At 44.5% G+C, this 72089-nt stretch overlaps 1 protein-coding gene across 3 annotated transcripts; it reads right to left on the bottom strand.

The window, feature by feature from the left end:
- Window positions 1-36652: 36652 nt before the first annotated feature.
- LOC123190046 (protein argonaute 1B) lies at window positions 36653-56078 on the bottom strand. 3 transcript variants are annotated; one of them, XM_044602603.1, is made up of 23 exons: window positions 55842-56078; window positions 42436-43280; window positions 42135-42355; window positions 41904-42053; window positions 41689-41822; window positions 41294-41403; window positions 41108-41214; window positions 40877-41015; window positions 40640-40756; window positions 40076-40183; window positions 39914-39985; window positions 39172-39294; window positions 38904-39069; window positions 38707-38828; window positions 38497-38634; window positions 38249-38391; window positions 38104-38166; window positions 37972-38035; window positions 37729-37864; window positions 37566-37639; window positions 37400-37494; window positions 37287-37318; window positions 36653-37185 (listed from the first exon to the last, which is right to left on the bottom strand). In XM_044602603.1, exons 1-23 carry the CDS (start codon window positions 55882-55884, stop codon window positions 36983-36985), a joined length of 3405 nt encoding a protein of 1134 aa, XP_044458538.1. In that variant the 5' UTR covers window positions 55885-56078; the 3' UTR covers window positions 36653-36982. The 3 variants fall into 3 exon arrangements, with proteins under 3 accessions (XP_044458538.1, XP_044458539.1, XP_044458540.1); XM_044602604.1 differs by lacking the exon at window positions 55842-56078 and adding an exon at window positions 48003-48299; XM_044602605.1 differs by lacking the exon at window positions 55842-56078 and adding an exon at window positions 48003-48230 and having other exon boundaries at window positions 42436-43283.
- Window positions 56079-72089: the final 16011 nt, after the last annotated feature.

The following is a 72089-nucleotide window of genomic DNA, read 5'->3' as shown; positions in this document are numbered from 1 at the left end:
CTTTTGTCTCTATTACAGAGCCCACTAAGGTAGATGAAGCATTTCTGGAGCTTGAGTGCATTCAGGCCATGCAAGAAGAATTACATCAGTTCGAGCTCAACAATGTCTGGGAACTGGTCAAATGTCCAGATCCTCGCAAGCACAATATCATCGGCACAAAGTGGATCTACCGCAACAAGCAAGATGAAAATGGCCTTGTGGTGAGGAATAAGGCACGGCTTGTAGCTCAAGGCTACACACAGGTTGAAGGAATTGATTTCGATGAAACTTTTGCACCTGTTGCTAGACTTGAGGCTATTCGCATATTACTTGCTTATGCTAACCATCATGATATCACTTTATATCAAATGGATGTGAAAAGTGCATTCCTCAATGGTAAGCTTGAGGAAGAAGTATATGTTGCTCAACCCCCAGGTTTTGAAGATCCAAAGAATCCTGACAAAGTCTTCAGACTCAACAAGGCCCTCTATGGCCTCAAGCAGGCCCCACGGGCTTGGTATGATACTTGAAGGAATTCCTCATGAAGAAAGGCTTCAAACCCGGTTCACTCGACCCTACTCTTTTCACTAAATCTTATGATGGTGAATTGTTTGTGTGCCAAATATATGTTGATGATATTATCTTTGGCTGTACTGACCAACGTTATAGTGATGAATTTGCCTATATGATGAGTGAAGAATATCAAATGTCTATGATGGGAGAGTTGAAATTCTTCTTAGGTCTTCAAATTCGTCAACAACGCAATGGCATATTCATATCTCAGGAGAAATACCTCAAGGATGTACTGAGGAAATTCGGCATGCAAGATTGCAAAGGCGTCAAAATTCCTATGCCCACAAATGGCCATCTGTGCACTGATGAAAATGGTATTGACTTCGATCATAAGGTATACCGCTCCATGATAGGTTCTTTATTGTACTTATGTGCATCTAGGCCAGATATAATGCTTAGTGTTTGCATGTGTGCCCGATTTCAAGCTACACCGAAGGAATCACACCATAAGGCTGTGAAGCATATTCTTCGATATCTAGCTCACACACCAACACTTGGATTATGGTACCCCAAGGGCTCGGCTTTTGATCTCATTGGATATTCTGACTCTGACTATGCTGGTGATCGTGTGGACCGCAAGTCAACATCTGGTACATGTCATTTCCTCGGACGATCTTTGGTCTGTTGGTCCTCGAAGAAACAGAACTGCGTATCACTATCTACTGCTGAAGCTGAGTACATTGCCGCTGGTTCTTGCTGTGCCCAATTGCTATGGATGAAGCAAACTCTCAAGGACTACGGCGTCAACATGAAGAATGTGCCTCTCTTCTGTGACAATGAGAGTGCCATCAAGATTGCTCACAACCCAGTTCAGCACTCGAAGACAAAGCACATTCAGATTCGTCATCATTTTCTTCGTGATCATGTGTTGAAGGGCGACATTTCTATTGAGCATGTGAAGACTGAAGAACAGCTAGCCGATATCTTCACAAAGCCCTTGGATGAGAAGAGATTTAGCAAGTTGCGGTGTGAGCTAAATATCCTAGAATCTTCGAATGTTCTTTGAAAAGGACACTCATCCTAACACTTATGCAAAATTGATGACTTAGATGTGCAACACATGAAGAAACGTTTTTCTTCAATCAATGAAGAATAACACTCTTAGTGTGAAGAATTAATGAAGAATTGATTCTCAGAACCCTACGATAATTGTACGCGGTGTCTGAAATCATCATTCTTATACGGTGGGTCACGCCACCACCAAAAGTTGAAATTCCTCAAATTATTCATATTCTTCAACTTTGCATAGTCTTCACCGGTTCCGTCGTTTTTCTTCATTGGCTATATATATATATATATATATATATATATATATATATATATATATATATATATATATATATATATATATATATATATGAGTTTATGTCCTCTACAGCATTCACTTATTGCTATTTCTTCAAGTTGGTTTTCTGCTAAGTGAATGTGATCGGACCCTTCCCCTCTATGCTATACTCAACCCAATCTGTTCACAAATTCTTCATGTGCGTTCTATTTGAAACTCGTTCAAAATCTTCACTGTGTCCTTGTCAGCTGAAGAAATTGCGAACGGAACTTTAAAACCTATCTTATCAAAATTTACGGCTTTGCCGCTCAAACCGTTCCGCATCCCACGATACACTTATCCACTCACCCACGATCTAACACGATCTCCACCTCTCACTACGTGGGTGACACATGTCATGCGAATGAGAAGGGTCAGGGGCACATTCGTCCAATTTCTTCGGGCGAGCAATTTTTCACCATGGCTATAAATACCCCTCCTTCCCTTCCTCACTTCTTTTACTCCGCTCGATCTCTCTCCAGCTCAAGCTTCTCAAACCCTAGCGCCGCCGCTACTTCATTGCCACCGGTGAGGAAGAGCTTCACTGCCTCGACCTCGTCGCCGACGTACTCGCGCCGACCATGGAAATCTTCACTCCGCCACCGCCGTAGCCGTCTTCCTCCGCCAAGTTAGGGCGTGGAAGATCTGCACAGACGAACTTCACATCTCCTCACTCCAGTTCGTCATGTTCTTCATCCAGGGTAATTAAAAGTTACTTTTACTACCCTTGTTGATTCGAATGATTATCTTCAAAATCTTCAAAGGTGTTTTTCTTCATAGATTCACACACTAAACACCTCACAGGTCATCTGTTCTTGATTCGTTTCTCTAAGCCATGTTTTTATTCAAGATTCCTCAAATGTGTGGATTTTTAATCTACACATCTCTGGAACCTAAGACAAAGAACGCTTAGTGAAATTCTTCAAGACTCATCTGGTCAAATTCCTCTAACTTGTTCTTTTTGCAAAACCTTCTGAGAACGCATATGACCTCTCCAAATTCCTCGCAACTATACTCTGTTCACAGGTACACATGTCAGCTGCTGAATCACTAGGTTCTCATCAACTTAACTCATTTGCAGTGTTCCTCGAAGAAAAGTTGCATACTTCTTCAGAGAATTCAATTGTTCATATTCCTCGACTGAAGAAAATGGATGACGGTAAGAAGCCACAGAAGGGAGGAAAGAGGCCTGAGGTAAATACAGCGTTTGAGATCCCTGAAGAAAATGGATGACTGGGTACTGCACACCTACTGAGGAAACCAAGAATGAGCGCAAAGTGCGGATCCAGAAGATAGAGAGGAGATGGGCAAGAGAGTGGAGGGAATACAGATATGTCACTCCTAAGTACATGAAGAAATTCGCACTCGATCCTCCATGCCCAAGACCTCCATTGGCACCTGGCCAAATCGCTGATCCCACCAGCCTCAAGCGCGGTGAGTACTATCCTGATGAATGGGCCAAGCGCCAAGCCAAGTTGGCTAAGCAAGCCAGAGAAGCAGTGAGGAAATTCAATGAAGACTCTGCTACTGATGCTGCCTCTGCTGAGGCCTCTGCTGTCAAGCCAAAGAAGGCTATGTCAAAGAAGCCTGCGCGCAAGCCAAGTGCTTCACCAACAATGCCCTCAAGGCCAAGTTCCTCAGCAATGCCCTCCCGGCCAAAATCCTCAAAGCCCTCACGGCCAATTCCTCATGCTGCTCCTGTTCCTCCAAAGTCCTCAGCTCCTCCGCCAAAGCCCTCAGCTGTTCCGACTAAATCCTCAGCACCTGTGCATCTCGCCTCGTGGCAAAGGACTGCAGGCATCTCCATTGCCTCAGGTGTCTTAGCTAGTTCCTCAGCTGCACCAAGTTCCTCAGCTGGCCCCTCACTGCTGAAGACAAAGGCCACTGCTGGACGAGGTCCTCGCCCAAGTCCTCAAAAGAAACAAGTCGCTTTCCAAGTACCATCTGAAGAAGACGAAGCTAATGATGATGAACTTGCAGAAATCATCAGAGACAGGCAAGTCAGGGCCGCTAGAGCCAAAGGATCAGAGGTGCCACTGCTATTGGATCCCAAGTTGATCCTCGACTACATTGATGTCTGGCACAAGGACCCCAAAAGTCCCTTGCCTGACTTCAAGCTGACTCCTGGCCAGAGTCACATGCTGACCCACTTCGTTCAAGAAGAAAAGTGGAAATTTGAGAAGGCCAGGCAGATCAAGAAAGTGCAGTACAAGAAAGAGCGCTATCTGAAGAAAAATGTTGTCTCTATGACAACTGAAGAACTTGTCACTATTCAGACTGAGATTAAGAAACTCAGTGATGACTTTGACGCATATCGCACTGATTGGCTTGGAGCCAAGGTTCGTTTTGTGAAACTTGCGGATAACTGAAGTTCCAATGTTGCAGCCCCAACGCAACAGGAAATTCCTCAGGCTGAAGCACCTGCTCAGCCTACTGAAGAAAATGCCAGCACCACTGATGACAATCAGGCTGCTGAAGAAAACATGAGTTCCAGGGCTGATGACTGCATTCCAGCCACTGAAGAAATTGCCAGGGCACCCACTAGTGGTCCGCCTGAAGAAACTGAATACTCAGGACAACTGCATCAGTTGTGCCTGAAGAAAATCAACCAGATTCCTCAGCTGCTCCTGCACCAACTTCAACTCCAATCCTTCCATGTGCATCGGATGTGAAGAAACCAAGGCTGCAGAGCGTGCTGCAGTGAAGAAAAGGAAAGCATCAGCTGCTTCAGATTCTTTAGCTCCGAAGAAAATGAAGCCTATGACAAGTTCATTTGCAAATCCGATTGATGTTGTTCCCAGCTCAACCAGGCCATCAAAGGACCTTGTTCCTTTTGATGAAGAATATGTGATCCCCAGCGGATCTGATGAAGAAACTCCTTCTACTGCTTCGTCTGAACCATTGGATGAAGAAATTGAAGTGGATGCGATCCCTTCAACACCTATCATCTCCTCGCCTATGCCTCAGTACACAGCTGAAGAGGCTGGCGTTGAAGAAATGGAAGATGAAGATGTGGACATTGGCTGCTCCACACCCGTAATCAGTGATGAATTCTGGGAAAGTCATCATCCAAACTCACCAATGTTCACCCCTCTATAGCAAATTCCTCAGTCCCCCACACAAACTGTACATATGGGCTCTGAAGAAACTCATCCCACTGCATCTGTCCATGAGGAAATTCCAGCCACTAGCGCTGAAGAAATTGCTGCTGCTGAACAACCAACGATGCAGACTGTCACTAAGGAGGAACCAGAAATTCCTCAGCCTGAAGAACCTGCGATTGAGATTCCTGAGGTCGTGATGCAACTCACTGACACTCCTCTGCCGAAGCCAAAGGACCCATTCTCACGCAAGAAATAGTTCAAGGCTGATGATTTCTTCGGCGAGCACGTATTCTTCGAAGATTACAACCCATATAACTCTGCTCGCATTAGGAAGAGGCGTTTCTGGACTGCTAGTCAAGCCAATTTCTATTCCTCAGTGCTGTTCAACAAGGAGAAGATCTTCTACCATGAGCATATTCCTCACGTGGATATGGAATCTCTTCCATGCTTCGCACCAGTCCTCAGTGTTCTTCGCGATGCTGGACTGCTAAACTTTTTCTCTGACATCTGCGATTGGAATGAAGAACTAATTCTTCAATTCTATGCAACGCTGCACATCGCTGGAGATGCTGAAGATGTGAATTCCTGGGTGTTGGACTCAATGTCTGAAAACACTCACTACACTGCACCAGCCTCTGAATTGCTTCGTGCTCTACCACTCAGTCCTCCCTTTGAAGAAGCTCGCTGCATCTACGGTGAACCTGAGCTCACACATCATTACATGCAGGTGCTGATGAAACCGTTGAAGCCAGGTCAGGCACCACGAACCAAATTCCTCGTGAAGGAATTGTTGTACATGCCCAGAACTGTCTATCATATTCTTATAAGGAAAATCAGTCCTATCAAAGGCCATGACTCATCTGATGAGGAAATTGTTGGCATCATGAAGAATCTGGTATTCAACATCGTTCATGGCATTCCTGTCAATTATCATGATTTCTTCATGAAGACTATGGCCAATATTGCACTGTCTCTGTTTGAGCTAAAGCCTTATACACCTTGGATTATGAGATTCCTCAGGACAAGGTCTTCACTCAACTACCAAGCTGATTTCCAGAATCACCTCAGCTACTTGACCCCAATTGAAGTCCTCAAGCAGACATATTCCTCAGTTGATGGAAAGGGCAAGGCACCAGCTATAATAGATGAAGGCATTCATCCATTGGATGGTCAATTTCGCGAAGCTGCATCTTATTCCACCAATGATGACTCTGCCACACATGACTCTGCCAATGCACCCAAATCCACTCCTCAAGCCACTGCTCCGCGTGTGATGGCTGGCCATGAACTTCTGCTTAGTCTTCATCAGAAGGTGGATCGAAATCACAAATGGGTTAAGCGTCAGTTTGGTTCACTTCTTCACAACATGACTGCCACACACAATGCAGTGAAGAAAAACCACTACTACCTCCATCAAGTCTTCGGTCGCACCTGGGAAATCCTATCACATCTGTATGGTGAAGAAGATCTGAAGAACATGGGTCTCAAAGAAGATTTTGACTGGTCTGCACCTCCACCGAAGAAATTCAAGAAGGTCAAGGTTCCTTCTCTGGTGGCCAACTCATATTCTTCATCGCGTGACACTGATGAAAATGAAGACTTGGACGACACTGCGGCAGGCCCTACTACAACAAACGACCCCAACAACGCTGGCGCTCCTTCGTCAACTTGATATTTGTCAGGACCTCGATTCTAAGTCACACCGATCTAGCCTGTAACACCTCATATCACTTTGCGGCCTCACGCACGATATTCCCACGGGTGTCGCCTTACCATGGCCCGGGACCATTTGCGCCTTTTGGCTCACGTATATGATAGTGTCGCTAGCATCCATATGACAGAGAACCCGGGCCGACATGACTAGTCGTGAACCCAAAGTGGCACTAACTTATGGGGACAGGCATACATGAATCAACATCGAGCATGTCGGTCAGCAGTGTGTGAATCCGGGCTGTAGCACTCGGCTAACAGGACTTCGGGAACCCGGGCTGTAGCAAGCTAGGCAGGACTCTGGATGTCACCGCATGACATTTCCCCGAAGGGACAGACACAGGAATGAAGTGAATCACATGCCGGCCAGTCAAGTGCTCCGGAGCAGTAGTGCTAGGCTAGCAAGACTCTGGTGAACCGGGCTGTAGCGGACTACTATGGCTCATGGAAGCACAAGACTACATTTCCCCATAAGAGAGGCGACCAAGGATAAACAACTAGGTTGTCGGATCCCACACATACCAAGCATTTCAATCATACACACAATATGCTCGATATGTGTAAATACAACATGGCATCACAACATAACTCTACGACTCAAGTATTTATTCATTAGGCTCCGAGGAGCGAGATATTACAAACATGGGTCTCATGACCCAACATTCAGAGCATACAAGTCAAAGCACATGCGGAAGCTTAACTTGTCTGAGTACAGACAACTAAAAATGAAGAAGGCTGAGGCGCCTGACTATCTACCAGACCCTCCCAAGGGTACAAGATCATAGCTGAGGTAACAAGCTAAACGTCAAAGTCCACGTGGAACTACTAGCGAGACTGAAGTCTCTCTGCAAAACATAAAATAAGCAAACGTGAGTACAAATGTACCCAGCAAGATTTACATCAGAACTAACTACATATGCATCATTATCAACGAAGGGATGGTGTAGTTTAACTGCGGCAAGCCAGCTTTGACTCGGTGGCTATCCTGAACTACGACTGCAAGTAACTCTTTTGAGGTGGCGCACACGAGTCCACATATTCACCATATCAATACACCACTATGTATCCGCTCCCGTCTCCCTACGAGAACGCCATCCATAGCACTCACGCTTATCTTGCGCATTTTAGAGTATCCACTTTCACTTGTCTATGAACTATGCAAGGGGTCCGAGTTTCCATATCCGAGGAATCCGGCTATTCGAATAGATAATGATAACCCTGCAGGGGTGTACTTCTTCACACACGCTCTCGCCACTTACCACCATGTACACATCGTGTATCTCGGCAACCTTCAAGCAGAAGCCTGGCGAGGGAGTCGGCCACGACCTGACTAACCAACAAGTCTCTAGTCCAGATTTATCGCCTATTCGGGTTCCATCCGCAAGGAGATCCGGCCGGGGTGTCGCTCACGGCCCCAAACGATGTGTGCAGGGTTCCCAAGCCCACCATCCGGGTGCCACTTGGTACACCGTGCCACCGTGCCTAGTCTGACCCAAGCCCACCTGTACCGGGTGCCACTTGGTAGACTACTAACACTACCTACAAACACCAGAAACTAGTTGCAACTCCTGGATAGAGATCAGGTAGATTAGTAAGTCGAGAGGGGCACTTAAGCATTCCAATGTGTGGTAGTAACTGTTCATGGATCACAAACACAGAACTCAGTTCCTGAGGACGGCTGCAATGAGACAACCCACCATGTACTCCTACATGGCCTCTCACCACTACCTTTACCAAATTGTGTTCACACACTTAGCTCTCAACAGTAGGACATGTTCACCACATACCAATTCATCCCCGATGAATCAGACCTGACTCAACTCTAAGCAGTAGCAGGCATGACAACAAGCATGAATGAGTAGGCACATCAGGGCTCAAACAACTCCTACTCATGCTAGTGGGTTTCATCTATTTACTATGGCAATGACAGGTCATGCGGAGGAAAGGGGTTCAACTACCGCAGCATGTAACAGTTGAATCATTATTGTCCTAATGCAGTAAAAGAGAGCAGGAGCGAGAGAGTAGGATTTTATCGGAATGAACAAGGGGGTTTTGCTTTCCTGGCACTTCTGAAGATGATATAACTCTTCATCGGTGTCATCGAACTCATCGTCGGAACGAACGTCTACCGAGAGGGAACAACCACCGGCAAACACAAAAGGAACCGCAATCAATGCAATGCACATACCTATGAATGGTATGTCATATTAAGGTACTGAATTGACCTAGTGCAACAGTTAGTCATATTCATTGAAGTGGAATTCAAACCTATAGCAAATTCCAACTCAAAAACTAATTACCATTTATTCCATAATCATGAATTGTCCTATTCAGTGAGGTTAACTTGTTCAAACATGCATGAAAATACCATATTCAGATTCTTTGGATTTTTCTGATAATTTTTCATATATAAATTATTTCATTTGGAGTTACGGTTGATTTTATATGATTTTTAGAAGTTTAAAACATTTTCTGGAATTTCCTGGATTAAATTAAACCCAGAAAATAGATTATTGCGTCAGCACTGCGTCATGCTGACCTCAGCAGGTCAACAGAACTGCCTCGGGTCAAACCTGACGTGTGGGGTCCATACGTCAGTGACACTGGACTGGTTAGTGTCGCTGACAGATGGGCCAGGTCAACGGCCAGGTCAGCGCGGTCAACTCTGGCTTGTGGGTCCCGCTGGGTTTTAAACTAATCTAAACTTAAGACAAAATTGAGGTTAATTAGGGCATGGGCCCATGTGTCGGTGTGTCAGGGGGTTAATTAGTGGGGTGTTTAACCGCTAATGACATTGCCACGTCAGTACGCCGGAGTTGAACGCCTGCGACCAAACCCGACGGCGGAGGATCGCCAGAGTTGATCGGGACAGCGATACAGGGGTCGGCTCGATGCGCTGGAGGTGCCAGAGCGACGCCCATCCTCGCGCGCATCCAGGGGATCATGCGAGACGCTGCGGGGTGGACGGAGACGATGGCCACGGCAATCCTGGCGGTGGCCGGAGCTCGGCTAGATGCGGGTGCGGGGCTGTAGCGAGCAGGCGAGCGAGTAGAGGGCCTAGGCGGCCTCCTGGAGGCACCAGGAGCATGGTGCAGTGCAAGGGCGCGGGTGGTTTGAGCTTAGGCCACGGCGGCGACAAAGCCAGGCGACGGTGAGCTCCGGTCATGGCGGGGAACGGCGCTACGGCAAGGAAACGACGCGGGGAAGAGTGGGTAATGACAGTGGAGCTCACAGGGAGTCGAACGGCGGTCTCAACGGGCTCGGGGACGGCCTAATGGTGACGAATCAAGCGACGGGGATCACCGGCACCGAGGTTGAAGAAGACGTCCGGGACGGCGATGCGGTGCTCGCCCGGTTGTTTAGCTCGGCGTGGACGAGGAGGGCGAAGATGCGGAGCTCGGGGTCGCGGAGAGGGAGCAAGGGAGTGGTTGTGGCCGCGGCGAACGGCGTCGGTGCGCTCCGGCTCATTCGGTCGGCCATGGGAGAGAGAGCAGAGGGGAGGGGAGAGGTTGCGGGCGAGGGAGAGAGAGGTCAGGGGTCTCTGGGCGTCTCCAGGCGCGAGCGAGAGGCAGGAGGTGGCAAGCAGGAGCTGGAGCCTGCAGCCTGCGCCGGCGCTCTCTCGCGGAGACAGCAGCAGCTTTGGGGCGAGGGGAGGAAGATGACAGGAGGAGCCCCTCGTGGGCTGGGCTGGCTTTGCCCAGTGTTGGGCCAGTTGGTGGGCTGCACAGGTGAGGCCAGGTACGATTCCTTTTCTCTCTTTTATTTTCTGTTCCTATTTTCTTTAAATCTGTTTTGATTTGATTTTACCCAAATCATTTTTTGAGCTTCTATAAATTGTTGTATGGACTAGTGACATAATATAAAGCCCCAGAATTATTGGATCATATTTGAAATATATCAAATATAAATCCAATGCAAATAATTATTGAATTAATTCCAAATGCCCAAAATAAATATTTATGAGCTCCTAAAAAAATTGGTTTGAATTTTCGTTCTGGCCAATATTTTCAAAGAGAAACATGAACATTTTCTTGGACCCATTTGAAAAGATTTTAATGTTGATTATTTCTGAAGTGACTTCTGAGGGTTTCAACTAATCTCAATTCAACTTTCAGAATTTAGACATGATGCATGGATGCTCTCTTATGCAACTATTTCAAACAATTCTAGGGCTGTGACAATATTCTTCAAGGGCGTTAGTCCTCATATTCGTTTCTTTTGGTCATTTGATGACAAAGGGGGAGAATTTTGAGTTAGTCTTCAAGCGGGTCTTTCTATATGGGCGTTTTTTGTTAAGTTACAACTCTCGTTCTTCTGCGACTTTATTGGATCGAGTTGTAAACTTAAACCCGATGGTGCTCTGATATTCTTGATACGTTTTTTTTTGCATGCTTATTCCTCGTTAATATTATTGCACGCATGCTGAATTACATCAGTCACCATATTTCATCATGCATTTCAAATTCTTCACTGTTATATATCAAATGCGTGTATGAATTACAAGATATAGGGGGAGATCTCCATGATTCAACTCTTCAAGTGTGCATTGCTTCAAAAGCAAATTCCTCACTATGCACATCTTCAGGGGGAGTTCTTCTATATCTTGCAATCGAATTCCTCAATATTAGTAGTTACACTTCATATGTTTATCCCCGTTGAAAACTTAACCTATATTGTCATCAATCACCAAAAAGGGGGAGATTGTAAGTGCATCTAGTGCCCCTTAGTGCTTTTGGTGTATTGAAGACTTATAGGTTAAGGAACTAATGTGTTTATGAGTGTACACAGGTCTATAAGTCTATGAGGAGTTTGATATTTACAGAGAAAGTCGACCCCTAAAAATGAAGTTCTTCGTCTGAAGACTTTGGTATTCTGAAGACTTTCTGAAGACTTTGAAAGTGAAGAAAATGGTGTGACCGTGAAGGCTTGGTATTCATTCGAGGAACATAAAGTGTGAAGACTTTTGTTTTCATAGTTTCATTTTCTCTTTCTTGAGTCATAGGAAACACCGTACTGTTAAAGGGGGTCGAGGAAATACTAAGGAAAAATTTCCATGTGATGCTCAACTCAAAATCCTACACCTACCAATCCCTTCGAGTGAAGCCATTGGAAATCTCATACAGTCCAGTCATATTCAGTGACAAAGACGAAGTTCTTCTGGTCTTTGAGGAATTTGTTCTGACTGAGGAGTTAGGAATTCGCCAGTGTGGATTTCCTACACAGTGAGGAACATGATAGCCTGAGGATTTTGCTACTCAAAATTCCGACCATTGTTGTGCTATGCGCCAGCTGTCCCAAAATATCTATCCACCTAACGGTCATTATCATTGAACGGCATTTATGTCTTATCATGTCGGGCTGCTCCCTAGGCTATAAATAGCCGCCCCCTACAACCACTAGCTGGTTGGCTGCTCCGAGAGAAACTGACACTTGTCATTTGAGAGCAACCCATCCTCCAAGGACTTTGAGCGAAAATCATCAAGTGAGGAAAAACCCAAAACCCAAACACCTACAAACCCCAAGTGATTGAGTATCACTGAAGAGATTGATCCTGCATGGAACCGACAATTGTTACCTTTGAAGATTGTGCTTCTTCCAGACGGTTAGGCGTCATGGTCTAGAGCATCCAAGAGGAATTGTGGATCACCGAGTGACCAAGTTTGTGAAGGTTTGGAAGTCACCTGAAGACTTACCACGAGTGATTGGACGAGGTCTGTGTGACCTTAGTTCAAGGAGAATACGGTGAGGACTGGGTGTCTTGAGCTGCGTGTTCAGGACTGGGTGTCCGGGACTGTGTGTCCTCGAGTTTAAATACTCAGCCGCTCCAACCAGACGTACAACTGAGACAGCAGTTGGAACTAGTCTACCAAATCATTGTCTTCACCAAGCTTACTAGTTCCATTTCCTCAACTCTTTCATTTACTCATAACTGTGTTGTGTGCTTGTTCATATCTGTGTTTGAAGACTTTGACTAAAGACTTTCTCAATTTCCTCAGTTCAATTTCTTCAGTCTGTTTGTCTTCATCCTGTGTTATCCTGTGTTTACGCTTTTGTACTCTGTGCCTGTCTTCATTTCATGATGACTATGCTTGTATTCTATTATGTTTACTTTTGAGTACTCATTCCGCTGCAGGTAGTTCTTCGCTAAGGAATTTCCTCACCAGCAAATTCCTCAGTGAAGAATTTCATAAAAATTGCCTATTCACCCCCCCCCCCTCTAGTCGATATGACACACTTTCACTACTCCTGTTCCTCCAAAGTCCTCAGCTCCTCGGCCAAAGCCCTCAGCTGTTCCGACTAAATCCTCAGCACATGTGCATCTCGCCTCGTGCCAAAGGACTGCAGGCATCTCCATTGCCTCAGGTGTCTCAGCTAGTTCCTCAGCTGCACCAAGTTCCTTAGCTGGCCCCTCACTGCTGAAGACAAAGGCCATTGCTGGACGAGGTCCTCGCCCAAGTCCTCAAAAGAAACAAGTCATTTTCCAAGTACCGTGTGAAGAAGACGAAGCTGATGATGATGAACTTGCAGAAATCATCAGAGACAGGCAAGTCAGGGCCGCTAGAGCCAAAGGATCAGAGGTGCAACTGCTTTTGGATCCCAAGTTGATCCTCGACTACATTGATGTCTGGCACAAGGACCCCAACACTCCCTTGCCTGACTTTAAGCTGACTCCTGGCCAGAGTCACATGCTGACCCACTTCATTCAAGAAGAAAAGTGGAAATTTGAGAAGGCCAGGCAGATCAAGAAAGCGCAGTACAAGAAAGAGCCCTATCTAAAGAAAAACGTTGTCTCTATGACAACTGAAGAACTTGTCACTATTCAGACTGAGATTAAGAAACTCAGTGATGACTTTGACGCATATCGCGCTGATTGGCTTGGAGCCAAGGTTTGTTTTGTGAAACTTGCGGATAACTTTACTTCCAATGTTGCAGCCCCAACGCAACAGGAAATTCCTCGGGCTGAAGCATCTGCTCAGCCTACTGAAGAAAATGCCAGCACCGCGGATGACAATCAGGATGCTGAAGAAAACGTGATTTCTAGGGCGGATGACTGCATTCCAGCCACTGAAGAAATTGCCAGGCCACCCACTAGTGGTCCGCCTAAAGAAACTGAAGAACTCAGGACAACTGCATCAGTTGTGCCTAAAGAAAATCAACCAAATTCCTCAGCTGCTCCTGCACCAACTTCAACTCCAATCCTTCCATGTGCATCGGATGTGAAGAAACCAAGGCTGCAGAGCATGCTGCAGTGAAGAAAAGGAAAGCATCAGCTGCTTCAGATTCTTCAGCTCCGAAGAAAATGAAGCCTATGACAAGTTCATTTGCAAATCCGATTGATGTTGTTCCCATCTCAACCAGGCCATCAAAGGACCTTGTTCCTTTTGATGAAGAATATGTGATCCCCAGCGGATCTGATAAAGAAACTCCTTCTGCTGCTTCGTCCGAACCGTTGGATGAAGAAATTGAAGTGGATGTGATTCCTTCAACACCTATCATCTCCTCGCCTATGCCTCAGTTCACAGCTGAAGAGGCTAGCGTTCAAGAAATGGAAGATGAAGATGTGGACATTGGCTGCTCCACACCCGTAATCAGTGATGAATTCTAGGAAAGTCAGCATCCAAACTCACCAATGTTTACCCCTCTACAGCAAATTCCTCAGTCCCCCACACAAACTGTACATATGGGCTCTGAAGAAACTCATCCCACTGCATCTGTCCATGAGGAAATTCCAGCCACTAGCACTGAAGAAACTGCTGCTGCTGAACAACCAACGACGCAGACTGTCACTGAGGAGGAACTAGAAATTCCTCAGCCTGAAGAACCTGCGATTGAGATTCCTGAGGTCGTGATGCAACTCATTGACACTCCTCTGCCGAAGCCAAAGGACCCATTCTCACGCAAGAAATAGTTCAAGGCTGATGATTTCTTCGGCGAGCACGTATTCTTCGAAGATTACAACCCATATAACTCTGCTCGCATTAGGAAGAGGCGTTTCTGGACTGCTAGTCAAGCCAATTTCTATTCCTCAGTGCTGTTCAACAAGGAGAAGATCTTCTACCATGAGCATATTCCTCACGTGGATATGGAATCTCTTCCATGCTTCGCACCAGTCCTCAGTGTTCTTCGCGACACTGGACTGCTAAACTTTTGCTCTAACATCTGCGATTGGAATGAAGAACTAATTCTTCAATTCTATGCAACGCTGCACATCGCTGGAGATGCTGAAGATGTGAATTCCTGGGTGTTGGACTCGATGTCTGAAAACACTCACTACACTGCACCAGCCTCTGAATTGCTTCGTGCTCTACCACTCAGTCCTCCCCTTGAAGGTCGCTGCATCTAAAGTGAACCTGAGCTCACACATCATTACATGCAGGTGCTGATGAACCCTTTGAAGCCAGGCCAGGCACGAAGAACCAAATTCCTCATGAAGGAATTGTTGTACGTGCCCAGAACTGTCTATCGTATTCTTACGAGGACAATCAGTCCTATCAAAGGCCATGACTCATCTGATGAGGAAATTGTTGGCATCATGAAGAATCTGGTATTCAACATCGTTCATGGCATTCCTGTCAATTATCACGATTTCTTCATGAGGACTATGGCCAATGTTGCACTGTCTCCGTTTGAGCTGAAGCCTTATGCACCTTGGATTATGAGATTCCTCAGGACAAGGTCTTCACTCAACTACAAAGCTGATTTCCAGAATCACCTCAGCTACTTGCCCCCAATTGAAGTCCTCAAGCAGACATATTCCTCAGTTGATGGAAAGGGCAAGGCACCAGCTGTAATAGATGAAGGCATTCGTCCATTGGATGGTCAGTTTCGCAAAGCTGCATCTTATTCCACCAATGATGACTCTGCCACACATGACTCTGCCAATGCACCCAAGTCCACTCCTCAAGCCACTGCTCCGCGCGTGATGACTGACCGTGAACTTCTGCTTAGTCTTCACCAGAAGGTGGATGGAAATCACAAATGGGTTAAGCGTCAGTTTGGTTCACTTCTTCACAACATGACTGCCACACACAATGCAGTGAAGAAAAACCACTACTACCTCCATCAAGTCTTCGGTCGCACCTCGGCAATCCTGTCACATCTGTATGGTGAAGAAGATCTGAAGAAAATGGGTCTCAAAGAAGATTTTGACTGGTCTGCACCTCCACCGAAGAAATTCAAGAAGGTCAAGGTTCCTTCTCTGGTGGCCAGCTCATATTCTTCATCGCGTGACACTGATGAAAATGAAGACTTGGACGACACTGCGGCAGGCCCTACTACAACAAACAACCCCAACAACGCTGGCGCTCCTTCATCAACTTGATATTCTTCAGGGGCGTTAGTCCTCATATTCGTTCATTTTGGTCATTTGATGATAAAGGGGGAGAATTTTGAGTTAGTCTTCAAGCGGGTCTTTCTATATGGGTGTTTTTTGTTAAATTACAACTCTCGTTCTTCTGCGACTTTATTGGATCGAGTTGTAAACTTAAACCCGATGGTGCTCTGATACTCTTGATACGTTTTTTTTTTGCATGCTTATTCCTCGTTAATATTATTGCATGCATGCTGAATTACATCAGTCACCATATTTCATCATGCATTTCAAATTCTTCACTATTATATATCAAATGCGTGTATGAATTACAAGATATAGGGGGAGATCTCCATGAATCAACTCTTCAAGTGTGCATTGCTTCCAAAGCAAATTCCTCACTATGCACATCTTCAGGGGGAGTTCTTCTATATCTTGCAATCAAATTCCTCAATATTAGTAGTTACACTTCATATGTTTATCCCCGTTGAAAACTTAACCTATATTGTCATCAATCACCAAAAAGGGGGAGATTGTAAGTGCATCTGGTGCCCCTTAGTGACTTTGGTGTATTGAAGACTTATAGGTTAAGGGACTAATGCGTTTGTGAGTGTACACAGGTCTATAAGTCTATGAGGAGTTTGATATTTACAGAGAAAGTCGACCCCCTAAAAATGAAGTTCTTCGTCTGAAGACTTTGGTATTCTGAAGACTTTCTGAAGACTTTGAAAGTGGAGAAAATGGTGTGACCGTGAAGACTTGGTATTCATTCGAGGAACATGAAGCGTGAAGACTTTTGTTTTCGTAGTTTCATTTTCTCTTTCTTGAGTCATAGGAAACACCGTACTGTTAAAGGGGGTCGAGGAAATACTAAGGAAAATTTCCATGTGATGCTCAACTCAAAATCCTACACCTACCAATCCCTTTGAGTGAAGCCATTGGAAATCTCATACAGTTCAGTCAATTTCTTCAGTGACAGAGACGAAGTTCTTCTGGTCTCTGAGGAATTTGTCCTGACTGAGGAGTTAGGAATTCGCCAGTGCGGATTGCCTACACAGTGAGGAACATGATAGCCCTGAGGATTTTTCTACTCAAAATTCCGACCGTTGCTGTGCTATGCGCCAGCTGTCCCAAAATATCTATCCACCTAACGGTCATATCATTGAAGGGCATTTATGTCTTATCATGTCGGGCTGCTCCCTAGGCTATAAATAGCCGCCCCCTACAACCACTAGCTGGTTGGCTGCTCTGAGAGAAACTGACACTTGTCATTTGAGAGCAACCCATCCTCTAAGGACTTTGAGCGAAAATCATCAAGTGAGGAAAAACCAAAAACCCAAAACCCAAACACCTACAAACCCCAAGTGATTGAGCATCACTAAAGAGATTGATCCTGCATGGATCCGACGCTTGTTACCTTTGAAGATTGTGCTTCTTTCAGACGGTTAGGCGTCATGGTCTAGAGCATCCAAGAGGAATTGTGGATCGCCGAGTGACCAAGTTTGTGAAGGTTTGGAAGTCGCCTGAAGACTTACCACGAGTGATTGGACGAGGTCTGTGTGACCTTAGTTCAAGGAGAATACGGTGAGGACTGGGTGTCCTGAGCTGCGTGTTCAGGACTGGGTGTCCGGGACTGTGTGTCCTCGAGTTTAAATACTCAGCCGCTCCAACCAGACGTACAACTGAGACAGCAGTTGGAACTGGTCTGCCAAATCATTGTCTTCACCAAGCTTACTAGTTCTATTCCCTCAACTCTTTCATTTCCTCATAATTGTGTTGTGTGTTTGTTCATATCTGTGTTTGAAGACTTTGATTGAAGACTTTCTCAATTTCCTCAGTTCAATTTCTTCAGTCTGTTTGTCTTCATCCTGTGTTATCCTGTGATTACACTTCTTGTACTCTGTGCGTGTCTTCATTTCATCATGATGACTATGCTTGTATTCTGTTATGTTTACTTTTGAGTACTTATTCCGCTGCTAGTAGTTCTTCGCTAAGGAATTTCCTCACCGGCAAATTCCTCAGTGAAGAATTTCATAAAAATCGCCTATTCACCCCCGCCCCTCTAGTCGATATAACGCACTTTCAAAACATGGAGGAACAAATTCTTCCTGAGAAGCGATGATATGTTGAGCAAGTAATGAATCGTGCTCCTTCTGAAGATCTTCATAACTCACTCTTATCTTTTCAAGATCTTGCTTTCTTTGAAGAAATTCATAAGAAAGCTTCTCATGATCAGATAAGAGAGTGTTATGATGACTTTGAAGATTGTCAAACCTAGTCTAAAATCTCTGAAGATTTTCAGTCAAGGCTTTAGTGCGATCCATTTCTTCACCCAACATATCATCACTTTTGTCTAGCATGTTTTGAACCTTTTCTAAAGCTCTTTGTTGTTTTACAGCAATCTTAGCAAGTTTCGAATAGTTGGGCTTAAGGTTTTCATCAGATTCATCCTCACTTGATTCAGATGAGGTATATTTGAGTACCTTGGCACCCTTTTCCATGAAGCAATAGGTGGGAGCATAGTCATCATCCCCTTCATCAGCTTTGTTGGTGAGGTCATTTTCTTCAGTGTTGAAGATAGACTTGCTGACGAATGCAGTAGCGAGAGCTAGGCTCGCCACTCCGGATTCGGACTCCTCAGATGACTCCTCTTCCTCATTTTCTTCAGATTCAGCCTCAGAGTCAATTTCCTTGCCAATGAATGCCCTGGCCTTCTTGGAGCTGCTCTTCTTGTGATATGAAGGCCTTGAGGATTTTGATGATGAGGATTTTGTGGATTTCTTCTTTTTCTTCGCATCATCAGAACTGTAATCATTGTATTTCTTCTTCTTTGATTCCTTTTCCCATTGAGGACAATCTTGAATGTAATGTCCAGGCTTCTTGCATTTGTGGCAGAGCCTCATCTTGTAGTCACTGGATGAGGAATCACTACTCCTTGAGGGTCTTCCAAGGCGACCACGTCTTGAGAACTTTTGGAACCTCTTCACAAGCAGAGCCAGATCATGGCTTAGTTCTTCAGGATCACCAAGGCTGCTACCAGAGTCTTCATCTTTGGACTCAGATATTGCCTTGGCCTTCAGTGCACGTGTTCTGCCATAGCTTGAACCATAGAGATCTCTCTTTTCAGCAAGTTGGAACTCATGAGTATTTATCCTTTCAAGAATGTCAGCGGGATCAAGTGACTTGTAATCAGCACATTCTTGTATCATCAATGCCAGAGTGTCAAATGAGAAATCAAGCGATCTCAGCAATTTCTTCACCACCTCATGGTCGGTGATGTCAGTGGCACCAAGTGCTTGAAGCTCATTTGAGATGTCGGTGAGGCGATCGAAGGTTTGTTGAACATTTTCATTGTCGAGTCTTTTGAAGCGGTTGAAGAGATTGCGAAGAACATCAACTCGAGAGTCACACTGAGTTGAGACTCCTTCATTCACTTTGGACAACCTGTCCCAGATAAGCTTTGCTGTCTCCAAAGCACTCACTCTGCCATACTGTCCTTTGCTCAGATGGCCACATATGATATTCTTCGCTTGAGAGTCGAGTTGCTTGAATCTCTTCACATCAGCAGCATTCAGAGAAGGTGTGACTGAGGGAACACCATTTTCCACAACATACCAGAGATCGTTATCAATTGCTTCAAGATGCATTCGCATCTTATTCTTCTAGTAGGGGTAGTCCGTCCCATCGAAGGTAGGACACCCAGCAGAGACCTTGATCATACATGCGGTCGACATAACTAAAACTCCAGGCGGTTAAACCAAAATCACACAGAACAAGGGAGTACCTTGCTCTGATACCAATTGAAAGTGTGTTATATCGACTAGATGGGGTAAATAGGCAATTTTTATGAAATTCTTCACTGAGGAATTTGCCGGTGAGGAAATTCCTTAGCGAAGAACTACTAACGGCAGAATAAGTACTCAAAAGTAAACATAACAGAATACAAGCATAGTCATCATGATGAAATGAAGACAGGCACAGAGTACAGGAAGCGTAAGCACAGGATAACATAGGATCAAGACAAACAGACTGAAGAAATTGAACTGAGGAAATTGAGAAAGTCTTTGGTCAAAGTCTTCAAACACAGATATGAACAAGTACACAACTCAATTATGAGGAAATGAAAGAGTTGAGGAAATGGAACCAGTAAGCTTGGTGAAGACAATGATTTGGTAGACCAGTTCCAACTGTTGTCTCAGTATTACATCTGGTTGGAGCGGCTGAGTATTTAAACTTGAGGACACACAGTCCCGGACACCCAGTCCTGAACACACAGCTCAGGACACCCAGTCCTCACCGTATTCTCCTTGAACTAAGGTCACATAGACATCGTCCAATCACTCGTGGTAAGTCTTTAGGTGACTTCCAAACCTTCACAAACTTGGTCACTCGGCGATCCACAATTCCTCTTGGATGCTCTAGACCATGACACCTAACCGTCTGGAAGAAGCACAGTCTTCAAAGGTAACAAGCGTCGGATCCATGCAGGATCAATCTCTTTAGTGATGCTCAATCACTTGGGGTTTGTGGGTGTTTGGGTTTTGGGTTTTTCCTCACTTGATGATTTTCGCTCAAAGTCCTCGGAGGATGGGTTGCTCTCAAATGACAAGTGTCAGTTTCTCTCGAAGCAGCCAACCAGCTAGTGGTTGTAGGGGCGCAGCTATTTATAGCCTAGGGAGCAGCCCGACATGATAAGACATAAATTCCCTTCAATGATATGACCGTTAGGTGGATAGATATTTTGGGACAGCTGGCGCATAGCACAGCAACGGTCAGAATTTTGAGTAGCAAAATCCTCAGGGCTATCATGTTCCTCACTGTGTAGGAAATCCGCACTGGCGAATTCCTAACTCCTCAGTCAGGACAAATTCCTCAGAGACCAGAAGAACTACGTCTCTGTCACTGAAGAAAGTGACTGAACTATATGAGATTTCCAGTAGCTTCACTCGAAGGGATTGGTAGGTGTAGGATTTTGAGTTAAGCATCACATGGAAATTTTTCCTTAGTATTTCCTCGACCCCCTTTAACAGTACGGTGTTTCCTATGACTCAAGAAAGAGAAAATGAAACTACGAAAACAAAAGTCTTCATGCTTCATGTTCCTCGAATGAATACCAAGTCTTCAAGGTCACACCATGACTCAAGAAAGAGAAAATGAAACTACGAAAACAAAAGTCTTCATGCTTCATGTTCCTCGAATGAATACCAAGTCTTCAAGGTCACACCAATTTCTTCACTTTCAAAGTCTTCAGAAAGTCTTCAGAAATCCAAAGTCTTCAGTCGAAGAACTTCATTTTTAGGGGTCGACTTTCTCTGTAAATCTCAAACTACTCATAGACTTATAGACCTGTGTACACTCACAAACGCATTAGTCCCTTAACCTATAAGTCTTCAATACACCAAAATCACTAAGGGGCACTAGATGCACTTACACTTTGCCACAAATACAATGTCAACTACATGATCATGCAAAGCAATATGACAATGATGGAGCGTGTCATAGTAAACGGAACGGTGGAAAGTTGCATGACAATATATCTCAGAATGGCTATGGAAATGCCATGATAGGTAGGTATGGTGGCTGTTTTGAGGAAGGTATATGGTGGGTGTATGATACCGGCGAAAGGTGCGCGGTATTAGAGAGGCTAGCAATGGTGGAAGGAAGAAAAGTGTGTATGATCCATGGACTCAACCTTAGTCATGAAGAACTCATATACTTATTGCAAAAATCTACAAGTTATCAAAGCAAAGTATTACGCACATGCTCCTAGGGGGATAGATTGGTAGGAAAAGACCATCGCTCGTCCCCGACCGCCACTCATAAGGAAGACAATCAATAAATAAATCATGCTCCGACTTCATCACATCACGGTTCACCATACATGCTGCTACGGGAATCACAAACTTTAACACATGTATTTCTCAAATTCACAACTACTCGACTAGCATGACTCTAATATTACCATCTCCATATCTTAAAACTATTATCAAGTATCAAACTTCTCATAGTATTCAACACACTCATAAGAAAAAATTTATTAATCTTGAATGCATAACATAATTAAAGAAAATTACCATGCTATTTTGTAGGACTCTCAAAATAATCTAAGTGAAGCATGATAGAACAATAGTTTCTATAAAATAAATCCAACGACGTGCTCTAAAAGATATAAGTGAAGCACTAGAGCAAAAACTATATAACTCAAAAGATATAAGTGAAGCACATAGAGTATTCTAACAATTTCCGAATCATGTGTGTCTCTCTCAAAAGGTGTGTACAGAAAGGATGATTGTGGAAAACTAACAAATAAAGACTCAAATAATACAAGACGCTCCAAGCAAAACACATATCATGTGGTAAATAAAAATATAGCTCTAAGTAAAGTTACCGATGGAAGTAGACGAAAGAGGGGATGCCTTCCGGGGCATCCCCAAGCTTTGGCTTTTATGTGCCCTTAGATTATCTTGGGGTGCCATGGGCATCCCCAATCTTATGCTCTTTCCACTCCTTGTTCCATAATCCATCAAATCTTTTACCCAAAACTTGAAAACTTCACAACACAAAACTTAAAGTAGAAAATCTCGTGAGCTCCCTTAGCGAAAGAAAACAAAACACCACTTCAAGGTACTGTAATGAACTCATTCTTTATTTATATTGGTGTTAACCCTACTGTATTACAACTTCTCTATGGTTTATAGACTATTTTACTAGCCATAGATTCATCAAAATAAGCAAACAACACACGAAAAACAGAATCTGTCAAAAACAGAACAGTCTGTAGTAATCTGTAGCTAACGCAAGATCTGGAACCCCAAAAATTCTAAAATAAATTTCTGGACTGAGGAATTTATCTATTAATCATCTGAAAAAATAATTAACTAAATATCACTTTCCAAATAAAAATGGCAGCAGTTCTCGTGAGCGCTAAAGTTTCTGTTTTTTACAGCAAGATTAAAAAGACTTTCCCTAAGTCTTCCCAACGGTTCTACTTGGCACAAACACTAATTAAACACAAAAAACACAACCAAAACAGAGGCTAGATAAATTATTTATTACTAAACAGGAGCAAAAAGCAAGGAATAAAAATAAAATTGGGTTGCCTCCCAACAAGCGCTTTTCTTTAAAGCCTTATAGCTAGGCATAATATTTCAATGATGCTCACATGAAAGACAAGAATTGAAGCACAAAGAGAAAATCATAAAACAAGTGACAAACACATCTAAGTCTAACATACTTCCTATGCATAGGCATATTATAGGCAAACAAATTATCAAGGCAAGCAAAAACTAGCATATGCAAGGAAGCGGAAAGAAACAATAGCAATCTCAACATAATGAGAGGTAATTTAGTAACATGAAAATTTCTACCACCATATTTTCCTCTCTCATAATAATTACGTGTAGGATCATAAGCAAATTCAACAAAATAGCTATCACATAAAATATTTTCAACATGATCCACATGCATGCAAAGTTGACACTCTTCCAAAATAGTGGGATTAACATTAACTAAAGTCATGACCTCTCCAAACCCACTTTTATCAAAAATTTCATGAGATTGAACATTCTCCAAATATGTGGGATCGAAAGTTGACACTCTTCCAAACCCACTTTCAATAATATTGCAAACACTATTATCAATCTCATATTCATCATGGGGCTTAAATAAATTTTCAAGATCAAAAGAAGAATCACCCCAATCATGATCATTGCAACAAATGGTATTCATAGCAAAACTAGCATCCCCAAGCTTAGGGTTTTGCATATCATTAACACAACTGACATTAAGAGAATTTATAATAACATCATTGCAATCATGCTTTTCATCGAAGGAACTATTAAGTATGGGTGCAATAGCAACAATCTCATGTTTAACATAAGGAACTATAGAAAATTCATCTTCATAAATATTGGCATCATGGCCACAAGAATAGCAAGCATCATGTTCATCAAGGGATATTTCAATCAAATCATCGGAATCATAATTATCTATATATTCATGCATATCATCATTTTCTTCCGAAGCAACAGTCATTCTTTCAATAAATTCTTTGACATAGACATTATGAGCATACTTTTCATAGCAATATTTAAGTATGTCAAAATTTTCAGATTCATAGAGAGTAATTTCATATTTTTCAATCAAAGAAGCAACTTCATAAGCACCCTTAAAAGCAACAAATTCTTCAATTCGTTCGATATCGTAGTAACTATAAACACCCTTTGCATAAGAAGATAAGATTTCAATATCATTAAACTCACATAGGTAGGGGAGGTGTTTTTTAGGGTTCTTAGAGCAACAAGTAAAATCACAAATTTCACAAAGATTCCAAGCATAACACAACAATTTGTGTATTTGATTCCATAAGAGTCTCCCTTTTAAGACAAATGGTGACGCACAAAATGAGCATGCTCATCTAAAGATTTCCCATCAACTAGGCTAGTTGGGGTATTGGCATGAGCGCATAAGGATCGAAGATGATCTAAGTAGAACACTTTAAGTGGATCCATATCAATAGATTTTTAGCAAGCAAAGATGCAAGCAAATAGAAGGCACATGGAAACACAAACAAGGATACATACGGGAAGAAGGCAAATAGGGAAAGAGAAGGAGGACGGAGAGAGAGGGCGAATAAAACGGCAAGGGTGAAGTGGGGGGAGGAAAACGAGAGGCAAATGGCAAATAATGTAATGCGGGAGATAAGGGTTTGTGATCGGTACTTGGTATGTCTTGACTTGCAACGGCACCACAAATGACTCATTGTCGGGAGTCAAATCTTGACTTGTCTTGCGCGAACCTCCCCGGCAACGGCGTCAGAAATACTTATTGCTACCTCTTGAGCACTGAGTTGGTTTTCCCTTGAAGAGGAAAGGGTGATGCAGCAAAGTAGCATAAGTATTTCCCTCGGTTTTTGAGAACCAAGGTATCAATCCAGTAGGAGGCCGCGCACGAGTCACTCGCACCTACACAAACAAATAAATCCTCGCAACCAACGCGATAAGGGGTTGTCAATCCCTACACGGTCACTTACGAGAGTGAGATCTGATAGATATGATAGGATAATATTTTTGGTATTTTTATGATAAAGAGAAATAAAAGATGCATGTAAAATAAATGGCAAAGGAAATAACTAAGTATTGGAACATTAATATGATGGAAGATAGACCCAGGGGCCATAGGTTTCACTAGTGGCTTCTCTCAAGAGCATAAGTATTTACGGTGGGTGAACAAATTACTGTTGAGCAATTGACAGAATTGAGCATAGTTATGAGAATATCTAGGTATGATCATGTATATAGGCATCACGTCCGAGACAAGTAGACCGACTCCTGCCTGCATCTACTACTATTACTCCACACATCGACCGCTATCCAGCATGCATCTAGAGTATTAAGTTCAAGAGAACAAAGTAACGCTTTAAGCAAGATGACATGATGTAGAGGGATAAACTCATGCAATATGATATAAACCACATCTTGTTATCCTCGATGGCAACAATACAATACGTGCCTTGATGCCCCTACTGTCACTGGGAAAGGACACCGCAAGATTGAACCCAAAGCTAAGCACTTCTCCCATTGCAAGAAAGATCAATCTAATAGGTCAAACCAAACTGATAATTCGAAGAGACTTGCAAAGATAACCAATCATACATAAAAGAATTCAGAGAAGATTCAAATATTGTTTCATAGATAAACTTCATCATAAACCCACAATTCATCGATCTCAACAAGCACACCGCAAAAGAAGATTACATCGAATAGATCTCCACAAGAGAGGGGGAGAACATTGTATTGAGACCCAAAAAGAGAGAAGAAGTCATCTAGCTAATAACTATGGACCCGTAGGTCTGAAGTAAACTACTCACACTTCATCGGAGGGGCTATGGTGTTGATGTAGAAGCCCTCCGTGATTGATGCCCCCTCTGGCGGAGCTCCGGAAAAGGCCCCAAGATGGGATCTCATGGATACAAAAAGTTACGGCGGTGGAATTAGGGTTTTGGCTCCGTATCTGGTAGTTTGGGGGTACGTAGGTATATATAGGAGGAAGGAGTACGTCGGTGGAGCAACAGGGGGCCCACGAGGGTGGAGGGCGCGCCTGGGGGGGTAGGCGCGCCCCCTACCTCGTGCCTTCCTTGTTGATTGCTTAACGTAGGGTCCAAGTCCTCTGGATCATGTTCGTTCCGAAAATCACGTTCCCGAAGGTTTCATTCCATTTGGACTCCGTTTGATACTCTTTTTCTGTGAAGCCCTAAAATAGCCAAAAACAGCAATTCTGGGCTGGGCCTCCGGTTAATAGGTTAGTCCCAAAAATAATATAAAAGTGTATAATAAAGCCCAATAATGTCCAAAACAGAATATAATATAGCTTGGAACAATCAAAAAGACGTATCAGAACACCTTGTGTGCTATCAAACGTCAAAACGTAACTGGGTGATTATAAATATGCTCTACAGGTGTCTTCGATGGTGTTTGTTGAGTTGGCATAGATTGAGATTAGGATTTGTCACTCCGTGTATCGGAGAGGTATCTCTGGGCCCTCTCGGTAATGCAGATCACTATGAGCCTTGCAAGCAATGTGTCTAATGAGTTAGTCACGGGATGATGCATTACGGAACAAGTAAAGAGACTTGCTGGTAACGAGATTGAACTAGGTATGATGATACCGACGATCGAATCTCGGGCAAGTAACATACCGTTGACAAAGGGAACAACGTATGTTGTTATGTGGTTTGACCGATAAAGATCTTCGTAGAATATGTAGGAGCCAATATGAGCATCCAGGTTCTGCTATTGTTTATTGACCGGAGATGTGTCTCGGTCATGTCTACATAGTTCTCGAACCCGTAGGGTCCACACGCTTAACGTTCGATGACGATTTATATTATGAGTTATGTGATTTGATGATCGAAGATTGTTCGGAGTCCCGGATGAGATCACAGACATGACGAGGAGTCTTGAAATGGTCAAGAGGTGAAGATTCATATATTGGAAGGTTATATTCGGACACCGAAATGGTTTCGGGAAGTATCAGATAAGTTTCGGAGTACCGGGGGTTACAGGAACCCCCCCCCCCCCGGGAAGTTAATTGGCCACACATGGGCCTTAGTGAAGGAGAGATGGCCGGCCAGGGAGGTGGCGCCCCCTCCCCCCTTGCCAATCCGAATTGGACAATGGGGTGGGGGCGGCGCCCCCCCCCCTTCCATCTCCTACTCCTCCTCTCTTTTCCTCTTTGCTATTTCGAAAAAGGAAAAAGGAGAGGGGAATCCTACTTGGACTAGGAGTCCTAGTAGTACTCCCCACACCTGGCGCACCCCCTTGGGTCGGCCACCTCCCCCCCCCTTATATATGTGGGAGGGGCACCCCAAAGACACACCAAGTCTTCTCTTAGCCGTGTGCGGTGCCCCCCTCCACAGTTACACACCTCGGTCATATCGATGTAGTGCTTAGGCGAAGCCCTGCGCCGGTAACTTCATCGTCACCGTCGCCACGCCGTCGTGCTGATGGAACTCTCCCTTGTCCTCAACTGGATCAAGAGATCGAGGGACGTCATCGAGCTGAACGTGTGCAAAACGCGGAGGTGCCGTACGTTCGGTGCTTGGATCGGTTGGATCGGGAAGACGTTTGACTAGATCAACCGCGTTACTAAACGCTTTCACTTTCGGTCTACGAGGGTATGTGGACACACTCTCCCCGCTCGTTGCTATGCTTATCCTAGATAGATCTTGCGTGATCGTAGGAAATTTTTTGAAATACTATGTTCCCCAACACAAACTTCGATCTTGGGCAGCAGGGACACAACGGGCACAACCTGAAGCTTGGCAAGAGCGGCCTCTACACTTGCCAAAAAAACTCCCAACTCGTATAATGCAATCGTGAAGCTCAGCGTGGAGTAGCTCAGTCTGCTCCACGAGGACGGGATGCAACGCCGCATCAACCGGTGTTGCATCAATAACTAATGCAGACGATGAGGTGGATGGTGGAGCAGCATGTCGTGGTGTCGTAGTCCGGTCGATGCGGTGTTGTGCACAACAAAAACGCGCTTTCTGGCCAAATCGGAGGCATCCCATGCACCAGAATGGGTCCCTGCACTTGTGAGCATGGTGACCCTTGGAGAGCCACTGGGAGCAACGGTCTCTTAGCCACGCTGGCCGAGCAGTGGACGCAAAGGCACTGGAGGGCACGGGAGGTGGCGAGTGGCGCCCTGATATAAGGTGCCACCCATCCAGACTGATATGTCCCAAACATATCTACTTTTCTAAACATTTTTGCTCTTATTTTGGACTCTTATTTGCATGATTTGAATGGAACTAACTCGGACTGGCGTTGTTTTCAACAAAATTGTCATGGTGTTCTTTTTGTGCAGAAATAAAAGTCCTCGGATTGGGCTGAAGATTTAAGGAGAATATTTCCAGAATATATAAAAATATTGGCGAAGAGAACTACTGGAGGGGGACACCCAAGAGCCACAAGCCCAGTGAGCTTGTGGGCCCCTGGAGCCTCTGTTTGCCCCAAGTCCAACTCTATAAGTACCGTCTCGTGGAGAGAGAAATAGAGAGAAGGAATCATTGTGTTTTATGATATGGAGCCGCTGCCACCTTCTGTTCTTTATCAGGAGGGCTGATCTGGAGTCCGTTTGCGGCTCCGGAGGGTGGAATTCGTTGTCGTCGTCATCACCAACCCTTCTCCATCAACAATTTCATGATTCTCACCATCGAGAGTTAGTAATTCCTTCGTAGGCTTGCTGGACGGTGATGGAGTTGGATGAGATTTGTCATGTAACTGAGTCAATTTGTTAGGGCTTGATCCCTAGTATCCACTACGCTTGTCACTAGGGCCCGAGTGCCATGATTTCATATCTGAACCCTTTATATTTTCATGAATATATTTGAGTTCTTTATCCTATCTTGCAAGATGTATGCACCTATTACGTGTTATGATCCGCATACCCCAAGGTGACAATAATTGGGATTTTCTTTTCGGTGATTATTATAGTACGAGGAGTTCATGTATTCACTAAGTGATAATGCTTTATTACAGTTCTCTATTAAAGGAGGCCTTAATATCCCTTAGATTTTCTTATGGACCCCGCTGCCATGGGAGGGTAGGACAAAAGATATCGCGCAAGTTCTTATTATAAGCATGTATGGCTATATACGGGACACATGCCTACATTACATTGATGGATTAGAGTTATTGTGTATCGCTCTAGGTTGTGAATGGTATATGATGAATATCATCCAACACAAATATCCATCGTTGATCCAATGCCTACGTTTTTCTCATATTGATCTTTGCTAAGTCACTTTCGTTGTTGCTACTGTTGCAATCACTACAAATTGCTATTGCTACTGTTCTTGTTATTATTGCTATTGTGCTACTAAACACTTTGTTGCAAAAATATAATTTCCAAGGTGTGGTTGACTTAAAAACTCAACTGCTAAGGTTCATAAATATTCTTTGGCTCCCCTTGTGTTGAATCGATAAATTTGGGTGAAATACTACCCTTGAAAACTGTCGTGATCCCCTATACTTGTGGGTTATCAGCCGCACACGGGAATATCGGGCCTTGCATCCCGAACGAAGCAGCCACGCAAATCACCCCAACCTAGACGTGCCAGAGGTGCACCGTGCCCTTAGGCGGAGTCACGTGGCAGCCGCAGCGAGATCCGAGTAGCAATGGCCAATGCCAGAGGGGCCAATAGCTTGCTGGGAGCAGAGGCCACGGGGGCCATGGCAGCAGGATCCAGGTCCCCTTGGACTGGATGCAGGGACCTGCATGGTACAACGCAGGGAGGTGAAGCAGCTAGCCATTGGAGGGGCCTGAGGTGGCAAGCGGTGGTGTCGGAGTGGTCGCCGCCGCATGCAACGATAGGCTCCCACCAGCGGCCGGCTTGGCCGCCATATCAGGACCTGGCAGGGGCGGACGCGACGGCAGACGGACAGTGGAGGCGTCGGCCAGAGGAGCGGAGGGTGGTGGGGTGGTGGGGTCAAAGATGGCATTGTGGTGGGGTCGGCGGGGTGAGGGGCCCATCGGCCACCCACAGGTGGGTCGGACCTACGAAGAGCAAGTGCGGCGGCGGAAGCTTCGGTCATGGTGCGTGCGTCACTACCCAAAGATGCAGCCGCTAGCTTGGGAGAGAGTGTCACCAGGGGCGTCGCCAAGAGCCCACCAACCCCAACGGCAGTAGCAGAGTCGCGGACAACCGTCGGCGGCGGTAGGAGCGTGGAGACCCGATCTAGATCCCCCCGATCCTGACTGAAAGGGCAAGGGACGCAGGCTCCAGATCCTCCCGATCTGGACTGGGAGACCTGATCTGGGGGCGGCAACGCGGCCAGCGGCGGAGGCAACGCGCCCGAGGCGGCTCTAGCCAGCAGGGGAGCAGCAGCAGCGATGGACGGCGGGGCCAGAGTGACCGCCGCCGTGAGTGACGCAATGGGTTGCGAGAGCGCTCCCATTTCTTTTCCTAGTATAAGAGACTGATTTGGCTTGTGACATAAAATCATGAATTTACAAAAACTATTACTCCCTCCGATCCTTATTACTTGTTGCAACTTTAGTACAAACTTTGTACTAAAGTTGCGACAAGTAATATGGATCGGAGGGAGTAGTGTACTTATGTGAACAATAATCAAAGTTTCACAATGAAAACCATCCTTGTGTCTAAAGAGTCGTCCACATGGGTAAACAGCTTGTGATTGGAACTGAGTTAGCGTGACATATGCCTTCACACCATATGAGAAATTAATGTAATTTCCTTGTGGAAGACAAAATAAGAGCATTGCAACAAAAAAAGAGTTTGGTGGTTGGTGCAATGCGCCTGTCAGCAAAGGAATGTTTAGGTTGAAAACTGCAAGATCCGCTACTGCGCTATCATTCTGTTCCACACGGCCGGCCGTACATAAGAAAAAGTTTCGGCGTTTCCCCGTCATCGCCCTGCAGGCGGCCATTGGTGGTTACTGGTCGCTCGCTAGCTTTGATTATTGCGTGGAAGCCCCTCCGTACTGCGTCGTCGTGTTGACGACGGTGACGCCGGCGGCGACAGGGACAGCTACCGTGAAAGCTCAAGATCGCCCATAAAAGTGGCTGCGATCTTCCAATGATTCTTGGCAGGAAAGGCTGTGATGTGTGGTGACTGATGAGCCGTGGCACTCGCCATCAGCCTTTACTTTTGTCTACGTGTGCTTGATGTTCCATGTTGCCAACAGAGGATACGTCAAAGATAAAGATTGTCAAAGCTACAACTGTTTTCCTAGGATAATAGAGGTTAGGTATTTTGACTAGGTTAACGCAAAGTACTATTATTCTTTAGGGTTTCCTTCGTTCGATTAAAGGATTTATGACATATTCAAATCAAACAAGTCATGTACAAAGAAATTGTCAAACTATATTTTGAATCATGGCGTTGCAAACTATATGGGGAAAAATCATCCTCCTTCACTACATTTCTACTGTCCCCAACCTAAAAGACTCATATGTTTTTATGGTGCAGTCTCAGACATCATTTATGTCTCTAGTACTCCCGCCGTCCGGAAATGCTTGTCCTATAAATGGATAAAATAGATGCATTTATAACTAAAATAAGTCTACATACAATCATTTCTAGGACAAGTATTTTCGGACGGATGGAGTATAGTATTAGAGATGGCATGGCATCGTAGTCTAGTTGTTTACCTTGATGTTTTGATAATCCTGCAAAAGAAGAAGATCATTGTAACCTCCTAATTTTGTTGGTACTCCCTCTAATATAAAACCGGGTGATGCCTCGTGCATTGCTGCAAGAATTGGTTGTAATAAATTTCAATGAGATTTGATTGTGTTAAACATGAATATTTGAATTAATAATATATGAATTAACACTAAAAATGCATGTCGTATATCCTATTTGATTATTGTATACTTGAAAATATTTATTAAATATAAGTAGTGTAATATGATGGAAAACTTGTCCATGTATTTTGTGATAAACCTTTGATGAGGTGGCATATATGGTGAGGTGGGATGTGTGCATGTTGAGATAAATATAAGTGGTGGGGATCAAATAATAATGGAAAAAAATATTTGATGTGGGCCTCTAATGAGGTGACATGTGTGCATGTTGAGACAAACTACTTAGATATGTGCATATTAGTTTTGCTCTAAATCAAATTATGTAGAGTTTGAGCAAGTTTATAAAAAGAAATATCAGCATCTACAAAACGAAACTTGGTCAAACTTTGTCCTAATGCACATTTGGTTATGTATATGTTGATATAGTTCGCTATAAATTTGATTAAAATTTACCAAATTTGACGTTGGACAAAACTAATATACAGTGCATTTTACAATTTAAATAGTACAAAGGTATTTCCATTGTGGAAATCAATACCAACTTGGTGGCTATTTGTTTACATCACTATTGCTTCTAGCGAACTCGAATCGCAACGCCATTTTCCCTAGCCGCGCCTGATCTGGCATACTCACTTTGGCCCATTTCATCCTCCTCCTCCTCCAATTATCTTTCATCCTCTTCCCCCGTCCGCACCTAGACCGTTTGCTTTAGTCACACTGTAATCCCAAATTGGAGCGGGAAGCCAAGGAAGTTTCTACCTGACATGACTGCAGATCAATCATCCGCCCTGGTTGGTATTATCTTAGTCGTGTCAGTGTGTGACTATGTATTTTTACCTACTATACTCTGTAAAGAAATATAAGAGTGTTTAGTATTTGTGTGTAGCATTCATATGCATATTAAGTTTCTTAACTTATGCAGAAGATGGTTGTGACTTGTGTGCCTTTGGTGCAACATTTGTAGTTGATAAAACGTCATTTATCAATCAAAGAGAAAAGGTCACTACCGTAACTCTCGTGCAAGAATAAATTGGTAATACGTGCAAAACCCAGGCTATGTAGGGTCGGTCGACCGAGCTGGCCATTGGCCACATGGCACGCGCGCTCTACAGGATGGAGTAGTTCACAGGAGGACAGCGACTGGAAAGCTGTTACTAGCATCCAAGCACACGCATCAAGAGGAGGCGCACATTCACATAGGATTCGTCCTTCCTTTCCTTCCTCCGCCCGCCGGGGAAGTAGCGTCAATGGCACCCGTGACTACTGACCGTGGGCGATATTATGCAAGTCTCGTGGGGGGAGGTTCTCCCCCGGACGGGCCAAACAGGCCGAGACACCGCTAGAGACAAGCGACATCGCGTCCCAACCAATCTCGATGCCTAAAGAAGTCCTCTGATTTGCAATCGCAGCGTACTCCATTGCCCTTTTTTCTCTATAAAATCTATAGGCCTGCTGCCTCTCATACTATAGGGTTTGATGGCGCAGCGCTGTGTCGGTCATGAGAAAGATACTGGACTGTCATGTTCTCGGCTCTCGGGAGGGAGAGCTGATCAGAGTATCAGAGAGAAAGGTCGCAGGAGTTCCCAGGTTACGGACGTGAATATGGTTGGGTTTTTGCGACGGAGCATCTTTGCTCCTGCGCGCGGCATACGCACGTCCGTCCCACGGTTGACGAGAGACCACGGGACGATTAGGGGAAGGGCAAAGATTCTCTGGTCTGCGGGGGAGTACCGATAAACATTCAGAGTTGATTACAGATAAATCGTCAGGGTTCAGATATTCAGGCCACATGCATCCATGCATGCCTCGTACAGTACATACTAGTATGTACGTTGGAGTGAAAGTAAGAAATGAAACACTTGCTTGCTGCTTTGACATCTGCATGTGCACGTGCATGCATCTCAGATTACTACGTACTACGTACGTGTATACTTATACTACAGTTGGATTTGGTGCGTTGATTTGATCAATGAAACTACCAGAGCAGCTCGACAGCGCGGCCACTGCATGCGTGGAAAACCTCGGCAGAAGCTGTGCGCACCTTCACTGTGTTGTTTCTTTTGCCTAGAAGCATCACGCACACCTTCCAGTAGGACCTGAATGATGTGCAGAAAATAACAAAACAAGTTTACAAGTATAGCCGAAATTTCCTTAAGTTCTTTTCTCCTGTGATTTGCTGATGCGTCCTTGTGTTCTGTAATTGTGTAAAAAAGTCTCATCTTTGTTATGTACTTTCATTTAACTCGGCTCATTTTTCTCTGTGTTGTACTCCTAAAATTTGGCAAGTTTCGAGTTCTGACTTAGAGTGCTCATTCATGTTCTCTTTTTTGTTAGCTTTTAGTTAGCTGAATTGAAGAAGCTAGTAAGCCTGCAGCGGCCGGGATGATCTTGAGGAGACATGATGAAAGAGTTATTTTTGTAGTGTGGCAGTGTTTATTTAACTACAATGATGCTTTGGAGGCAGAGTTGCATGCGCTAATGCAAGGTATGGCGGTGGCGGTGCAGCATGGCAATGATCCTATCATAGTTCAATCGAACTCCTCGGAGGCATTGACGGCCCTAACCGGTGATAATCTGTCCCGATCAGCATACTGGCATTTGGTAGCTGAGATTAAGCGTCTAATGGTAGATTGTGAGTTTATTTCATGGAAACTTATGCGTAAGCAAAACAAGGTAGCAGATCAGTTGGCATTGTATAGTCATATGAAGAGTATTGTTGTATGGCTAGATCGTGGGCCACCATGTATTGAGGAGTTGGTGCCTCTCAATTATAACACTATTCATATGGAATAAAACTCTTTTATCCCCGCAAAAAGAAAACTAGTAAGCCTGAAGAACTGCACAGATTGACATTTATACATCCTGAATATATGACCAAGCAATCTCGCTGATTCATGTGTACTAGTCTGCTCATTCATGTAATATAAATATATTTTATAATAAATATGTTTTCTAATTCCGCGGAAATGTTTGCCATCTATGTTAACCTCCGGTGGAGATTTTGGTTTGTGTTGTATCATATGTGGGCACTGTACTTCAATCTAGACTTACGTGCCTCTATGTTAAATTGTCTTGCATCTTAAATTTCATATTGCCATGTTTTATAAATTATGTGGGTATGCAGCAGCCCACATAATACAACATACATTATGTGAGCTGCACACTTAATCCCACTTAAATAAGTGAACATATGTGGCACGAAGTACTTCTCAAAAAAAATGGCACGAAGTGGGACACCCGCTGGTTGTCCCACCTACAGGCTGAGACGGAGAGTTATCAGCAAAAGAAAAACTGAGCTAGACAGGTGAGAAGGTATCTGCATTTTTGGGGGAGTTCGAGCAAAGGGTCTGGTCGATGTTCTCGTCGAGACATGACGACATCGGTCAGTGCCTAGCTGAGAGCCCATAGCCCTAAGTTGTGGACTAGAGTTTTCAGGGAACACGGTACTTCCTTCGGTCCTTTTTACTCTGCATATTAGAATTCTCTGAAGTCAAACTTCACAAAGTTTAACCGTATTTATATGAAAAATTATCAACATCTGCCATGTTAAATTTATACAATATGAAACTTTAAGTCATGACACATCTATTGATATTGATTTTATATTGTGAATGTTGATACTTTTTTTTATAAAGTTGGTCAAACTTTACGAGACTTGACTTCAGTCAAATCTTATATGCGAACTAAAAAGAACCGGAACGAGTAGAAAGCTAAGCACAGTGCTACTGCAGTGAAGTCAGTTTACACTTTTCTCTACTCTTATAAAAAACCGAGTTGGTGATGATGGTGTGCCTACCATTTTCCAATATAGACCGTTCGATCTATATCTGACGCATAGAAAGCAAACTATGGTAATTTTGCAAAAAGATACTCGCACCTCTCTTCACATTTGCAGATAAGGCCTCCCCTCGTTCATCCTTATCTTCCACAACCTCATTGTTGTGCAATTAAAAAAATGAAGCCTCTCGAACAATCTGGCATGGTTGCCGCTGCCAGCGTAGTCCATCCCCATGTCTCCTCCTCACCTTATCTCGTCTCTTTCTTGAGATATCATTAGTTTTTACACATGAGATTACTCCCGCATGGGTCAATCACAAAACATGTTTTGTAAAAAAATGCACCTTGATGTTCCGTGCAATGCACGTGCATCTTGCTAGTTATCCTAGATTTCACTGTCGGTGCCTACTTGGAATACAGCCAAAGGCTCACCCATGTCAATGTTGTAGTTGCAGATAAGCAGTAGAGCTGAATTACAACGCAGACTTGGAAGAATGCAAATCATCAGCTTGGAACGCAGGAGGGCACAAATGATAGGACTGGTGTACACTTCGCTGTATGCAACCGCCATCCACAACTAGAAACAAAAGCTGGTCAGGTAGAAGCAGAAGCTGAAACTAGGGGGGCTTGCACAGATTCTGAAGCAGTAGCTGCAAGTATGGATCGCACAATGCGAGGGAAAAACTGACCTGGGTCGCCGTATCATTGAAATTTAAGCAGCAAAACTGGAAAATAAAAAAACACTCTGAGGATTATTAGATTTCAGCAAAGGCTAGTCCCATGTACTCCCTCCGTTTTTATTTACTCTGCATATTATAGTTGACTGAAGTCAAACTTTATAAAATTTGACCAAATTTTTAGAAAAAAGTACAAACATTTCCTATAAAAAATCTATATGATGTGAAAGTACATTCAATAATAAATTTAATGGTATAAGTTTGTTATTGTATATGTTAATATTTTTGATTATAAATTTGATCAAAGTTTATAAAGCTTGACTTTGACTAAAACTAATACACGGACTAAATAAAAACGGAGGGAGTATGATGCAAGTCAACAAACAAAAGGACCCCAGCAGATGGCTGCCATAAATACATACGGAGTAACATTTAGCGTCATTAGATCCCAACATGATTATAGACTTTTAAAATAACAGGCAGAAGTCCTTCCCAAACTAGAAATGATTTCAGGGTAGTTCAAATACGACCACAGATAGGTAGACGGTTACAGAGTTTCACACTGCGCAACAACGAAAGTTTTTGCATGGCGGAGATCTCCCAGTGCCACCAATGCAGTGCGGATACTTTTAACACACCCAAACTCAGTCGAATATCTTCAGGTTTGCATAATAGTGTAAACAATGACCATCCGACCTTAACAGTAAAACATGACCCGCTTCACGTTTTCTTTCAGGGCGGGGAGGGGCCTGACAGCAACGTTCCCAAACGGCCTGGTATTGCGTCCACCCTGTGTAGGGCCACGGGCACCGCTTGCCATGGACCCACTGTCAGAGGTATCCGGTTCCATGTAAAACCGAGCCCGGAAGGCTGCCAAATGAGCATAATATGCCGGGGGCACTGCAAGCAAACGCAATAGTCAGAGTCAAATTTTCAAACATTGGTAGTGCAACGCAAGTTTTACGCAACACTGATAGCGTGAGAATCGTATTGTGACTTACCAATTGATACAGAGCGGGTGCACCTAGCATACCTGAAACAGTAGAGATTGTCTTCAGTTGGGGCCAGTTAAACAGAACATTTTAAACTAAAAAAGTTCAAGATAGTAAATTACGTGTAGCACAAGTTGTTTGTTAGAGTTTGCAACTCATCAGCAGTGAATTTGTTCTCGTCCCATAGAACGTGATAATGAGCAGGACGGCTTGTTCCCTGAAAGGAATTAAGAGGTAAATCAGCAATCAGAAATTCGACAAAATGCAGACTGCAAATAAAGTACCAACCTGAATGCCAGCGTGGCTACACAAGTAGAAATCGAACTCGGTCGGATGGCAAATCTTTGAATCAACAACAGTGCCTAGAAATAGATAGAGGTCCATTCCACAAACGTCAGATTCGGAATTGAGTAGCAAAGCAGAAAACAGCTTGTGTGTACAAACAACTAACCAGGCAGTATGTTTCCGCTTCTATCAACAGTACGCTGATCATTGTGGTTATTAGCAAAAAGCCTGGTGTGATGACGCTTCTGGACGACTACAAAAGTAACTGGAGGCTGGTAATTGGGCTCCAAGGACGCACATGCCTACATGTAGTTAAGAAATAACAGTTAGAGATATATGCTGAGTATTGCCAAACAAGTGTGGCTGGTCAGAGTTTATCAAGAAAAAAGCATGAACGAAGCAATTCTACCTTTCTAATGGCATCAAGTTCATACAAAAGAACTTGATAGAACTGTCCCTCGCTGACACCATCCCTGAAAATACTAATTGTTTAATAACAGACAGTTGTGTTTACCAAACATGCCCAAGCAAGGATAAGAACCTGTAAAATATGATTCTCTGGGGTTTCTGTCCAGTTGCCCTCTTGAAAGAAATGAGAAGCTCCCTGCAATTTAACAGAATTTACACTGTTAGCAGCAATAGATACTAGAGGAGTGATGTGTATCATGAGATTACAAAGATCGTACTTGATCATGCCACCAGTCACAGTTCCTCTTTGGGGATCTTGCCATACTTTGAAAAGATCCTGTATCAACTCTTGCCTATGGGCTTGGGCGCTAACTAATCCTGCATACTTAGTGACCTCAGGCCAGTCTTGGGAAGCAACCACCTGAAGGAAAGAATATTGCACGCGATTAGCTTCCAGTACACCTAGCAGGTCCATTGTATCATAGCAGAACTTCAAAAAAATTCATAGTAGCAATAAGTCACTTACAGCAGCAATGGAAGGACTGGAATCTTCTCCAGGATGAGGGTGTGTAACATCAGCACCAAATATTATTGTTGGTCTGTCACTGACAAGGGGAATCCTCCTTGTCAAGGCATCCACAAGTACAGTATTCCTTCCACCCACCTAAAAAGTAGGTAAACATATAACAACCGAGGTGCACAATAAAGATGGAATGGTTGAAGCACAGCGAAATACCTTAACATTAATCTTCAGAGCTACATTTGCAAGATACTGCTTGCTCATCTTAAAAACATGTTTTGTCAGACAACACTGAGATACCAATCCAAGATCAGTCTCGCAAATCCTTTTGAGGTCCCCTGGGAGGGAAAGAAAGATAATAAGCAAAAATATCATCCAGGCAATCTTTAAATGTTGTTTGGAAGAGATCATACCATAAAGAGAACCATTATTGTCAGGCAGTATTACAATTAGCAGGTCAAGTTCTCTTCCCTGGGGTCTGATTATATTCATGGCATCTTGATAACGCGCCTTTAGTGCTCTTTCTACATGTTCAGGTCTCGCAGTAAGTGGGGGCAGCACAGGTTCAGGTGCAAAGTCCTAAGAAAGAGAGAGAAAGTAAGAATTTTAACACCAGAGAATACAACATAAGAGAAGTGAACAGATATATTATGGAAAGCTAGTTTGATGACTCGATCATACCATTCCAGATATTTGGCACATTATAGCAAGCTCATGGCAAAAAACCCTGGCAGCACTATCTTGCACATTCCGAGAGAAGTTTATACATGCCCAGTGACTGACCCTACCACCGTTCACCATTTTCTACCAATGAAAATGAACACATATCAGAACTACATAAAACATAACAAGACTAACAAGACAAAAGGGGGGATATGCAGTAAAACTACAGCCACTAGTACCTAGAAAGTAGATGTAGGTCTAGGTTTAAGAAATGCTAACATCAGAGAGATACCAACCAAAATAGTATATGGTTGGTTAAGGTAAATCATGCAGACTCTTAAAATGTTCACATGTGAAACTAGACGGTCTTCAGGAAATGTGAAGAAATGAACGCAAGAATATGAAGTTAAATAGCATCAATAAAACTCCTTAGTGTAGTATTTAGCAAAGTTGTGTGTTGCAAAGAAGCAGACAATCTAGGTACTGTATGTTATTTTATCTATCTAGCATAATTTTGTTCCAAATTTCTTGCAGTACGATTCTCCACTACTGTTCCCGGTATGGAAACAGGTAGCTGAAGGCCTTTACAAAAATGATATTACCTCCGTCCCAAAATTCTTGTCTTAGATTTGTCTAGATGCGGATGTATCTAACACTAAAACGTGACTAGATACATCCGTATCTAAAAAAATCTATAACAAGAATCTTGGGACGGTGGGAGTAATATTTTAATTTCTGGTGACATTTTATCAAGGTGTACCTTGTTCATCATGTTCCATTGGCCGATCCTGGGCAAGACATCCTTCTCTCTGCCACTATCGTGGTATTTAAGCTAATAAAAAAGGTGTAGTCAGTTGCTACGCACAACGTATGTCCAATATGGTAAGTCAACTGCTGTCTAATCAAGTCTGAATAGACTTACTCTTGGCGGAGGCAGAACACGAGCTTCAACCGATGCAAGTCGCTCATCAATTTTTATGCCAAATTCCTGTGCATATGGATCTTCATAGTATGCATTGTGATGCACTGTCTGGTCAAATATGAAAAGCGAGAGAAGAGATTTAGATAGTCCAGTTTAAATGTATAAAGCTGGTGCAGATTAGAGTGAATCGGTGGGTAGTGTACTAGTGTGTATGAATAATACAGACAAAAGAACAGTTCAGATAAATGGCTCATAGGTCATAGCCTCATAGATAGTTGTCTTCCCAAAAATTATGGTTTTGGCCTTAACAAAAATCTCATCAAACAACTATCATCTTGTAAAACATGCTTGTGGAGGAATTCCAAGAACTTTATAACTTTATAGATTATTTGATTGCAATAGTGTGGATTGAATACATCTAAGTGGAATTTTTTTGTCAAACTGAGGAGAACGCCAAGCAGCACCGCACAAAAAATAGCAAGTGATAGGCACAGCATGTCATAAGGCAATTTTGTAACAGCAGTTATAACAGCTTGCATCAGAAATAATATAATGAACAATCACCTGCAAGATGTCCTTCTCACGCTCTTGAGGGCGCTGGCAAGTCACTTTCAGTAGAGCAGTTATCTGTTTCTCATTCAGTCGTTTCGAGTAACGTTGTCCTTCAACAATCTTACAAACCTGATATTTCAGAGTGATAAACTCATTGAACAACTCGACAAGATGCTGAGACTGGATGTAGCACATAGATGAGCATATCATTTTCAAATCAATGCAAGCGAGATTGTTCAAGATAGTAACCTCCATAGGAAGATAATTAGGCCTTTGCTGATTGCCCACTTGCAAGCAAGGTAGAGTGGTGTGCTGAATATTAAAACCATAGGTCTCCAGGAAGTATTGCACCACAGTCTTCACAGTACCACGATCATCAACAGGGAATCTACCACATGAAACCAACAGGAAATCAAATCACCCACGAACGTACAAGAGCATAAAGATTTCGGTGTATAAAGCGAGGGAAGAAGCACATACGATAGCTCTCGTGTTGCTTGTGAAGTTAGTCCAGATATACGGTATTTCCTACGCATGTTTCCTCGATGTGTAACCTCGACCTTTACACCTCTTAGGGCTTTTTTAATCTGCGGGATGGGGGATAATTATGGTAACTCAGCATAAAGCAAATCCGTTAAAAACAGTGAAACAAGTGGTGAATCAAACCTTCACACGATCTGAATCAGATAGGGGTCTAACTGAGATGTCTCTGCTCAGAAGCTGAGCAACAAAATCAATCACAGGAAGAGGCTCAATAAATGCAGTAGAAGACATATCTGCAAGAATAAACACCATATAAATCATTATGTCAGCAAGACCACTCCCAATATGTAACCTCCACTAAGATGCTCTGTAAAGTGGAACGTTATGTACTCCCTCCGTCCCAAAATAAGTGTCGTTGATTTAGTACAACTTTGTACTAACTTTATACTAAATCAGCGACACTTATTTTGGGACGGCGGGAGTATTACTTTGGGCCACCCACCGTTCATCACAACTAACAAAACAACAAATGAACAGTGACACAGAGGTAAAAAAAAAACATGAGAGGGATATCTAACCAATATTCAGCGAAAGCCCCATCTGTGTAGGTCTTATACTTTGGTAAAATCCACGCCAGCTTTCCAAACCATCACCAAGTTTCTGACGTCTCCCTAAGTTTGGAGAATAAAATGATCGGCCAACTGGAGAATACCTACAGAAGAAAAACACATGGAAATTATAACCCATACAGCCAGAAAAACAATAAAACAAGACATGGTTTGCTAAAGGATACCTGGCAGTAGGCAGTTCACGCAGCACAATGTCAAGCACCTGAAGAGCTTCTTGAGGTGCATCGGGTTGCCTTCCAGCTAGAAACATAGCCAAATGGTGGAGATCAGCACGAGCAGCAAATTTGATCACCACCCTGAATTGTCTCTCATGCCTTAAAACAAAAGGAATGTCAGTACAGAACTACTATGAAGTATGAACACAATGAAGTACAAATGTCACAGCAACAGCATACCTTGGTGCGACTTGACCACCAACAAGGCTTTCTTCTTCGTCATGCAGAGTAATTTCAAATGTCTTTGAAGGAAATGGCAATGGCCCAGCTGTATATAGGCTCTTCCTTCCATCATACGCAGGTAGGCGTCCATCCAATTGAGAATGTCTATAGAGCCTAACAAGTTCTGCCATCACAGCACGATTGACACCACGTGATGTAATCTCTGGAGTTATGGAGACCTGACAAAACAAGATTGTTGATCAAAAATTACAAAATAAAAACTGCAGCGGGGAAAAAGAACTTCATGTAAAGGGCATACATCATATTGGTGAAGGTCTTTATCAGGGAGCTCAGCAAAGAAATGGTTTGCCTTCACGACACACCTATCTCCATGTGTACCCTTTCCAGGGCGCAATGGAAATCTAACTGATTTGCTTGATGCTGGTGCCAGTTGACTGGATTGGCTTGTTGAACTTTGATCAACAATCGCAAGTTTCTGAAACTGTTGCTGGACTTGTCCACTGCTCACCTCTGACACAGGCTGAGAGGATGAGCCAGCTCCCGATGCGGATGGTGAAACCACCGGGGCTTGATATTGGACATGCGGGGCTTGGTGCAGTTCGGGAACTGTTCTTGATGGACCTGGAGGAACGTTACGTCCAGCACTACCTCCCCTATGCCCGCCATAGTATGGCTGCGGCACTCCACCTCTGGGGCGCGGACCACCACGTCCCTGATAGTCACGTGGTTGATATTCAGGTGGGCCACCCCCCGGATGTCCACGCCCCTGATAGTCACGTGGTTGATATTCAGGTGGGCCACCCCCCGGATGTCCACGCCCCTGATAGTCACGATGTTGATATTCAGGTGGACCACCACCTGGATGTCCCCGCCCCTGATAGTCACGCTGTTGATATTCAGGTGGGCCACCACCTGGATAGTGTGAAGCTGATCCTCCATGGCCCTGATAGTGCCCACCGCGGCCCTGGTGTTGCCCCCCACCACGGCCATGCTGTTGAGGTGCCAAACCACGTCCTCCACCATGCTGTTGAGGAGCTCTCTCAGCTCGCTGCGAGGAACCCTGCCCAGAAGCTCCGGAAGCTTCCCCAGAACTCTCTCCAGGGCTGCCAGGACCAGTTCTTTTCTTCCTAACCATGATGGCCGCTGCTAAGACAAGAGAGCGCCAAAATGTAAGATCATGAGAATGTAAAGTATCAAGACTAATACATAATCCCTCCGTGCGAAAAAGCTTGTCCCTCAAATGAATGTATCTAGCATCAATTTAGTGCTAGATACATCCATTTGAGAGACAAGCTTTGGACAAGTTTTTTCGGACGGAGGGAGTATCAAGTATAACTTCATGTAGAATGATGGAATATTAGAATCAAGCATAAACCTAACAAGAGAAACGGAATGGGTGCATTTCTCAATTTACACTCTAGGAAGTGCATATACGACATCACATAGTCTAAACATGTAATCCAACACCTACAATTTGACTGTATCCTCTTATCGCATATACTTCTACCTCACAAACAGGAGCAGCTTATCAACCAAGACATGGTATTAGTCAAGTCTTAAAAAGAAAAAGAAATGGAATGGGTGATGCACAATAGGGTTTGGGTACACATTACTATAATTTGTAAAGAAGACAGCAATAAATTTTCGGTTAAAAGTTGGCATAACTGATGCTTGTAGGGCCAAAGCAAGGCACAAAGGGGATAAAGGAAATCGTGCAACATAATATTACAGAAATACTCCCTCCGTCCCAAAATAAGTGTCTCAAGACACTTATTTTTGGGACAGAGGGAGTAGAAGATAAGCTGTAAAAAATTGCATAAGACTATTGCTAACTGATCAAGTTATCCTAACATAAGGTTGACAGGGCACAAACAATAAAAATATGAACTATATTAATAGGAAGTAAAACTACGCTTATATCAATGAAAACAAGAAGGCTAGGTTAACATGCGGCCATAACATAGTAAAAAAAACTGCTGACAAATGTTAAACAGATTCAGATTGTAAATTAACAATCACAATAAATAAGGTTTTAAAATGTGGTCCATGGCATTCAGGGGTAGGAATATTCAATTGGAAATATTGCAGCTGTAGCTGGCTATCGCATAATCTATGCTAGATGTTGTTGTTTTGATATAATACTTATTTTGCCATAGCAAAATGAGAAAATAGTGAGCTATATTAATCTATAGAGTAGGCACGTAATACACACACGCACGCAAAAGCACACATATATATGCATACAAAAATCATTCTAAACTCCTGGTAGTATGATCCGCTTCTCATATACCTCATAGATGAATTATACCTCTTTATTGCTTTATTATACTCCCTCCGTCCCAAATTACTTGTCTTAGATTTGTCTAGATACAGGTGTATCCAACACTAAACGTGTCTAGATACATCCATATCTAGACAAATCTAAGACAAGTAATTTGGGACAAAGGTGATATTTCATTGGTAATTACTCCCTCTGTAAACTACTATAAGAGCGTTTAGATCACTACTTTAGTTATCTAAATGCTCTTATATTAGTTTACAGAGGGAGTACTAGATGCCCCAAAATGGGTTGGAGAGAATATCACATGGAAGCCAAGTTTCAAAGAAAACTTCATGGAAACCACTTATGAAAGTTTGGAAAAAAACTGAAAAAATATGGGATGTTAAGACGGTGATGTTCTATTGGCAAGTGAAATTTCAAGTTCAAACACATTACCATTTACAAGCTATGGGAAAAACAAATTCAGCCATGAATAGTGACGTTTACTGGTTGACACTATTCATTGCTGCTTTTGCCTTTTTCATACCTCGTAAATGGTAATGTATTTGAACTTGAAAATTTCACATACTAATAGAACATCACACTCTAAAGACCTTGTATTTTTTTGAAACTTCGAAACATCATTTCCACGTGGTTTTCACCGCTTTCCACCAAAACTTGGTTTCCATGTGATATTCTCTCAGTGGGTTATATGGAGAGAAAAAAAATGAGTGTGCATACTTAATATAATTTACTGATATACTTAGTTTTGGCATATATACTACTTTCTGTGCATAAAAAGGGCAAAATGCATAAACTAAGGATGAGTACTGATTTTCTTCATACTACTAGTATGAGGTCCATAGCAATCACAATAAATAAGGCTTTAAAATGTGGTCCATGGCATTCAGGGGTAGGAATATTCAATCAAGAATATTGCAGCTGTAGCTGGCTATCGCATAAGCTATGCTAGATGATGTTGTTTTGATATAATACTTATTTTGCCATAGCAAAATGAGAAAATAGTGAGCTATATTAATCTAGAGTAGGCATGTAATACACACACACACAAAAGCACACATATATATGCATACGGAAATGATTCTACACTCCTGGGGAGTATGATCCGCTTCTCATATACCTCATAGATGAATTATACCTCTTTATTGCCATATTATATTTCATTAGTAATTACTAGATGCCCCAAAGTGGGTTATATGAAAAACAAATGAGTATGCATATAATACAATTTGGTGATATACTTAGTTTTGGCATATAGACTGCTTTTTGTGCATAAAAAGGGTAAAATGCATAAACTAAGGATGGGTACTGATTTTCTTCATACTACTCGTATGAAGTAGCTAAGAATGATTAATGAGTTATACTGAGAATGATAAAGAGGTAGGTGAATCGATTATATCTCTTTATTATTTTTAATATATTTCATTTGTAATTGCTACATGCCCAAGAATGAGTTCGCTTATTATTTTAAACATATTTCATTTGTAAGTACTAAATACCCCAAAGTGAGTAGTATGGAGAAAAAAATGAGTGCATATATACTGATTTTCTGTTCATAAATGCAAAAAGAAAAACAAGGATGTATATACAGACTTTCTTCATACTGCTCGTATTTGAGGTATCTAAAGATAATTGATGAGTTCTATTGAGAATTATCTAAGAATAATTAAGGAGTCCTCTATATATAGCAAACATCGAAATAAACTCAGAGAAGGAATTTGAACCACAGCTAATATTATCAACAATAAATAATAATAAAACTTGAGTGGAATAAGCGAGAACAAAAAGTTACAAATAAATAGCGTACACTAGAGTCAGTATCGGTTTTGGGTTTCTAGCTGTTATGGTGGGATAGCCTCCAACCATGGAATATGTGATGTATCGGTTTTGGGTTTCTAGCTGTTATGGTGGGATAGCCTCCAACCATGGAATATGTGATGTCCAGAAATCTAAAAAGGGGCAGCCCCAGTGCATGTAGTTCCCGCTTGCGCAGGGTCTGGGGAAGGGTCCGACCACTTTGGGTCTATTGTACGCAGCCTTTCCCTACATTTCTGCAAGAGGCTGTTTCCAGGACTTGAACCCGTGACCTCATGGTCACAAGGCAGCAGCTTTACCACTGCGCCAAGGCTCCAGAAATCTATAACAGATTATTTAAATACTCGCCAGACAGGAGAAGAAAAGGTTACCAAAGTGAACGCAATAAAATATCATCTAAGTCATAGCTGCCTCATGTTCCCCTATTTTTTCTAGAATGGCAGGGTGGGAGCCCCACCATGGTTTTATCGCTAACAAAGCAAGACAGAGTTCCGCTCTGAAAGAGAGGTACTGCTCATAGCAATTTCAGTCGTAATTGCAACATAACCGTCCAGAGTTAAAGTATTTGTTTCAAGCCTTTTGGCAAAACCAAATATCAAAATTATTTAAATCATTTCTCACTATTTACTGACAAGTTGTATTATCCAATCCAAGTGATGTTCTCAAACACGTGGACACATAATGAAAAAAACAATTGACTGCCTATACAATAACAGAAACAACCATACTTTCATTTGAACCTCTGTGTTAGCCTGGCTAGCTGAGAATAAAATAACTTCAGCAGATTATATCCTTTGAATAAACAGCAGCACCACAAGAAGTGGGCAAATGAATAATGAAGCTGTATTAAAGCCCAGAAGCATCTATACGAAAAAGGAAAACAGTTTGTGCAATAGATGAAATATGTAGGAATTGATATTGAACACCACCACTACAGCACATAATGAGGACATTCTTATTCTTAGGACCATAAAAAATTATGATTGTTTTGCTAATGTCATTTCTGGGACAACCTCCAGTAAGTTATCAACGCAACGCACCACGAACACAGATTTTCCCAATATATCTGCAAATCGTAGGAGATGCTATATTCCTTGCCGTCTAACGAAGGTACAGGGTACAGCATCCCACTGGGAAACACTTTGCCTCAACCTGGAGTCTAGAGCAGACACGCGTTCTTATGAGGCTGCAGTTCATCCCGACTTGATGACGCGTTTAAACTAGCCACACGATCAGTTATGCTTAGTAACTGAAAACAAGAGCAAAAACAACCCGACTTGATGACGCGTTTAAACTAGCCACACGATCAGTTATGCTTAGTAACTGAAAACAAGAGCAAAAACAACCGTCTATACGCCGATTAACAACACTATGCAGAGCTACAGCAATACAGCATTAAGCACGCGAATAACCAGTCTGAAATTGTCGCATGAGCAACGATATACAGAACCAAACAAAAGTGTACGAGCTCCAAAATTAAGGGGAAATGTGGGACACATCGCATGCCGCATGAGAGCTTAGCGGGGGCGAAAAGCAGGGGATCAGATACCCCAAGCTAGATCCGCTCGAATCCGGCGCCAAACACCACCGATATCCACCGAAAACCTCTCAAATCCGCTTCCAACAAAAGCCTCTCAAAATTCACATAGGCACCGACACGGGCGCGATTCCGCAATCGCCTCCCAATCGACGGAACACGGACGCGCCCGCAAAAAAGCTAGCGAAACGAGCCGGAGAAAGGGACCGATCCAGAGAGCGGGGGTCGATACCTGAGCAAGCAAGTCCGGCGAACGGCGGCGCGGGAGGAGGCGGTCTCCGGAAGCCCTAGGCCTCGTCCGAGCTCCCCCACTATCGCTCGCACTGGCGCTGCTCCTCCCTCTGCCTCCGCCTCCAGTCACCACCCCCCTCGGCTGCTTTTTTGAGGAGGGAAAAGACGACGGCCGCTTGCGGTTAACTAGCAGCAGTGCAGCTCGCTGGGGGGAAAGAGCCGAAGCGATGGCGCAGCGTCAGGGTGGAAGCCCGTGTCATGTCCCGGGCGCGCAACGCGGGGCCGGCGGGTCTAGACTCTAGACCCGGTAACCCCGAGCGGACCCGTTTCCAAGCGAGTTCGTGGTGGGGCCCGGCGCGTACGGACGTGGAGGACGTGGGGGGTTGGCGTATCAATGACAGCGCGGGCCCCGGCGCGGGATTTGGGCCGGATTTGGACGCGAGCGCCTCGGACGCGACGCGCCGAGTGGGGGATTAATCGGGTCTGCTAAACAAAATTAAACTAGGATAAGTACTGTACTGAGGTGCAAATGGCGGGGCGAGATGTCAGGAGTGGATAACTGCGCGCTCTGCCGCGGCTCCCCAGGGCCCATAGACGTTTCGGCACCGGATTGGGCGCGCCCCGTTGTGCGCCTCGTGCGCGCCGCACCTTGGCCATCATGGGAGCGCACGCGCCCGGTCGCTCGGCACGCTCATTGCCCCGTCGCGCTCGGTGTCAGTACGGGCGGGCAACAGTAATCCCCTCCTGCCAGGAAGGGCATCACGATGCGAGGCAGGCTTTTCCCCGGCGACCGACGGTCGCGCCCGGCGGCACTGGTACTACGTCTGCGCATGCACCGAAGAGGGAATCCGCGGAGGACCGACGTGCGAGGGCGCGATGGGTCACTCGACAAGACCTGTGGGGCCGGGGCGCAACGGGTGGTGCGCGGTACGGTACGGGGGGCGCGCCGCTGCCGCTGTCGCTGCCGTCCCGTTTTGGTTACGAGGGGAATGGGTCAAAGCGCCGCTCGGTGCGTGAGCAGGGAACAGTGACGGGCCTCTGTTGCACGCCGAGGCTACAGCGACAGGGTACCGCGCCCTAGTGGCTGGAGCTACTCCTATGTCCTACCGTTTCAGTGGCTCGGGTTGGTTCCGGCTGCGGGGCGCACGGGCCAGTGCGTGGGGGCACGCGCATCGCCGAAGGCAAAGGACGATAGACCGTCCTCAATGACGCGATGGCCCCACGCGTCGCGCGGTCCCGCCTCGCAGTGGGACGCTTCGCCGTGGCTGCTGTGGCCCGGGTCCTTCTTCTCCCCGGTGTTGCGGGCCGCGGGGACCCATGTGGGGGCCGTACCGGCCGGGTGCGCTCTCTGCTGGGCCCGGGGCCCGAGGTGAGAGGGCTGCTGGGCGGGGCCACGTGAAATGCCAGGCTCCGGGCTGCCTCGGGCCTGGAGACTATAGAAAACCAACAACGGCCTTCTCTGGAGCTAGAGAGAGGAGAGCGGCTACTGCGCAGAGCCCGGACAACGGGCTCTCGCTCCTGGCTGCAGCCCCCATGCTGCAGAGTTGCAGCAGGCTTGCAGCAGAGTTGCAGCCTCGCATGCCATGCACCGAAGGGGCTACTCGTAGGCAGTACTGTGCGGTTTCGTAGGCACGAGACACCGGTGGTTCTTGTGCGGTTTCGATGCTCGGTGCTTCGGGACGCCACGACGGTAAAGTTCAGCTCATCCGGCTCTGCTGAAAGCCTGAAATGATAGTGTTGCGTTCGGCGGAATCGTTTGGTCCGAAAGGACGGCATGGACACTGGGAAAGACAGGCAAGTTCTGTCGAAAAAAAGGTTGGGAAAGGGGACTCGGTTGAAACATTTCCTGGTGATGTGCTTTTACGAAGTGATGGAGGAGGGATGAGCTACCGCATTTCAGTGGCAAACCAACTATTAGAGCAAGTATATAATAAGCTTATGTAAACAGGCTGTAAGGGTCAAAATATTATTTTTCTGCAGGTATGGAGGGGAGACAAGAGAAGCCGGCTACAAAATAAGAGCCAGCTGCAGCACGTGCTCCTAAGCACTACTATACATCCGTCCTGGTTTATAAGTCTCCATTGTATTTTGTGTCAAATTTTGACTGTAGATTTAACTAACAAAATATTAATGCATGTCATAAAAAATTATATCGTTGAATTCGTATTCAAACATAGTCAATTATATTGTTTTTTATGACATGTATTTACATTTTGTAAGTTAAATTTAAGGTCAATTTTTGGCACAGAATTCAAAATGGACTAATAAACCAGGACGGAGGTAGTACTAGTATGTGAGAGTGGGAGGTGAGCCATGTACTATTAATAAAGTGGCACATGTTTGTATCTTACTATTATACTTGAAGGCTAAAAGGTTAGCTATAGATGACATGAGAATGTCATATAGCCATCAGCTGGCTGTACTATTAACCATGCTCTTAGAATAAGTATTATTTTTTTCTATAAAAAATAACAAGTACGAAAAACAATTGTGATAGAACCAGCCCATCCGAAATTAATCCCTTGACTTGGCACGGATGTTCACATTTTCTTGAATCTATTTCAGGTTTACAGGCGATATTCATCCACTACGAGGCATTTGTCATGACTTTGTCAATCCCAATGTTCATGTGCACGTATGTATGCATTGATGTTTGTATTGTGTTTCTAGAATAAAAAATAGGTACTAGTATAATTGCATCAATTAAAAATATGGTTGTTGAATGTGGGAATGACATAGCACACACTATTCCCATGAAATAATAAGATGCCACGTGCCATGGTTCTTGGTTCTTACATTTTCAATATGATGTATTTTTTGCGGGGGGTAAACTTGTATTACTCAATCACAACGTCTTTACAATCATCATACTGAAATCACCAATTACCACCCATGGAAGATCACCGACATTTATTATATTTTGAAGTTGATGTCCAAAATTTTCAACGTGAGGCTCGCCATAAACACACGTGATCCTCCTTTGCTCCGCACCCTCATGCATTTAGATCAGAGCATCAATTTACCGCTCTTCCTTGTCCACAATATCCAAAATGCAAGATTCATGCCAAAAAAGGGCTAGATTGCACTCATTCAATTACTATTCACTCCAACAAAAGGGTTCTGACCAAGCTATTATGTGGTGAATTTCACGTGACATATTGTAATAATGTTTATTTTGACTTTCACATACATTTGGCTTGAGATACTATGTGCCAGATCAACAATAGGCGTTTCCACTTTGGTTTGATGTGTCTTCGACATGCGTGATCAAAATTGATTTGGTTCTATCATGTTATGGTTTTATAGTCGTAGTTGTGCCCCATTGAACACAAACAAACATCATATAAGGAAATGCATTGCAGGGAATTTCGAGTTTAAACTAAATGGTATCTCTCCTTAGTCCATAATCATTTTATGACTCTGGGATGATCAAGCCTTGACGATCAAAACAAGAAAAACATAAAGAATCGAACATGGTAGTGTAACACAAAAAACTCACACCGCTCAAGGATACACCCGAGCAGTATCAATCTTGATAAGCACCATTGCTATTCCTAGTTTAGGTCTCATCTATTATTTCTCAATACTATGGTGAGCCTCGGCCTCCGTGTTTAGATATCATCTAGATTGGTCTCCACAGACGGTTGCAAATCCTTGGATTATAAGACATGATGCATGATTTTTACCCATCTCAAATAGTTGAACATAGGTACATTGTCTCTTTCGTCTCTGTAGTCACACATAAGTTGTTCGATAAGGTCCTCCGGTCGCTTACTCACCATACTTTCGACATGTATACCCTTACACGTAGGATCAACATAACCAATGCGTCACTTGTTAAGTAAAAAGGTACAAATGTTCGCCTCACAACAAAATCCAAATTATTTATTATCACGTTCAACTTCTAAGGAGGAGCAAAAATGATTTTGTTCCAATAACAATATAAAATGAGCATTGAATGTGTTTATGATTTTGGGAGGAAGGTGCATATAGGCAGATATACCCATGCTATAGTAAAACGGGAATTGGCGTCTATAAACTTGCATAAATCATGCAACATAGTTGAAACAAAAGGTGGTTTTCGCAAGTTGTTGTGCAAATGTGGATGAGCCGCCAACATAGTATCGAGGTTCTTAAAAATTCCGATCACAACTTCCACACTCGTATCTATGAACTACAACACATGAGTGCAAACTACTGTCAATCGAGCCAAACCCTGAAAAACATTTTCCTGGGCTGAATATTCATCCTTATATTTTTTTTACTTTTTTGGAAATTACATGCAGACATTTTTTAATGAAAATATTGTATGCATAGACATTTATTTTTTAATTTAGGAACATTCGGTGACAATATACAGACATTTATGTCCGTATACAAAATCATTTATTAAAAAAACATGAGCATTTCTAGTGCTAGAAATAAAAGCAGTTTTTTTATACATGTATAAAATACATGTTCTGGCAGTATTTTAATATAGAACATTGTTTTTCGAATGTCAGGATACATTAAAAAAGTAAAACTAAACTAAAAGGAAATTTATGTGTCAAAATGCCTCAAAGGGCCGGTCCAGCGACCGAGCCCAGGTTCACGGTACCTGCCCCCAGAGGCCGAGACCACGTCCAAGGACCCGTGAACCTGCCTGCTGGTGGGCCAGAGCCGCCTCCACGTGTCGGCAGGCGCAGCGCAAAAAATCTACGAATAGTGTCCCACTGAGGCGCGCGAGGCGCCCACCGGCCAGGGAGCCCCTATAGGGCGCCTTCAGCGCCGGCTCGAGGGACTGGCGCCCACGCGCACGCGAACTGGGCCGGCCCAGCTCGCCTCGTGCTTGTTCGCTCGTCCCGCACTCGTCGATTCGCTCGCTTGTTACGCACCGCACGTCGGGTCGCCGCCCTGGTTCAGTCGATCGCGTTTGACCGATCAACCGTTAACTTTCGGAAGAATAAAGGCAAAACATAAAAAAAATTCAAAAAATCAGAAAAAAATGTGAATTCGAATATGTTAACGATTTTTTAAAGAAAGATCACAAACTTCAAAACAGTTCATGAATTTTAAAAAAAGTTCATCCATTGCTAAAAAAGTTCATCGAATTTGAAAATAGTTCATCAATTTGAAAAAAAGTTCACCGATTTTGAAAAAAGTTCATCGGTTTTAAAAAAATGTTCACAAACTTAAAAAAAGTTCACAATTTTTAATAAAAAATCATCAAAATTGAAAAAAAAATCATCAAACTTGAAAAAAAGTTCATCAAACTTGAAAAAAGTTCACTGATTTTAGATTAGTTCATCGGATTTAAAAAATAGTTCCTTGAATTTGAAAAAAGTACATTGAATTTAAAAAAAGTTCATAGATTTTGAAATAAGTTCATTGATTTTAATAAAAGTTCATTGAATTTGAAAAAAGTTCATCCTATTTGAAAAAAAGTTCATGAAGCTGATAAAAAGTTCGCGCATTTAAGGAAAAAACGAAAATGAGAAAAGAAAAAGGAACAAGATAAAAAAGTCCAGAAACTGACCAGCGAAGGACCTAGATAAAAGATTAAAAGAAGAGAAAGAAGTTTATGGACACGACCGCGTAGTTAACCTGATGGTGAGTGCGCTGCACTTCAATCAAGCGATCTATGGTTCGATCCCTCGTTGCGCATGATAATTTTTGCTTTGTTTTCAACAGGAAAAAACGTGAAACGGGCCGGCCCAGGGTGGCGCGGGCGTGCGGCGGGGGTGTGCGCCCGTTTGCGCCGATGCCTGTAACTGGCGCAACGGGCGCCGTTTAGGAAATGCCCACCGGCCACCTGCACGACGGCGTGTACGTCGCACGCACGTTGCGACAGCGCCACTGCTCCATGTCCCTGGTCCACAATGCCGTGGGCCGACGCCTCCTCCGCCCGCAATTAGCAACGCCCGGTTGGCCCCATGGATTTGGCCGCGCGGCGAGCTAATAACCGGCTCTTGGCGAAAACAACGGGCATGTTTCTGTTTCGCGCCTCAAGTGCGTGCTATCCTCTTTATTATCTCAAAATTTCCATCTCTTTTTTGACGAAGTTGTAGCCAAATCCACAATGGCAGCATCAAACGTGTTAAAACATCTACAGCCGGACCTCTCAAACCCGGCTCATATGTCCGGACAGGCCGTCCGGTCACTTTTTTTTATCCAGACGGACGTCTCAAAAACGTCCGGGCTGACCGGCACCCCCATATCCAGCCTAAATATAGGGCGGATATGGGGCGCTCGGGCACGCCTGCCATGTAGGACTGACGAAGGGGTCTTAGCCGGAAACGCCTTCAAACCCGGCGGTCCAAAGCTCGCCTCCTCCGTTGGACCGGTTGCGCGGCTCCGGCGGGCCGCGTAGTGCATTGCCCGACTATTTAAGTCGACCGGTGACATCGAAACCCTATCATGCATCTACATTTTCCTTCTTCTATCCGCCGCTGCCGCCACTTTCCACTCCACCCGCCCCGACTAGTAGTCATGCCCCCACGCCGCCGGATGATGAGTTAGCCATTTCTCATGCCGGAGCGCCGACTCAAGCTCCTTAAGCAGATACGGGCTAGGCGCGAATCCCGGATCGATGCATGGCTACCTTCGGATGCAGTGGATCGGGAGGAGGAGGACTTTGAGGAGGAGGGGGATGAGCCGGAGGAGGAGGATGTGGGGGACGCTGGCGACGGGGATCTGCAGGCGGAGCAGCATGCCATCCTCGATTCCCTCCGACCAGAGTTGGCTGCGAAGGCAAGACACCATCGCTGGTAGGGGATGGAGGTGCAAGAGGCTGTGAAGGAGGCGGATTTGCAGGATGAGGTCGAACAAGAGGAGGATGAGCCGGAACCCTTCTATCCGCCGGTCCAGCCAGCGCTCGACACCTCGTCGTGAACATCTCCGACGGCGAAGAGTAGCTATGGTAGTACATAGGAATTTCTTTTGCATGCTTTATATGAATCTAGGGAATGAAATACGAGGAGCCGGATTTGCAAAGTTCGGTTGTAGATGCTCTTAGCCTCGCCTATGTTTGTACATGCGAGACAAGGACAGGTGTGATGAATGATACAAATGCTCGCTCGATCGTGCACCAACCAATGCACTTACGGTGGTAGCACAAAAGGTGACAGAGACTGTACCGCATCGATCGTCTTAGCACGAGCACACACAGTGTGCCATACGCTCGGCTCGAGTCGTTTTTTTTGTATGAGAAGGTGTGTGACTCTGCATACGCTCGTGAGCTCGCTCGTTCATGCATACGCATGATCGTAGCGTGTGAAAAAGCACGGCGCATGGACGTCACCAGAGGAGTGCTGTTAGACGTTCCGTCGTGTAGCTTCACTGCTGGCAACAGTGACAATATTAACCAGGCCCTCGAGACTGCTATACCTATACGTGTGCCGGACTCCACCACAGTGAGCATCTTTTTGGCATGTATCGCGGTTGCTATGGCTCACATCACCCGGGTAGTAAACTCAAGGGCTCGAAATAGAAAGATTCCACGAGCTGCTGTTCCTCCAGGTCGAGGGGCCGAACTGAATCGCTGGCTGTAGGCATACATGCTCGGTCAGTCATCCTCCACGCCTCGCCGATAGACACTACAGGAAACCGACGCGCATGCGTGCGATTGCACACGAACAGTCCCCCGGAAACGCACAATCGTGTGCACATGCATATGCATGTGCATGCACGGACGCACGAAACCTCATGCATATATACTGTAGCAACCTCGCGCGACGACACGCACGAAACACATCCGATGACGATGAGAGGAAACCGCTGGGTGCGGTGATGGAAAACGGAAGGCAAAGGTTGCCAAAGCCGGGAGGGAGGCGAGGGATGGGGGAAAGGCGTGCGTGCGTACCTGGTCGATGAGAGGGGTACCCGTTGTCCACGCGCGAGGCCATGCCGAGATCACCGCGAATCCTTCTCGTTCATGCGCGCGGCAGAGGCCCCGGGATGCCTGCAGCTTTTTTGGCTAGCCAAGGGAAGAAAGGAAGGGCGTGAATGGTGGAACGGGCCAACGGGGAGATCCACTGGAGGTGTTCTTAACCAGCGAGGAGAGGCCGGAGGACGAAAGCGAGGTAGGTGGCGGTACAGGTCGCGTGGGCCGTGGGCGGAAGATATCGGTGATGTATGCTCCAAGATACGCACGATTATTTGTGCCTGCCGGTGAGATGGATGTACTACCGTGCTAGAAGGAAATAAAACGAGCTGTACGACGATGGCTGCTGTTTTGCTCCCTGGGGGGCCCGAGCCTTCGAATGATTATCCACTCGTGCCTGCCATTCTTATTCAAGGCATATATCCTAGCTACAAAGGATGTACAGTGGCTACGTACAAAAGAGACGAATCCTAAGCGCATCCCCAACGCTCAAATTTGCTTCGGCATTTGTATAAAGACAGGGACCAGTCCACAGACATTGATACGAAAACCGACCATCCAACGCCATCTGCATACATTTCAATCACTATTTAAACTAACCGGACAAAATTCATGCAAACACGAGAGAATTCATCAAAGTTCAGATAGAAAAATAGTAAAAATCATTCATACATAATATGCAAATAAGTCTAGTTCAACAATAGTTCAAATTCAACAAGATTAAGCGGATACTCAACAAGTTTTTCATGAACAGATCATGTCGTCCCCCGCATATTGTCCATTCATATTCATCCAACAGTGTATATACCTAAATGATCTATCATGTGGTACACCACGACAACGTGTACGGGCTACACAATGTGCAATGTATAGAGCAATATTAAATGAATGAATCAATCAATCAACAAATTGAGCAAGAAGAAGCAAAACTTATGATCTCTTCAGCTGCAGCGGGCAATGACCACCTTGCCTCCAGCATATCAAACACGCCACATAACATGGTGACGCTGGTCTGGATGGCGTACCATCGATACGATAATGACCTCACATTGTGTTCATGGATAATGTGCATGTCTTATGGCGCAATGTGCTTTCGCGCGTGAAACAAATCATGCACGCCTTCCAGAACGGCCCCGCTGCTCCTGCCTACTAAATCCGCTGATACAGCCAACCATGCATGCACAACAAACTCATCCTCCATGGTTGAGTATCCTTTCATCCTTCATACTCTAAAAAACGACACGACGTTCCAAAATAAGCTCAATGGCATTTGTCTGAACACCTACTGGACGTGGTGATCGCCATGAACGAATTCGACAGGGGGCGTGGTGTACATGCCTACGAAGGGGCCCTAGGTGGATGCCACCACTGTAAAAGGCAAGCGGGCATGTCGGTGCTAGTTGTGAACGTCCGGCCGTGCCTGTGTGCCGACCGGAGAGGTACAACAACGTCGGAGGAAGAGGATGCGAATGCAAAGTAAGGGAGAGAAAGGGCGGGTTGAAAAAAATGAGACCAAAAGGTGGTTTAGTGGGCCGAGGTGCCGGAGTCCTACGTGACTGATGTCCGGACTCCGACAAAGCCCCCAGCTTTGTCTCTGTTTTGCTGGAAAAAGTGCATTTTGACCGCTCGACGGGCAGATACAACCTATGTTGAATGGCACAACACGTTTGAACCGTGCAGTCCAGATGAACAGTTTATTGTCAGCGTTGGAGATGCACTAAATAATGAGATCCAAGCTAGCTAACATGATGGTCTGAAGGATTGGAGTAACCGAACAACATGACGCAGAGAGCAGGTCAAACTTGTGCGTACGCAATGTCCGTACGAATCATGTAGTAAATTGGTACCCTCTCTGCATTCAGATTGACATGTTGGTATTTTAATCGACTAGTAAATTGGCACCCTCTCTGCATTCAGATTGACATGTTGGTATTTTAATCGACTAGTTCAGATTGACATGTTGGTATTTTATGTAAAAATCATTCACACATAATATGCAAATAAGTCTAGTTCAACAATCACTACAAAAAAATATACTTTCGTGATGATACGTATTTGTCACAGTAGGTCGCGTTTTTTGTCATGCATGTAAATCCATAACAAATTTATGACAGAATCAAGATAGTCATACCTGTGCTGTCGTAGAAGTGTTCCATGACATTACCAAAATTATCATCACGGAAGTGTCTACTTCCATGACGATAAATCGTGCGTCATAGAAGTGTTTTCGTCAAGGGTGACCGACACGTGGCATCCATCGTAACGGAACGCTGTTAAGCTATCGGGTCCGGTTTTGGATCCGATAACCCGTTAACAGCCCTGACCAATGGGGATTTTCCACGTGTAAAATCATCATTGGCTGGAGGAAACACGTGTCAGCTCGCCGTTGGGACAGACGTCATCCACTCTGGACCCAAAGCGCCTATGATACGTCGACACGTGGCACGGCCCAACAGAGGTCCATTCCTGTGAAAAGGCTGGCCCGTTTGACTTGGTCAAAAGGTGGCGGGCCGGCCCACGGCAAGCCTGTTAACTGCCTGTTCGCATATAGCTCATTTACGGCCCGCTAACCCAGGGCCCGTTTACGACCTATCCGAATTAGGCCCAGTAGCGTCATGTGGGCTGTCCAATATAATTCTAGCCCGTTTTAACTTCCGGCCCATGTATGTCCCATGACGTCTTTTGGCCCATATGAGGCCCTTAGTAACCCTCGGCCCATTAACGACCCATGGTAAAACTGGCCCGTAATGAACAGTGTATCACTTTATACCCATTAACGACCCATTATTTCGTTGGGTCATTTCCAGCCCATGTTATCTTTCAGCATTCTTAGGGCCCATTTATTCTTGGGCTCATTTCCAGCATTCGTTTACTTTCGGCCCGTTACTGTCATTTTTAGCTTGTGGGCCAAATACAGCCCGTGGTTACAGTCGGCCCGTTTGTGGCCCGTTAATACGTTGGACCGTTTTCATAGCATCATCAAATATGGCCTATTAACGACGTCCCGTTATGGTTGGCCCATGAACGGACGATTTCAACTCTAGCCCATTTACGGCCATAATGTGGTATGTTATTGGCCCATGTTTGGCCAACCGATCATACGGCCCGTAGAAGGCCCATTGTGTCTACGCCCTGTAGAAGGCCCATTGTGTCTACGCCCCGTAGAAGGCCCATTGTGTCTACAGCCCTTAGAAGGCCTATTGTTTCTGTGGCCCGTAGGAGGCCTACAGTAAATATGTAGCCCATTGTTAATGTGGCCTAGTTTAAAAAAATAGATTATCCTGACCACTAGCAAACCGTGGAAAAAGAACTGCACTGACTACAAGAAAACAAATAAACAAGACAACGAAAATAAATAAGCAAGTAACTTACGCTGGGCTATCAGGCTATTACACATATTACATCCATTGGGCATCAAAGTTCACCATCAGTGCAAATATAGGGAACAAAGCGGCATATAAACGCCGCAGCAAAACAAGTCCAGAACTGAAACCACTTCAGAAGAGTTCAAGAAACAATATCCTGGGTACCCATAATGCTGGCAAGATGCTTAGCAAGCTTATTAACTTTCTCTTGTTTGGCGTTTAAATCCTCCAGCACTTGTTGTTGCACCAGAAAGTATGCATATAAATTCTGCAGGGACTTCCTCAGTCCTTCGGCTTCCTGTCGCATAACATCTGATCGATGTCTTTCAACTTGAAGTTGAGACTCAAGAAACTGAACTGATTTAGGCAGCGAGTACGAAGAGCTGGTGCCAGCAGCAGTAGCCAGTAACTCGAACACTACATCAAGACAGGACTTTGGGATTGTCTCAGTGTCTTCAATATAGTTTTTATCAGCTTTCTTGGAGAACAACAGGGATGCCTCACTATCTTGAACCTGATCTGCATTACTTCCTTTACCATTGCATAACGGGGTACTCTTCCCCAATATTTTATCTGCATTCTAAAGAAGAAACAAACAAACACACCACAGGTTTACAATGTAGTATATGAAACTCATTTTGGTAAACCAGTTCAGTAGTAAGGTGGACAGGATAACAACATGAAACAAACATATATCTATGTAGTATGGTCATTGTATGGTATATATCATTCTAGTTTATGTTGCCAAATCAAGATAGATACAGTTCGAATCATATCTATTTAAGACAAAGCAGCATAGACAGAATATAAGTATGGGAAACTACACAGCAATAACAACACTTGTAATGTGCATGGCATGAGAACATAACTGTTTATTCAATTGAAACTGAAATCAACATAGAGCAAGTTACAACAGCAAACACGTTAAAGAAACAGGTTTAAAACATACCTGTTGTGCCATTGGAGTTTCAATTGCATCCTTCAAATTTGAAATTAGTTGGTATGAGTAAATACAGTGATGCAAGAGCAAAGTAGTATGAACCATAGCTACGGAACCTGACCTGAGAACAATTCTTCTTTTGCTTTAAGCGTTGACTTGGGGTTCGGAGTGGTGGTCCTTGTGCTTTGGGCACTGCAGTTTCCTTACTAACTGCTCGTGTTTGGGTGCTCTGTGGTGGAGACGGTGATGTGTCAACGGAAACTGGGTTACTATCTGCTGGGGTTGGGGTTAGAAGGGGTGTAGCTGGTTCTCTGTCCAACTGGGTAGGGTTACAATCCGCGTGAGTCTGGGTTATGTGTGGTGGGGCTAGTTCTTGGGCAAGTACAACCGTGGTTCTATCTCCATCGACAGGTAGCACGATCTTTTCTGAAGACCGTGTTTTTACTCCCACAGATACTTCCATCACCCCCTCCAATTGAAATGGTTGATAAATAAAAAAAGTAATTGAATGTACGGACACTGTAAGATAGACAGGTGCAATGGATAGTAGGGAAGAAAACAGGACAATTGACATTTATGTTGTCTAACCAAATAGAATAGCAGGACATAATTTCAAATATATGATGGGTAATTAAATAGGATAGCATGACACAATTTCACATGTATGATGGCTAACTAAACATGATAGAATGACATACTTCAAAATATGATGACTATGTAAACAGGATGACATGATATAACTATACGATGTGTCTATTAAAGTGGTTGGCATGCCGTAAATCACAAACATGCCGTTGATGGAAACATGATGGCATGATATAATTCACGGATAGAATGACATAATTCAAAATATGATGACTATGTGAACAGGATGAGATGATATAACTATATTATGTCTTTAGAAAATGGGTTGGCATGCCATAATTCAGACAGATGCTGTCTATGTAAACATCATGGCATGATATAATTCAAATATATGATTTATATACTAAGGAAGTGAGCAGAGGGAAATCGCATATATGATGTGTCAACTAAGGAGAGGACATTCAACATCGTGTATATGATGTAAAAACTAAGCATTGCAATACAACATATGCCTGATATGAGTAATATAACCCTGCCAAGTTTGAGCATACACCTCAGGGGGATAATAGGACTGGTCATCTGCCTCTGAATCCTCCTCTGAATAGCTATCTGTAACCAGCAACATATCTGCTTCACCAGGTAGCATTGTCTGCTCTGAAGACCTTGTTTTCACTCCAGATTTCTCCATCACCAATTCAAATGGCTGATGCACAGGAAGAGCAGTTGAATATACAAAAATTGTCGACAAAAGCAATGAGAAATACAAAAAAAGGATGGCATGATATAATTCACTTATATGACTCTTGGCTAAACAGCATGGCATTGCAGAATTCACATATATAATGCCTTGCAACAAGATAACATTACATAATTCACATATATAATGTCTTGCAAAAAGATGGCATTGCATAATTCACATATATGATAATTAGACACTAAACAGGTGGCATTCACACAAATCATGTCTAAACTAAGCAAATGACATAGCAATGCAAGATACCATACGCACGATATGAGCAACATAACCCTGCCAAGTTAGAGCATGCACCTCGGGGGGGGGGGGATAGGACTGGTCATCTGTCTCTGAATCCTCCTCTGAGGAGCTATCCGTAACCAGCGAGATATGCGCTTCGTCAGATAGCATAGTCTGCTCTGAAGACCTTGTTTTCACTCCAGAATTTTCCATCACCGTGTCAAATGGCTGATGCACACGAAGAGTAGTTGAATGTACTAACATTGTTGACAAATGTAATACGTAACAAAAAAAGGATGGCCTGATATAATTCACATATAAGATGACTGGCTAAGCAGGATGGCATTGCAAAATTCACATATATGATGCCTGGCTAAACAAGATGGCATTGCATAATTCACATAAACGATGAATAAACTAAACAGATGGCATTCACACAAAGCATGTCTAAACTAAGCAGTTGACATATTTGATGTATAAAGTAAGCAATGCAAGGCACCATATGCATGATATAACCAACATCAGCATGCCAAGTTAGAGCGAAGACCTCATGGGGTAAATAGGAGTGGTCTTCTGCTTCTGAATCCCCCTCAGAACAGTTATCTTCCTCTTGATTACGATCCGAAAAGGGTTGGAGGGGGGCTGCCTTTGCGCCCACCATGGAGCGATGTCTGCATGAAATTTTATTTCCACGCAAGGCTTGTCGCTTTTGCTCTACATGTTCAGTTCCATTGTGTACAATAACTGACATGCATAGGAATAAAACATAGTGAGATTATGTAAGGAGTGCATGCACAAATCCAGAGTGATGGTAGCAAACTGTGGATAGACCCAAAACCAATGATAGCAGGTAGATAATAGCTTTAGTTAAAAATACAGATAATGGCTCCTTTAATGTTTGTTTGCACCCAACATGAAATTCATAGTAGACACCCGAGATTAACCAGATAATAGACAGATAGTACTGATTGCTGCCCCAATATGTACCCCACAACCATTTAAAAACTCAAGTTTCAGCATAAGTTTGGACCTGACTTGGAGTCTAATAGGTGAACACGACGATAAAGTAGCATGTCATCATATTAAGCGATGCATAACGTAAGCAGACACGGAAGAGTGCGACCTCTCTTGCGTGTAGTCCTCAAGGTCATCTGCTCAGTTGATGATGGTAATACAGTTGTCGTGGCTGCCGGCGGCGGGGAAGAAGATCTGAGGCGGGGAAGACAGTCTGGAGAGCGCATCCCTGCTGTGGTGAACCCTTCCGTCGTTGGAGCAGCTGAGCTGGGGTGGAACACAGCACCGCAGGAGCAGGACAAACCACACAAGGTTTTCTTTGACACATATCTGTAACAGAAGTAATTGTGTAAGGGCTTGTTTGAATTTGAGGATTCTAACAATGCAGGGATAGGAAATAGACAGGAATAGGATAGGAATGCACGTGCAAAACAAAGAATTTAAAAACACAGGATTTCTGCCAATCTGGGTGTTTGGTTCACAAGAATTGGAAGATCACAGGATGCAAAGAAGTATGGTGAGATTAAGTCAAACCACAAGAAGTGTACAACCTCTTTGGCGAAGCCATGTCGATCTCAGCGTGATTGGGTTGGCCGGTGAGGATGCTCCGGCTGACTTGGCTGTCGGAGGAGGGGAAGAAGATCTTAGGCGTCTGGAGATGGAGCCCGAGGTACTGCTCCGCTGTGATGGAGGGTTTCGTCGTTGGAGCAGCTCCGGTGAGTTGTACGACGCCGAGGCTGAAGCAGGACAAGAGAGACAACGTTAACCTGAGTGGAATTCTAATAGCATCTCCAATAGATGACGTAAAATACATAACCACAAAGTGCTAGATGTATACATCAGCCGCTCATCTCTGAACTTAACTGTCGAAACTGAATGTAACTGTCGAAACTGAACTTAACTGTCGAAACTGAATTTTGCTGACGAAACTGAATTTTACTGTCGAAACTGAACACACTAGAGGTGAGGCTACACGTTAGTTGACTGACTTTTTCATCTCTGGTCAGTCGATTTTGCAGCCGTTGGATACGAAATTAAGGGCATGCAGTTCATCTTCAACCTCCACCCCCCTGAGCCGCCAGCCACCACCGGCCAAACAGCTGCCCCGCCCGCCCCGAAAATACTCCCCACCGCTGGTCCGCCGCCACCCCGGCCATCCCTCTAGGCCCCCTCGTGCCGAGCTTTTTCTCCGGCGATCCCCACGCCACCGCCCCACCACCGTCGACGACCACCGCCCCCACCCTAAACCCTAAGATAGATAGTGGGGTACTTCTCTGGCGAGCCCCCCTCCCCGCTGCGGCTGGTTCTTCCTTAACTCCGGCGAGCCCTCCCACCCCCTGAAAATCGACTAACCCAAAAGTCGATTCAGTCGACTGAAGTGTAGCTAAATCGAAGCAGCATCGCAAGCAAGAGCAAGAGCGCGAGCAGCAGCGCGAGCAAGAGCAAGAGCAGACCAGGTAGGGAACCGAGAGCAAGAGCAGAGCAGCAGCGCGAGCGAGAGCTAAAGTAGCAGCAGCTCCTACTGATGTGGACATCTCCACTGAGGGAGCGACGCCGTGGAGGAAGTGGCCGGCGACGCCGCGGTGGATGGAGCCGCGCCGTGTCGACTCGGACCGAGCGTCGGCAGCACCGTGAGATCGAATCAAGAAGAAAATGTGGCGATTAGTGTACAACCTCTTTGGTGGCGCCGATTAGGCTGCAGCTTCATCCGAGGAAACGGTGATGCTGATGCTCTTCCGATGGTGTAGGTGAAGACGGTGGTGTGGGAATGGAGGTGGCGCGAAAGACAAGGGGAACGTCGGGGCAACTCCTTAGAGGTGGAGGACGGGACGGCTGAACTGGCGGGACGACCAGATCGACGACGGATCCTCATCCAGTATGGTGGATGAGGGACGTCGAGGTGTTGCTGTGGACGACGTTGTCAGGGAAGAGGCTCCGGCTGGGTGGCGGACGGAGGAGGGTGTGGGGCTTCACGGGTTTTCCCGGCCTCAGTGTACGAATGGGTGGGCGGATGGGATGGAAGTGGGGAACCATAGCTTAGGGACGCGCTTGTTCGAAATGTGGGGTAAGTTACGAAAGTACCCCCACCGATTTGAGGCGGTTCTTTCGGTTCAGGGGTATCACGTGCATTTCGCATGTCAGGATTTCACAGGAGGTGGGAGTTTTCGCGCGCGTTGTAATTTTGGAATAGAAAGGCGCGGGTTGAGATAGAGGGAGTTGTCGGAGCACAACGAGACAAAGATATATCTTAAATATTTCGGGCTAACAAGGCGCGGGTTGAAATTTCCGGACAAGCCTAACGTGTACTGTACCAAATCAATTCGCACTACAAATGTCATTCAAAACTTTGAATTCATGTTATGTTCAATTAAAATATTTCGCTACGTGTATAATGCATGCAACCTAGTACTCAAATGAACGTTTTAGTGCATTCCAAACGTATATACTACCGCGTCAATATGAACTAAATTTGAATTCGTTTCTCTATTTGAATAAGATCTACAATAATGATTGTTGTGAAGTCAAAGCGTTTGAATTCGTTTCTCTGTTTTAATAAGATCTACAATCGTCATTATTGTCAAGTTAAACCATCGTTTGTGTATTATCTTCACAGCACACCACATGATTAGTCTCGAGTTACATATGAACTATGTGTACTATATGAACTCGAACTCGATTTTTTGAATCCACTTTATGTTGATTTCAAATCATAGTACATTTCAAGCTCTAGCTAGATCTTCACAAACTAAACCATGTCTCATATGTATAATGTGTTTATCACATTATGTATGGTGCCCCGCCCCCTACGCCTACAAGTATTTAGATGTGAGTTGCAAACACCACACATTACCACAAATTCAAATAAAATGTGAGAATGTTCGATATATAGTATTGTTTAGATTGTTCGATATTTAGTTGTAAGCTGCAAACGCCACACATTATCACAAATTCAAATAAAATGTGAGATTGTTCGATGTATAGTATGGTTTAGATTGTTCGACATTTAGCTGTGAGTTGCAAACGCCATGCATTATCACATTATGGTATAACATGTGCAAAACCACAACACGCGTATCACCGCTATATTCATGCATGCATATGTTTAAAACACTATGATCTCCTATTCAAATATATGAATCCACTTTCATATCAAATTATGATCTTTGTTAGTCTCTTACACCCACACAATCCTCTAACCTTTGTAGCTACCACTAACTTTCTCTCGTGCATGCACACGCCCTCCTCGCCCTCCCCCTCCCTCAGCATTCTATCCATCGCGCACATTCATTTTTCTTCTTCTTTAGGTCGTTCTCCCACAGTCTCCACAACTCCTTTCCGACACACACCGATCGATAAACCTCTCCAGCGATGTCTGCCTACAACATACACACGCACCTTCAATCTCCTCCTTTATGTGTCCTTGCCTCGTGTCTCTCATACGGTCCCACTCACGTGTAAACTCTCGCCCCTCTTTTCATCGATCTCACAACCGCACACTCCTCCCCCTATCTAGCTAGTAGCTGGGCCTCTCGCACCACCTCCTAGCTCCATTCTCTCTGTCTATCCGTCTCGTCGGGCCTTATTTGCCTCTAACAAATGGACGTACACCGACCGATCTCCCGCTATACATATAGCTAGCTAGGTCCTTATAACTCGTTTTTCCCCACGCGTCGATCGATCTACCTCATTAGTTATGTCTCTCCCTTCCTCCGACAAACAACAATTGATCTACCGATCTAGTTAGGTTTGCTTACCAAACACATGGTTCCCCTTCATCATCCATGGATGTGTCCCGACAGATCTATCACGCACAGGCACACACAGAAACACATCCCCACTCTTATTGATAATATTGCAGTTCCACCCTCAGTTTGTCTAGTAGGCCTCTCCCACCATCTTCGAGAAGCAACTCCATCACCCATCCAGCACTCTACCCCTCTCCCTCCCTCTCTCTCTCCTCTCTCTCTGTCCCATCCTATTTCCCGTCCTTCAGTTATGTATGGATGTCGACCGATCTCCCTCAAGACATAGCTGGGTCTCTCCTTCTCAACACATATACGAGTCGTTCTACCTCTATAGTTAGGCCTCTGCCTACCCCTCCCCCACCCCCTCGCACACACACACACACACACCGATACATCGAGCGCTCTAGTCATGTCTCCCTGCCACACACAAACTTGACCTGTGCCCTCTGACGTTCCGGTAGCTAGGTCAGTCGCCCTATATCTTTGACTTGCACACACACACAATTTCGATGGCTCTCTTCATCGATCTCGCACCCACCCACTTGATCCTCTCTTCGACTCTATCGATATCTATGACCCCTCCCTCTCTTCTCGTGGATCGCCCGACCCTCTATATATGATATGGATAGGCCTCCATTTCACACACATTGCATGCAAAATTTTGTTTGAGATGTCATCGACACATATTCCCACAAATACATTCACGAAATCAACCTCCCCCCCCCAAAAAAACAAAAAACACTCACGAACGCACAAGCCATTTGTCTAGGTTTGTATCTCTCACACACACCCACGTAGGTGGGGGACGTGCACGAAGAGAAGAGGTGCACGCACGGCGCACGTACTCCCGTCTCTTTCCCAACCACACCCGCGCGGGTACACGGTGGAGCTCATTTCTGTACGAAAAGGCAGCCCACGTGGTAACTTGACACGTGTACTGGTTGTCCACTAGATGGAGGGAGGATCGTCTACCACGGGTGAACAAACAAATTGCGACTTGACGCGTTATGTTAAAAAAGAGGCAAACCATGTGGGGCCTACCTTAGAGGCAAGGCTCTATACACTGGAGTACTTTTGATGTGTCCCGTCAACTCGCAGAACGAGGAGAAGCTTGCTTAGTACGCCGTCTCCCCCGCCCACGGGCGCGGTGGCTCGCAGGATGAGGTGAAGCTTGCTTACTACGCCTTACGCCCGCTCCCTCGCCCACGCGCGGTGGCTCGCAGGACGAGGAGAAAATTTTACTAGTACTCCCTCCGTTTACTCCTCGTCCCTACTACCTTGGTTAGAGAGATTATCATATTGTTTGGAATATATGTCCTTTAGTAGATTTCAATATGAACTACTAGTACATACTCCAAACACTGATGTATATAGACGTATTTTAGAGTGTAGATTCACTCATTTTGCTCCGTATGTAGTCCATATTGAAACGGACGTAATAGTACGCACTCTCCCTCGCCCCTCGACCCTCGCCACGTGGTGGACGTGCAGCAATTCATTCGGTCTCATATAGCCAGAACGATATATACTGCAGTACCATTATTGCTCGACTTCCCGAAGAGGCGAAGAGCCAATCGCAAGGTTAATAGTTTGGAGATGCCAAGCGCAAGGTTTATAGGAGAACGAGTAGTAGGTGCCGCGTCATTTATAAATAAAGTTTTTTTTCTTCAGTGGCACGTACGCAATATAAATAGGTTCATATGGAGAGAAAAGGAAACCGCTCCACTATATACATAGGCAGGACGAGCCTACACGGTTGCTTGCTGGGGTTGCTCTCTTCAGTTTTCACACTCTCTCGCACAAAACCACTGTGGCCACATCTCTAACATCCCGGCGGATCACGTCCGCCGGGGGAAGGGGTGGATGCTTAGTGTAGATGCGGTCGCCGTCGCCGACGGCGAAAACCCACTGTCGGCACGTCCCGATCAGGGGTCCCCGCCATTCTCTCTCACAAAGCCGGTGAGGTTGCCTTCGTCCATTGCTCACTGCCGCGACGTGGGTAGTTGCCTCCTCCCGCCGCCCTCCTCTAGGTTGAGCTACGTCCCGACATCCCTCAGGTACAACTCCCTTTACAGCCGGCTTGCACCACTGCTCCAGCTGCCCACATCACTCCATGTGGATATTTCTCTACTTCTTTGCCCCGCACATACCTCTACTGGCTTCTACGTACTGTATTTGTGATGAGTTTATGTCTCATCAACTAGTCCCAGTAATCTTATTCTAATCACGCTTCTTCAATTTCTTTGCCACAGGGATGCTCATCTCGATTTTGGTGAAACTGCACAAAATGATCCGATGGTCAAAGGGTTGCAAACTTCATTTCTTAGGAAGCGCCGACGTTGCCAGCAAATTAAAGCCTGGTTAGGGTTTACGGTTCAAGGGCTAGGGACTGCATGGATCGTTTTTTTCTTTAGCTGTCTCTGTTTCAATGGCTAGGGACTGCATGAGTAGTAGTAGTACTGTACGCCTTACGCCCGCTCCCTCGCCCACGCGCGCGGTGGCTCGCAGGACGAGGAGAAAATTTTACTACTCACTCCGTTTACTCCTCGTCCCTACTACCTTGGTTAGAGAGATTATCATATTGTTTGGAATATATATGTCCTTTAGTAGATTTCGAACTACTAGTACATACTCCAAACACTGATGTATATAGACGTATTTTAGAGTGTAGATTCACTCATTTTGCTCCATATGTAGCATAAAGTTGAGACACTTATTTTGGAACGGAGGGAGTATATATTTGCTATGATCTGTCAATCATTGAGATGCAACAACATGCATGTTAGTCTCCTTTGTATTTGATGAAATGTTGCAACGGACAACCTTGGACGCAAGATACATGTAACAGAAGTTGGAAGCTTCATAGCATTGTACTATCTCGCTGATAAATTACAGTACGTACTATACAAGTAGTACTATGTAAAGAGTTAGGTGTCGCACGATGTCCAGAAAATATGGTGATAGTGTGAGGTGAGCCATGTAATCACTGAGCCTGCGTGTTTTCACTGCTCTTGCACTCCTCCGCCGTAAGAATGAAGAAAAATGTAATGTAGTAGTACCTCCTTTCGCCGAAAGCGTGGGACATCCAGCAGTCCTACCACCTCAGTAATAATGACCAATGAGCCATCAAATCACATAGACCCAGCAGTAAGTTGGACGGACGAAGCAACCATCACTCTTGAATCCGCTTCTCCCTTCAACGCAGGCGCCAGTGAGAGGCCGCGTCCGCTCTGCCCGGGCATGAATGCGGCACCGATTCTTTGGAGCGGCACTGACCGTTTCGGGCGGGAAGCGCGCGTGGGCGATGGAGGGGCTTTGGGTGGGCCAGGCTGGTCAGGAGCGGGCGTGGTAGCTGTCCGCCTGTCCCTACCAGACGCCCGGAAATGAGAGGATGCACCGAATCTCGCGGCTAAAATCGTACACTACACACCATCTCTCTGTAGGAGTAGGTCAATCTATCGCTCTCTCTAACACACACATGCTGTTAAACACACACACACACACGCACACACAGGTTCATAGAATAGGAAAATATTGTGAGTGTGAAGCCACAGGAAGTGAGATACAAATGGAGTACGTACAAGAATAGAAGAGGCATCTCTTAGTTGTTTGGATTAATTGTTGCGTTTAGAGACAGAAATCAGGGCTTTGATTGGAGGAATGACCGGTCAAGTTTCTCCTTCTCCTCCAATCTTCTTGCACCTTGGTCCCGATGCACCTTCTAACGTGACTTATTACACCTAGACGGAGGGAGTCATACGAGATACGATGGCACACTGACTTAGGTCGAATACAAGTGCCCAAAATTGTGTGCATGTTATAATAAGGATTCACTTAAAATAGTACGTGAGCGAACACAGGGATCAATTGGACAGTGTTCCCGAACAGTAGCGAGATGTGTGAGGTAAGATACACCGCTGGCGCTTTTAATTTTTCTTATTAATTTGTTTGTTTCACCCTCTGACTGGTTGGACCCAACGTACTACGTGGAGAGAGGTAAGGTGACTAAGGCTGTATTGTTTCTGCACCACTATGGATAGTCTTACCACCAAAGCCACATGACACGATTATGATTTAAATCCCAATGACTCCGACACACAAAAAAAACATGGCATGCTTGTCACACGAATGCATGAATGTATAAAAGGTTATTTTCCTCTCATTAAACATAACGGGAGGGTTGTGTAGCTGGTTAGCCTGTTCGCTCATCAAACTTGAGGTCTCGGGTTCGATAACTACACTTGAGCATAATTCGTGCCAGGAGGATTCTTTGACTAGTCAAAATGGATGGATACGGAGCTATACGATCTCGTAGTGACCGTATAATCACCTCATCACGTATAAGCTGCAGCCTCGGCGCTTGTTTTCTAGGGTTTGCACTCTTCACACTCTCTCCAGTATATATATACACGCTGGAGCTTCAGCGGTTGTAGTTGCTCTCTTCACACTCTCTCACCCTCTCCGGATCTAAACAAGACTTCGTTGGCCTCTCTCTCCCCTCACTGCTGGTCTGCTTGTAGTTGCTCTCTTCACACTCTCTCACCCTCTCTAGATCTAAACAAGACTTCGCTGGCCTCTCTCTCTCTCCCCTCACTGCTGGTCAAAGAGCCGTCCAACGGGAAGGGAAGGAGGCTTAACGATGTCGCCGTCAGCGAGGGAGGGAATCCACTACCAGCGCAGCTGTTCACTTTCACCCAGCGGCGGCGCGGGAGGGCCTCCGACCCCTTCTTCTTCGCCACCGTACATAATGTGGGTCGAACGGCCTCCGGTCGCCCACCGAACCACACCCCAAGAACCTTAAGGTATAATTTACTTATTCCACATGCATTGCTCTAGCTGCATGTGGGCTTTTTCCGCTTTTGCACTCGAATCTAGGTGTTAGATCAAACAGGAAAGTAGTGGGGAAAGTTGTATACCATGAATCTAGGACGTGGTTCAAAGAGGAAAGGAATGGGAGAAAGTAGTGGGAAAAGTTGTATAACATGAATCTAGGACGTGGTTCAAAAAGGAAAGCAAGGGGGAAAGTAGTGGGGAAAGTTGTATCGCATGCATCTAAGACGTGGTTCAAAGATGACAGGAATGGGGGAAAGTTGTATAGCATAAATGTAGGACGTGGTTTACAGAGGAAAGGAAGTGGGGAAAGTACTACTCCCTCCATTCCAAAATATTTGTCTTTCTAGACATTTCAAATGGACTACAACATACGGATGCATGTGGACATATTTGAGAGTACAGATTCACTCATTTTGCTCCGTATATAGTCACTTGATGAAATCTCTAGAAAGACAAATATTTAGGAATGGAGGGAGTAGTACAGACTGGCTATCCAGCACCTACGTTGGCCGAAAAGGGAAAACAATGACAAACGCAGTACACACATCTGTAACGAACTGATCTTTTGTTTTGGGGGACAAGGCCGTAGAGTTTGAGCAGGACTAGATTTGCTGCGCTCACATAGGGAAAGGTGTCTAAAGATAACAAAACTGGGACCAACATAAATATGCTCCTTGGTTGTTTGTTCTTTGTTGCAACAGACTGTGCATCACTCCAGTACATCGTTAGATGCACATGGTGCTGGTGCGTCCACTGTCCTGTGCAACTCTT

Source organism: Triticum aestivum, chromosome 2A (assembly GCF_018294505.1).
Source record: "Triticum aestivum cultivar Chinese Spring chromosome 2A, IWGSC CS RefSeq v2.1, whole genome shotgun sequence".
NCBI classification, from domain to species: Eukaryota; Viridiplantae; Streptophyta; class Magnoliopsida; order Poales; family Poaceae; genus Triticum; species Triticum aestivum.
The sequence above is the reverse complement of the archived record's forward strand: the minus strand, read 5'-3'. Positions and strand labels throughout refer to the sequence as shown.

Excerpts from the sequence above, each read along its gene's own strand:
- LOC123190046 (XM_044602603.1), bottom strand. The coding sequence starts at position 55,884 with ATGGCCTCGCGCGTGGACAACGGGTACCCCTCTCATCGACCAG. Across the intron at positions 38,829-38,903 it reads CAATAATGGTTCTCTTTATG|GGGACCTCAAAAGGATTTGC; the intron begins GTATGATCTCTT and ends TTTCCCTCCCAG. Across the intron at positions 38,036-38,103 it reads CAGAGAATCATATTTTACAG|GGATGGTGTCAGCGAGGGAC; the intron begins GTTCTTATCCTT and ends TAGTATTTTCAG.